At 39.4% G+C, this 72,089-nt stretch overlaps 1 protein-coding gene and 1 non-coding gene across 2 annotated transcripts; both read right to left on the reverse strand.

Moving 5' to 3' along the window:
- Positions 1–17,533: 17,533 nt before the first annotated feature.
- Positions 17,534–17,641, reverse strand: LOC130937135 (small nucleolar RNA R71). The gene has a single exon (XR_009068367.1). It is a non-coding gene; the product is annotated as a small nucleolar RNA R71 (small nucleolar RNA).
- A 19,175-nt stretch (positions 17,642–36,816) lies between these two features.
- Positions 36,817–37,929, reverse strand: LOC130934323 (uncharacterized). Its single transcript, XM_057863905.1, has 2 exons — positions 37,784–37,929; positions 36,817–37,687 (listed from the first exon to the last, which is right to left on the reverse strand). The coding sequence occupies exons 1-2, from the start codon at positions 37,927–37,929 to the stop codon at positions 36,817–36,819; spliced, it is 1,017 nt and encodes a 338-aa protein (XP_057719888.1).
- Positions 37,930–72,089: the final 34,160 nt, after the last annotated feature.

Genomic DNA, 72,089 nt, shown 5'->3' on the forward strand with positions numbered 1-72,089 from the left:
CTTAGTTTGTTTGATGATCTCTCTTGGCCTTGGTCTCTCTTATTATTTTTGCACAACTCACAATAACTTTTATGGAAACAAGCTCTACTTTTATTGAAGTTGTAAAGAAGACTTAAAATACATGGCATTTTCTTTCTTAAAAGAAAAGACTCATAAAGGCTTCAAACAGGAATTGAGAATAAGTATAAAACATAAACTATCCTAGTATGATTATTTAAAAAGTAAATAAAGCAAAAGCTTAAACAGAATTCAGAAATTGAAAAGTGTCAACCATGGGACTCAACAACCTTGAGCAGCATCATCTTTAGTTCATTAGCCCCTTCCCTCTGTCCTTCTTCTTGGGAGGGGATGAGCCACCTTCATCTGGCTTGGAGGAACCATCTTGAGCTTTGGCCTCCTTGGGCTTCCAAAATCCTAGCCTCCTCATGTAATTCTTCTCATCTTCTTTATGTTTGGCTAAAACCTCCTCTTGTCTTGCACTTAGCTCTTCCATTCCTTGCATGAAGGTTGGGTATCCTAGGTTCAGAGCGGCAACAGCATTACACAAGTGATTCAGCTTTGCTTGTGTGTTGATGTCATACTCGCTCCTGGATAAGGTCCTAGCATCATAGAGATGCCTGAATTCGACCAAGTTCCTCTGTTGCCACTTGCCTTGCTCTCCTATTTTGTCCAGTGTGTAAACCCCGGTTAAATTAGTAGATAAATAGTCAATAAATTAGTTTTTAATAAGGAGGATTATAAATGTGAATATTATATCAAATTAGGATAGAGCTAATTGAAACGAGAATTTTGACACCAATTTCGAAGAAATCGGTCCAAAATTGGACCGAACGGGCTGAATCGGTTGAACCGGACCCGAACCGGGCTGTCGGTTCAACCGGACCAACACATTAAAAGAGCCGAAAGCCCCTTTCTTCTTCATTTTTCCTGATGCATCACAATGAACTCCAGGGAGAAGAAAAAACTCCTAAACCTCCTACGATAAATTTCCAAATCCCATAACTTCTCCGTTCGAGCTCCAATCGCCGCACCGTTTGTGGCCACGCGTTCACCGCGTCGAGCTCTACGTTTCTATCAGAACAATTTCACTGGTAACTTGTTTAATCACTTCCAGCCCTCTTTTCCCCCAACTTTCGAATTTTTAATTGGAAGGTTGAATTTCTTTGATTTCTGATGTTTTAGGATCCAATTAGCTTGAGAGAAACGTTCACTCTTGCTTATGTGAAGCTTGGGTAAGGTGAGGATACGATAATTCTATTTTATTTTCTTTGAATTTGAGCTTTGAGTATTAAATTGGATATATATGTGTTATAAATGTGTATTAGGTTGTGAATAAATAATTGGAGCTTGAAATTGTGAATATTGGAGCTTGGAGGAAGCTGATTAGTTGAATTTTGAAAGGGCTGCCTTGGTTTTAAATAATTTGCTTTGGTCGTTACGTGGAAATCGGCCAAGGTATGGTTTAGGTTTCTTGCATTTAATATATAATGTTCTGTGAAAACTTAGGCTAGATGACCATAGGATAAGTTGGAATGCAGGTGTATGTTTAATGTTTAGTAATTTGTTGATGAATGTTGTTATGTTAATTTGGAGAGAATTATAGTTGAATGTTATTGTTGATGAACATGATTGGTTTGGTACTTGTTGGTTAACTAATAATTTGGTGAATTATTGATTTGAGGTATTTTGTGTTAGAAGCCTAGGATTAGTGAACTATGAACCTTAGTTGAATTTTGGTTGTTGGATTTGAATATTGTATGAGTATAATTGTGGATCTGAGGTAGATTTATTATGGTGACTGTTATGATGATGAGGAAGGGTATGTTGAATTGAAAAGAAAGCAGGTTTGGACCCGAAAAGGGTGGCAAAGTCCGAGTTTTAGAGGAGATGCTGTCGAAATTTTATAAAAATTAGAGATTTTGTTTATATGATTATCTAAAAAGATTTAGATTCAATGGTTATAAGGTTTGATTTAGAGTTATTAAGAAAATGAGTATGTTTTCAGTTTGAAGTTTGATTCTTAGAAAAGAATGAATTATGTTTTGAATTGGAACTATTGATGGACGGAATGAGAGGTGTGATAATGAAGGATAAGGATTGATTATGTTTAATGTATGATGATGAATGAGATGCAATTGAGAATGATGTGGATGTTGATGAATTATAATTGAATTATTTATATGGCTTATGAATTTGAATGATCTGAGATACGAGATTCCCTGGATAAAGTGTCGTGCTTGCCACCACGTGTACCAGGTAGAAAACTCGATACTCTGTTGACCCTACGATGTAAGTGTGACCGGGCACTATATAAATTCCCGGGAATGTTACCCCCATTGAGCAATATTGATTATTTGAGAAAAAGCTATGCATAGACTCTTGGGGATGCACGTCGGGGGATAGTTTAAGGACAATTCAGACTTGTCGGGTTGGCTGGATAACCGACAGATGAGCCTCATCAGCCATAGGACAGGCATGCATCATATGCATACTATTTGAACTACTTGCTTGTGCATTAACTGGGTGTGCCTAAATGGATCTGCCATGCTAAATGTATATTTGTTACCTGCAGTACTTGTAACCTTCCTGTGCTTTCTTTATCTGTTTGTTTGTCTGTGAAATCCTGATGGAGATGGAGGTTTGGAGGAATGGCAATATGAGATTTAGGTTTAAGATTAAGTTAAATTAGGTTTACATATTCTTAGAAAACCACCTTTTATGGCTTCTATTTAATACTTTAAGCTCTATAATCTGAGTGTCGGCGTTCTAGGATTGCCTCTGGCATTCCCAGGACCTTATATATTATGTGTGTGGCACCTTTACCATACTGAGAACCTCCGGTTCTCATTCCATACTATGTTGTTGTTTTTCAGATGCAGGTCGAGAGGCATCTCGTTAGGCGTCTGGACTCTTGAAGCGGAGTGGTTACTGGGTTATTTTGTTATGCTATGATGTATATATATGTACTTAACTATCTCTCCACATAACTTATTCTTTTTGATCCTCCTAGAGGTGTATGGAGAGGCCGGATTTTGTTTATGTACATTTGGGTTTTGGATATGTATATATATGTATATATGTGTGTATATTCTCCGACCAGTCTTGACTTCGCAGGCTGAGTCAGGAGCTCGTTATTTTGTATCTTTGACACTCTGTTCCTGTTTTGGGTTACTTTACACTTGACAGCTGTAGCTTTCTTAGCACGCCAGTTAACTCATTTATAGAGCGTTGCACTTTTATATTCGCGATTTTTATTTCCTCTATTCTTCAAGGCTCCTAGCATATTATAATTTTTCTGCTATTATGTGTACTCATTTTATTTTAGAGGTCGTAATATCACATCACCTCTGTTTTATGACTTAAGCGTAAAGCTTAGTGTGGTAGGGTGTTACATTATGGTATCAGAGCAGTTCATTCCTATTGAGCCTGAAAGACAGACTGATTGTACTTCTGTGCATTCTCTGTATATGTGTTTGTGTGCTATTAGGATATCTGATTGATATTTATGGCATAAATGTTTGTGAGCATGCATTTGGAACTTAAAGCATTAGACATGCGATATTGAGACTGATCAACTTAATATCACTTGTTTGGTGTGTATAGGGACCAGATGTCGACTCGCGGATGCGGTCGCGGGCAAGGTAGAGGTAGGACAGGCACCGTTACTCCTGCCCCCATAGGGACTGATCCAATAGACTTTATGGCTGCTCTGGGAAATATGGCTGCAGCTCTGCAGGCGACAGCCGAGGCACTAGGTAATCAGATAAATCAGGGTAATCATGGGAATAATAATGATGAGGACGGTCCTATGACACTTGCTACATTTCTGAAAGTTCACCCTCCAAATTTTAGGGGAACCTCAAATCCCACTGATGCAGATAATTGGATTCAGGCTATGGAAAGGGCGTTACAGGCACAGCAGGTTCCTGAGGGGCAATGGGTTGAATTTGGAACTTATCAGTTGCAAGGTGAAGCTCAATATTGGAGGCAGGGGACACGACGTATCCTGCAGCCTGATGGTGCTGCAATTCCTTGGGAGATTTTCTGGACAGAGTTTTATATGAAATATTTTCCTAATTCAGCTAGAAATGCCAAAGAACTTGAATTAATGCAGTTAAAACAGGGACAGATGACTGTTGCTGAGTATACTAGTAAGTTTGAGGAGTTGTGTCGTTTTTCTCGTATCTGTCAAGGGGCACCAGAAGATTTTGCTGAATGGAAGTGTATTAAGTTTGAAGGAGGTCTTCGGAGCGATATTCTGAGCTTCGTTGCCCCAATGGAGATCAGGGTATTTTCTGAACTGGTGAATAAGAGTAGAGTAGCTGAAGATTGTGTGAGAAAGGCGGCAGCAGAGAAAGGGAGTTTGAGGGTGCCTTTTCAGAGACCTTCAGGAAGGAACTTTGCTCCGAGAGGTAGGAATTTCAAGCGTGGAGGCTCTATTCCACAGCAGACTTAGGGTCAAGGTAATTACAGAAGGCTGAATACCAATGTTAATCAAGGAAGAAGGTTTGGGAAGCAGCCACAGCAGGATCTGAATTGTCAGAAGTGCGGAAAATATCATCCTGGAGTTTCGTGCAGATTAGGACTTGGAGTATGCTATTCCTGTGGACAGCCCGGGCATATAGCCAGTAATTTCCCAGAGAAGAAGAAGTATGAGACTGGTAGGGTGTAGCAGCCAGGGAGAGTATACACCACTTCTACCATAGGTGCTGAAGGATCTGAGAGAGGTAATTGTGAAATGGCTGGTAAAATCTTAAATGCTTTATTTGATTCAGGAGCAAGTCATTCATTTATTGCATTTGAAAAGGCCCATGAGTTAGGATTGAGAATGGTGGTTTTAGGTTATGATTTGAAAGTATATAATGCTACTCATGAAGCTATGGTGACTAGGATAGGATGTCCACAAGTTCTCTTTCGAGTACAACAGCGTGAATTTGTGCATGATTTGATTTGTTTGCCTATGACTGGTCTTGATCTCATTTTGGGATTGGATTGGTTATCCAAGAATCATGTTTTGCTTGATTGTTCCGAGAAGTCAGTACAGTTTATGCCGGAAGGGTCAGAAGCACCGATTGTGGTGAATAGTTACTATTTGAATTCTATGATAGTAAACTGTTCTAGAACTGAATGTCAGGGTATTATGTTATTAACTGCGGGAGTATCAGGTGATGATCAGAGTTTAAAGCAGATTCCGGTTGTATGTGAATTTCCAGATGTGTTTCCGGATGATATTAATGAATTCCCACCTAACCGAGAGGTTGAATTTGCAATCGAGTTGGTACCTGGATCCGGTCCAATTTCGATTACTCCTTATAGGATGTCACCTTTAGAAATGGCTGAATTGAAAGCTCAGCTGGAAGATTTGTTGGGTAAGAATTTTATCCGACCAAGTGTTTCTCCGTGGGGAGCGCCAGTGTTACTGGTAAAGAAGAAGGATGGGAGTATGCGGCTGTGTGTCGACTATCGGCAATTGAATAAAATCACTGTGACGAATAAATATCCGTTGCCTAGAATCGATAATCTAATGGATCAATTACAGGGTGCCGGTGTGTTTTCTAAGATTGATCTGCGATCCGGTTATCATCAGATAAGGGTTAGAGACGAGGATATTCCGAAAACCGCTTTCAGAACCCGTTATGGTCATTATGAGTATACAGTGATGTCTTTTGGATTAACTAATGCTCCGGCCGTATTTATGGATTATATGAACAGGATTTTTCGACCGTATCTGGACAAGTTTGTTATTGTCTTTATTGATGACATTCTTGTTTATTCTAAGTCTGAAGAGGAACATGCTGAACACTTGCGAACTGTGCTGCAAATTCTGAGAGACAGGAAGTTATATGCTAAGTTATCTAAATGTCAGTTCTGGAAGAGTGAAGTGAAGTTTCTCGGCCACGTGGTGAGTAAGCAGGGGATAGCTGTGGATCCTGCTAAGGTAGAAGCAGTGATGAATTGGGAGTGACCAACTTCAGTGATAGAGATCAGGAGTTTTCTAGGTTTGGCGGGGTATTATCGGAGATTCATTAAGGGATTTTCACAGCTCGCCTTACCTTTAACTAAATTGAGTAGGAAGGATACGCCTTTTGTCTGGACTCCGGAATGTGAAGAGAGCTTCCAAGCATTAAAGCACAGGTTGACTACTGCACCTGTATTGGTATTACCTGAACCAAGTGAACCGTTTGAAGTGTATTGTGATGCATCTCTGAAGGGTTTAGGGTGCGTTCTGATGCAGCACCAGAATGTTGTGGCGTATGCCTCACGGCAGTTAAGGCCGCATGAGATGAACTATCTGACACATGATTTAGAACTTGCTGCTATTGTGTTTGCTTTAAAGATCTGGAGGCACTACCTCTATGGCGTTAAGTTTCATGTTTTCTTAGACCATAAGAGTTTGAAGTATCTTTTTGAGCAGAAAGATTTAAATATGCGTCAGAGGAGGTGGATGGAGCTTCTGAAAGATTATGATTTTGAATTGAATTATCATCCAGGAAAAGCGAATGTTGTGGCGGACGCTTTGAATCGGAAGTCTTTATATGCAGCTTGGATGATGCTACAGGAGGAAGAATTAATAAAGGCATTTCATGGTTTGAATTTGGGAATTAGAGAAGAATCTGGAATCCTGTGTTTGAGTCAGTTGCAGATTTCAAGTGATTTTAAATTAGAACTTTTGAAGGCTCATCGAGATAGCGAAGCGTTACGTAAGGTATTACCAGCAGTTGAACAGGGAAAATAGTGGAGAGTGTCAGAAGGTCAGGATGGTTTATGGAGGTTCAAGAATCGGATTATTGTGCCTAATATTGGAGACCTGCGACAAAGTATCTTGAAGGAAGCTCATAAGAGTGGGTTCTCAATTCATCCAGGGAGTACTAAAATGTATTAGGATCTAAAAGCGATGTTCTGGTGGCCAGGGATGAAGAATGATGTGGCATTACATGTATCTAAATGTTTAACATGTCAGAAGGTTAAGATTGAGCATCAGAGACCATCAGGAACCCTTCAGCCTTTGGAGATTCCACAATGGAAATGGGAGAGTATTACAATGGATTTTGTGATAGGTTTGCCTAGAACTCGATCTGGTTGTGATGCTATTTGGCTGGTTGTGGATCGACTGACAAAATCGGCTCACTTTCTTCCTATCCGAATAAGTTGTACAATGGAAGAATTAGCTCAAATGTATATTAAAGAGATTGTCAGATTGCATGGCGTGCCTTCTACCATTATATCTGACAGGGATCCTCGCTTTACATCAAGGTTCTGGGGAACTTTTCAGCGTCCATCTGGAACTCAGCTAAGTTTGAGTACTGCGTATCACCCTCAGACAGATGGTCAGTCAAAGAGAACTATTCAGACCTTAGAGGATATGCTAAGGGCTTGTGTTTTGGATCAGCCAGCAAACTGGGATCGGTATATGCCATTAATAGAATTTGCTTATAATAATAGCTATCATGCGAGCATTGGAATGCCTCCATATGAGGCTATGTATGGCAGGAAATGTCAATCTCCATTGTGTTGGTATGAAACTGGAGAAAGAAGTTTGTTAGGGCCTGAGATGATAGCTGAAACTACTGAACAGATAAAGAAAATTCGTAGTCGAATGCTTATAGCCCAAAGCCGCCAGAAGAGCTAAGCTGATCAGAGGCGAAAGCCTTTGGAATTCGAAGAAGGAGAACATGTCTTTTTGAAAGTTACACCAACCACTGGAGTGGGAAGAGCTATTAAGACTAAGAAACTGAATCTCCGTTATATTGGACCCTTTGAGATTCTGAAGAGGATTAGGCCAGTAGCTTATAGAATTGCCTTACCGCTATATCTTTCAAATTTACACGACGTGTTTCATGTGTCTCAGCTTAGGAAGTACACTCCTGACGCAAGTCATGTTCTAGAACCAGAACCAATCCAAGTAAGAGAAGATCTAACACTTCCAGTAATTCCAGTGAGAATTGATGATACTAATATTAAACGATTACACGGAAAGGAAGTGTCATTGGTAAAAGTAGCTTGGAGTCGAGCTGGTATCGAAGAACATACTTGGGAACTCGAATCAGATATGAGAAAGGACTACCCACATCTCTTTTCAGGTAACTGAATTTGAATTTTGAGGACAAAATTCTTTATTAGGTGGGTAGGATGTAAACCCCGGTTAAATTAGTAGATAATTAGTCAATAAATTAATTTTTAATAAGGAGGATTATAAATGTGAATATTATATCAAATTAGGATAGAACTCATTGAAACGAGAATTTTGACACCAATTTCGAAGAAATCGGTCCAAAATTGGACCGAACGGGCTGAATCGTTTGAACCGGACCCGAACCGGGCTGTCGGTTCAACCGGACCAACACATTAAAAGAGCCAAAAGCCCCTTTCTTCTTCATTTTTCCTGCTGCATCACGATGAACTCCAGGGAGAAGAAAAAACTCCCGAACCTCCTACGATAAATTTCCAAATCCCATAACTTCTCCGTTCGAGCTCCAATCGCCGCACCGTTTGTGGCCACGCGTTCACCGCATCGAGCTCTACGTTTCTATCGGAACAATTTCACTGGTAACTTGTTTAATCACTTCCAGCCCTCTTTTCCCCCAATTTTCGAATTTTTAATGGGAAGGTTGAATTTCTTTGATTTCTGATGTTTTAGGATCCAATTAGCTTGAGAGAAACGTTCACTCTTGCTTATGTGAAGCTTGGGTAAGGTGAGGATACGATAATTCTATTTTATTTTCTTTGAATTTGAGCTTTGAGTATTAAATTGGATATATATGTGTTATAAATGTGTATTAGGTTGTGAATAAATAATTGGAGCTTGAAATTGTGAATATTGGAGCTTGGAGGAAGCTGATTAGTTGAATTTTGAAAGGGCTGCCTTGGTTTTAAATAATTTGCTTTGGTTGTTACGTGGAAATCGGCCAAGGTATGGTTTAGGTTTCTTGCATTTAATATATAATGTTCTGTGAAAACTTAGGCTAGATGACCATAGGATAAGTTGGAATGCAGGTGTATGTTTAATGTTTAGTAATTTGTTGATGAATATATTTGGTTGAAGTTTATTGAATAATTAGTTATTAATTTTGGATGGTGAATGTTGTTATGTTAATTTGGAGAGAATTATGGTTGAATGTTATTGTTGATGAACATGATTGGTTTGGTACTTGTTGATTAACTAATAATTTGGTGAATTATTGATTTGAGGTATTTTGTGTTAGAAGCCTAGGATTAGTGAACTATGAACCTTAGTTGAATTTTGGTTGTTGGATTTGAATATTGTATGAGTATAATTGTGGATCTGAGGTAGATTTATTATGGTGACTGTTATGATGATGAGGAAGGGTATGTTGAATTGAAAAGAAAGCAGGTTTGGACCCGAAAAGGGTGGCAAAGTCTGAGTTTTAGAGGAGATGCTGTCGAAATTTTATAAAAATTAGAGATTTTGTTTATATGATTATCTAAAAAGATTTAGATTCAAAGGTTATAAGGTTTGATTTAGAGTTATTAAGAAAATGAGTATGTTTTCAGTTTGAAGTTTGATTCTTAGAAAAGAATGAATTATGTTTTGAATTGGAACTATTGATGGACGGAATGAGAGGTGTGATAATGAAGGATAAGGATTGATTATGTTTAATGTATGATGATGAATGAGATGCAATTGAGAATGATGTGGATGTTGATGAATTATAATTGAATTATTTATATGGCTTATGAATTTGAATGATCTGAGATACGAGATTCCCTGGATAAAGTGCCGTGCTTGCCACCACGTGTACCAGGTAGAAAACTCGATACTCTGTTGACCCTACGACGTAAGTGTGACTGGGCACTATATAAATTCCCGGGAATATTACCCCTATTGAGCAATATTGATTATTTGAGAAAAAGCTATGCATAGACTCTTGGGGATGCACGTCGGGGGACAGTCTAAGGACAATTCAGACTTGTCGGGTTGGCTGGATAACCGACAGATGAGCCTCATCAGCCATAGGACAGGCATGCATCATATGCATACTATTTGAACTACTTGCTTGTGCATTAACTGGGTGTGCCTAAATGGATCTGCCATGCTAAATGTATATTTGTTACCTGCAGTACTTGTAACCTTCCTGTGCTTGCTTTATCTGTTTGTTTGTCTGTGAAATCCTGATGGAGATGGAGGTTTGGAGGAATGGCAATACGAGATTTAGATTTAAGATTAAGTTAAATCAGGTTTACATATTCTTAGAAAACCACCTTTTATGGCTTCTATTTAATACTTTAAGCTCTATAATCTGAGTGTCGGCGTTCTAGGATTGCCTCTGGCATTCCCAGGACCTTATATATTATGTGTGTGGCACCTTTACCATACTGAGAACCTCCGGTTCTCATTCCATACTATGTTGTTGTTTTTCAGATGCAGGTCGAGAGGCATCTCGTTAGGCGTCTGGACTCTTGAAGTGGAGTGGTTACTGGGTTATTTTGTTATGCTATGATGTATATATATGTACTTAACTATCTCTCCACATAACTTATTCTTTTTGATCCTCCTAGAGGTGTATGGAGAGGCAGGATTTTGTTTTTGTACATTTGGGTTTTGGATATGTATATATATGTATATATGTGTGTATATTCTCCGACCAGTCTTGACTTCGCAGGCTGAGTCAGGAGCTCATTATTTTGTATCTTTGACTCTCTGTTCCTGTTTTGGGTTACTTTACACTTGACAGCTGTAGCTTTCTTAGCACGCCAGTTAACTCATTTCTCGAGCGTTGCGCTTTTATATTCGCGATTTTTATTTCCTCTATTCTTCAAGGCTCCTAGCATATTATAATTTTTCTGCTATTATGTGTACTCATTTTATTTTAGAGGTCGTAATATCACATCACCTCTGTTTTACGACTTAAGCGTAAAGCTTAGTGTGGTAGGGTGTTACACAGTGTGCTTCGCACCTCTCCCCATTCAAATTATTTTTGCTGCTCCTTCCTCATATGCTCCCAATTCTCTTGGAGTTGTTGAATATTTTAGTTGACTTGGCTCCATTATTGTTGCTGAGCCTCCTTGAATTGATTGACATCTTTCCTCAAGTGGTGTAAATCTCCCCTCATTTGGTGTACATTTCCTTGCATTTGCTCCCAATTGAATCCCTCTGGAAATTATTGATATTGGTATTGTGGTGGTGGTGGTTGAAGTGCTAAAAATTAAGGTTGCTCTTGTGCCTCCCCCTCCTCTTGTTGTTGCTGTTGTGGTTCATGAGCATGGGCTCTTCGTTCTCTAGCCCTATTGAGTAGGTGGACAACCACCACTTTTGTCATCTTCTTGGCAGTGATGAACTTGTCTTGCTTCACAAGCACCTCATCAATAATCTTTTCAACTCCAGCCTCATCACACAGCCTTTGTATGATGCTGAGGAATGCCAACCTTGTGTTGTCACTGGTGCTTTTCATCACTTTGTTGATGTTGTTGGCAATCATCTCCCCCACATTGATATTCTCTCCTCTCATGATGCTGTAGATGAGCACAGCTCTCTCCTTGGTCACCTCCGAAGTGTTGGATGTGGGGATTAGGGACCTCCTCACAAATTTTAGCCACCCTCTAGTTTGGGGGCTCAAATCTCTTCTCCTCAATTGGTTGGGTATCCCATCCTTGTCATCGATCTACTACACGTTCATCACACATATTTCGCTCAAAATCTCCTCAAACCCAGGGTCTTGTTGCTTCATTCTCTCTTCATAGTTCCGAGTGGAGCTTGTCCTCTTCACCATTAGCATTCTTTCTATGCTAGAGGGGCTGTAGTTAATAGATTTACCCCTCACATAGCTAATGTAGCTAATTTGTTGCCCTGATTGAGGTACCGTGTTGACATAAAACTCCCTCACCAAGCTTTCTACCACTTTCCTTGGTGGGTTGCATAGAAGTGACCAACCCCTCTGTTCAATCTCAACGTTGATTTCGATGTGTTCATTCCTCCCTAGTTAAAATCCAACTTTTGGAATGATTTCTTTCTCACTCACCCAACCATAAAATTGGTTTTGGTTGAATGCGGAGAGGAACTTATAGGTATTGAAAGAGTTTGAGGATTCAGAGGTTGGTTCCCTGGTTCTTCTTTTCTTTTAGGCTAAGCTTTTTGGTGGTGCCATTAGGTTAGGAGAGTGTGAAAAAAAATAGGGGGTTGAAAAAGAAGGAGAAAGCTGATGAGTGGATAATTTATACGCTTTTTGGCATTATTTTTAGGTAGTTTTTAGTAGGATCTAGCTACTTTTAGGGATGTTTTCATTAGTTTTTATGCTAAATTTACATTTTTGGACTTTACTATGAGTTTGTGTGTTTTTTTGTGATTTCAGGTAATTTCTGGCTGAAATTGAGGGACCTGAGCAAAACTCTGATAAAAGGCTGACAAAGGACTGCTGATGTTGTTGGATTCTGACCTCCCTGCACTCGAAATGGATTTTCTAGAGCTTCAGAACTTCAAACGGCGTACTCTCAATGATGTTGGAAGGTAGACATCCAGAGCTTTCCAGCAATATATAATAGTCCATACTTTATTCGAGATTTGACGACATAAACTGGCGCTCAACGCCAGCTCTATGCTGCATTCTGGAGTCAAACGCCAGAAACACGTCACGAACCAGAGTTGAACGCCAAAAACACGTTACAACTTGGCGTTCAACTCCAAGATAAGCCTCAGCTCGTGTAAAGATCAAGCTCAGCCCAAACATACACCAAGTGGGCCCCGGAAGTGGATTTATGCATCAATTACTTACTCTTGTAAACCCTAGTAGCTAGTTTAGTATAAATAGAACTTTTTACTAGTGTATTAAAGGTCTTCTTTGGATTGTAAGGTCTTTTTTGGATTGTAAGGTCTTGAATTGTATTTTTTTGATCTTTTGATCATGTTTGGGGGCTGGCCATTCGGCCATGCCTGGACCTTCATCACTTATGTATTTTTAACGGTGGAGTTTCTACACACCATAGATTAAGGGTGTGGAGCTCTGCTATACCTCAAGTTTCAATGCAATTACTACTATTTTCTATTCAATTCCACTTGTTCCTGTTCTAAGATATTCGTTGCACTTCAACATGATGAATGTGATGATCCGTGACACTCATCATCATTCTTACCTATGAACAGGTGACTGACAACCACTTCCGTTCTACCTTAGACCGGGCACATATCTCTTGGATTCCTTAATTAGAATCTTTGTGGTATAAGCTAGAATTGATGGCGGCATTCATGGGAATCCGGAAAGTCTAACCTTGTCTGTGGTATTCCAAGTAGGATTCCGGGATTGAATGACTGTGACGAGCTTCAAACTCGCGATTGTTGGGCGTGATGATAAACGCAAAAGAATCAAGGGATTCTATTCCAACATGATCGAGAACCGACAGATGATTAGTTGTGCTGTGACAGAGCATTTGGACCATTTTCACTTAGAGGATGGGATGTAGCCATTGACAACAGTGATGCCCTACATACAACTTGCCATGGAAAGGAATAAGAAGGATTGAAGGAAGACAGTAGGAAAGCAGAGATCCAACAAGGACAAGCACCTCCACGCACTTATCTGAAATTCCTACCATTGAATTACATGAGTAACTCTATCTTTATTTTCTGCTTTTTTATTATTATTATTCGAAAACTCCATAACATTTACTATCCGCCTAACTGAGATTTACAAGATGACTGATGAGCGGATAATTTATACGCTTTTTGGCATTGTTTTTAGTATGTTTTTAGTATGATCTAGTTAGTTTTTATTATATTTTTATTAGTTTTTAGTTAAAATTCACTTTTCTGGACTTTACTATGAGTTTGTGTGTTTTTCTGTGATTTCAGGTATTTTCTGGCTGAAATTGAGGGACCTGAGCAAAAATCTGATTCAGAGACTGAAAAGGACTGCAGATGCTGTTGGATTCTAACCTCCCTGCACTCGAAGTGGATTTTCTGGAGCTACAGAAGCCCAATTGGCGCGCTCTCAACGGCGTTGGAAAGTAGACATCCTGGGCTTTCCAGCAATATATGATAGTCCATACTTTGCCCAAGATTTGATGGCCCAAATTGGCGTTCAAAGTCACCTCAAGAAATTCCAGCGTTAAACGCCGGAACTGGCACCTAATTGGGAGTTAAACGCCCAAACTGGCATAAAAGCTGGCGTTTAACTCCAAGAAGAGTCTCTACACGAAAATGCTTCATTTCTCAGCCCAAGCACACACCAAGTGGGCCCGGAAGTGGATTTCTATGTCATTTACTCATCTTTGTACACCTTAGGCTACTAGTTTTCTATAAGCAGGACCTTTTACTATTGTATTATCTATCTTCTGATCTTTGGAACCTTTTTCTTTAGATCTTTTGATCACTTTGGGAGGCTGGCCTCACGGCCATGCCTAGACCTTGTTCTTATGTATTTTCAACGGTGGAGTTTCTACACACCATAGATTAAGGTGTGGAGCTCTGCTGTACCTCGAGTATTAATGCAATTACTATTGTTCTTCTATTCAATTTCGCTTGTTCTTTGTCCAAGATATCACTTGTTTTTCAACTTGATGAAGGTGATGATCCGTGACACTCATCATCATTCTCACCTATGAACAAGGTGACTGACAACCATTCTTGTTCTACAAGCATTCGAGGCCCTAGTGTTTATCTCTTGGATTTCTGATTGCACGATGCATGGTTGATCGCCTGACAACCGAGTGCTCGCCTGACAAACGAGCCAGCCATTCCGTGAGATCAGAGTCTTCGTGGTATAGGCAAGAACTGATGGCGGCATTCAAGAGAATCCGGAAGGTCTAACCTTGTCTGTGGTATTCTGAGTAGGATTCAATGATTGAATGACTGTGACGTGCTTCAAACTCCGAAAGGCGGGGCGTTAGTGACAGACGCAAAAGAATCACTGGATTCTATTCCGGCCGGACCGAGAACCGACAGATGATTAGCCTATGCTGTGACAGAGCATCAGGGACGTATTTTCACTGAGAGGATGGGAGGTAGCCATTGACAACGGTGAAACCCTACATGAGCTTGCCATGGAAAGGAGTAAGAAGGATTGGATGAAGGCATTAGGAAAGCAGAGAGACGGAAGGGAAGGCATCTTCATACGCTTGTCTGAAGCTCTCACCAATGATATACATAAGTATCTCTATCTTTATCTTTATGTTATTTTCGTTCATCACCATTATACATTTGAGTCTGCCTGACTGAGATTTACAAGGTGACCATAGCTTGCTTCATACCACCAATCTCCGTGGGATCGACCCTTACTCGCGTAAGGTTTATTACTTGGACGACCCAGTGCACTTGCTGGTTAGTTGTGCGAAGTTGTGTTTATGCCATGGTATTGAGCACCAAGTCTTTGGAGCCATTACTAGGGATTGTTTATGTTTTGAAAAGTATTGATCACAATTTCGTGCACCAAGTTTTTGGCGCCGTTGCCGGGGATTGTTCTTGTGTATGGACAACTGACGGTTCATCTTGTTGCTTAGATTAGGCATTTATTTTTTTCGAAATTCTTGAAGATGAATTCTAGAGTTTCATGATGATTTGTTGAAATCTGGCTGGCTGAGAAGCCATGTCTAATCTCATTGGACCGAGGTTTCAACTTATCATCACAGAAGCTTGTTGATTTTTTGTCAATCTTGCTTTTGGAGCAGTGATCTGCTAAGGCTTGGCTGGCCTTTGGCCATGTCTAGTGTTTTGGACCGAAGCTTTCTTTGAAAGCTTGGCTGGCTGTGAAGCCATGTCTAATTCCTGGACCGGAGTCTTAGACTAGCATTGCACTGATTCCTGAAATTCTCATTAAGAATTTTGATGTGTTAACTTAATTTTCGAAAAACACAAAAAAAATTAGAAAATCATAAAAACCAAAAATATTTCTTGCTTGAGTCTAGTGTCTCATTTTAAGTTTGGTGTCAATTGCATGCATTCATTCATGTGTTTTAAGGATCTTCAAGTAATTCTTGATGATTTCTTACTCTGATCTTTGAATTCTTTTGACTTGAGTGTTTATGTGTCTCATGTAGTGTCAGTAGTATACAAACTGCTAAGTTTGGTGTCTTGCATGCATTGTTATTTGATTCTTGTTGTATTTTGATTATTAAAAATCCAAAAATATTTTTAATTTGTGTCTTTTCAAGTCAATAATACAAAGAATTGAAGATTCAGGACATACTGCAGAGGAATTACACAGAAAAAGCTGAGCATTCGAAAATGCCCAGTGAAGAAGGCAGACTGGCGTTTAAACGCCAGCCAGGGTACCTGGTTGGGCGTTTAACGCCCAAAAAGGGTGCATTTTGGGCGTTAAACGCCAGAATGGATACCATTCTGGGCGTTTAACGCCAGGATGGTGCTAGGGGGAAGATTTTGTTTTCAAATCAATTTTTTTTCAAGTTTTCAAAGTTTTTCAAAATCAAATCTTTTTCAAATCATATCTTTTCAATCAAATGTTTTCAAAATTAATTTCTTTCCTTTTTCAAAGATACTTACTAACAATTAATGATTTGATTGAACATTTTTTGCCTTTTCTGTTGAGGAAGGTTTTATGTTTGAATCATATCTTTTCTTGTTAGGCAAGTTATTTATTTTCAAATCAAATCTTTTTAAAATGGTTTTCAAATCATATCTTCTCAATCACATCTTTTTAAAAGCATAACTTTTCAATCGTATCTTCTCAATCACATCTTTTTCAAAATAAGTTCTCAATCAAATCTTTTTAAATTCTAATTTCAAAATCTTTTTCAAAAATCACTTGATTTCTTTCTTACTTTTAATTTCGAAAATCAATTAGTGGTTTTCAAAAATGTTTTCAAAATATTTTAATTAATTTTCGAAAAATTACTTCCCTCCTCCTCACATCCTTCTATTTATGGAGTACCACTCCTTCTTCATGCACAATTCGAACCTTATCTAAGTAAAGTTCGAATTCTTCTTCTCCTTCTTCTTTCTATTTCTCTTTTCCTCTGACACCTCAAGGAATCTCTATACTGTGACATAGAGGATTCCACATTTTCTTGTTCTCTTCTCTTTCATATGAGCAGGAGTAGAGACAAAGGCATTCTTGTTGAAGCTGACCCTGAACCTGAAAGGACCTTGAAGAGAAAGCTAAGAGAAGCCAAAGCACAACTTTCTTTAGAGGACCTGACCGAATTCTTCAAAGTAGAAGAAGACATGGCAGCCGAAAACAACAATAATGCAAACAATGCACGGAAGGTGCTGGGTGACTTTACTGCACCCACTCCTGATTTTTATGGGAGAAGCATCTCTATCCCTGCCATTGGAGCAAACAACTTTGAGCTTAAGCCTCAATTAGTTTCTCTAATGCAACAGAATTGCAAGTTCCATGGACTTCCAATGGAAGATCCTCATCAGTTCTTAGCTGAATTCTTGCAAATCTGTGACACAGTCAAGACTAATGGGGTTGACCCTGAGGTCTATAGACTGATGCTATTCCCTTTTGCTGTAAGAGACAGAGCTAGGATATGGTTGGACTCTCAACCTAAAGAAAGCCTGGACTCTTGGGAAAAGCTAGTCAATGCCTTCTTGGCAAAGTTCTTTCCACCTCAAAGATGGAGCAAGCTTAGAGTGGAAGTCCAAACTTTCAGACAGAAGGATGGGGAATCCCTCTATGAAGCTTGGGAAAGATACAAACAATTAATCAGAAAATGTCCTTCTGACATGCTTTCTGAATGGAGCATCATAGGTATTTTCTATGATGGTCTCTCTGAACTATCCAAGATGTCTTTGGATAGCTCTGCTGGAGGATCTCTTCATCTGAAGAAGACGCCTACAGAGGCTCAAGAGCTCATTGAAATGGTTGCAAATAACCAATTTATGTACACTTCTGAAAGGAATCCTGTGAACAATGGGACAAGTCAGAAGAAAGGAGTTCTTGAGATTGATGCTCTGAATGCTATATTGGCTCAGAACAAGATATTGACTCAACAAGTCAATTTGATTTCTCAAAGTCTGTCTGGAATGCAAAATGCACCAAGCAGTACTAAAGAGGCTTCATCTGAGGAAGAAGCTTATGATCCTGAGAACCCTTCAATGGAAGAGGTGAATTACCTAGGAGAACCCTATGGAAACACCTATAATTCTTCATGGAGAAATCACCCAAATCTCTCATGGAAGAATCAAGAGAGACCTCAACAAGGTTTCAATAATAATGGTGGAAGAAACAGGTTTAACAATGGCAAACCTTTTCCATCATCTTCTCAGCAACAGACAGAGAATTCTAAGCAGAACCCCTCTGACTTAGCAACCATGGTCTCTGATCTAATCAAAACCACTCAAAGTTTCATGACTGAAACAAGGTCCTCCATTAGGAATTTGGAAGGACAAGTGGGACAGCTGAGCAAGAAAGTTACTAAACTCCCTCCTAGTACTCTCCCAAGTAATACAGAAGAAAATCCAAAAGGAGAGTGCAAGGCCATCAACATGGCCGAATTTGGAGAGGAAGGGGAGGAAGTGAACGCCACTGAGGAAGGCCTCAATGGGCGTGCACTAGCCTCCAATGAGTTCCCCAATGAGGAACCATGGGAATCTGAGACTCAACATGAGACTATAGAGATTCCATTGGACTTACTTCTGCCTTTCATGAGCTCTGATGAGTATTCTTCCTCTGAAGAGGATGAGTATGTCACTGAAGAGCAAGTTGCTAAGTACCTTGGAGCAATCATGAAGCTAAATGACAAGTTATTTGGAAATGAGACTTGGGAGAATGAACCTCCTTTGCTCACCAAAGAACTGGATGACTTGTCTAGGCAGAAATTACCTCAAAAGAGACAAGATCCTGGGAAGTTTTCCATACCTTGTACCATAGGCACCATGACCTTCAAGAAAGCTCTGTGTGACTTAGGGTCAAGTGTAAACCTCATGCCTCTCTCAGTGATGGAGAAGCTAGGGATCTTTGAGGTACAAGCTGCAAAAATCTCACTAGAGATGGCAGACAACTCAAGAAAACAAGCTTATGGACTTGTAGAGAATGTTTTGGTTAAGATTGAAGACCATTACATCCCTACTGATTTCATAGTCCTAGAGACTAGGAAGTGCATGGATGAAACCATCATCCTTGGCAGACCCTTCCTAGCCACAACAAAGGCTATGATTGATGTTGATGGAGGTGAACTGATCATTCAAGTGAATGGAGAATCCTTTGTGTTTAAGGCTCAAGGATATCCCTCTGTCACCATAGAGATGAAGCATGAAGAGCTTCTCTCAAATCAGAGTTGTAACACCCTAATATTCATATTCTTATGCTCGAGTCATAAGTCAATGATATTACGGTGGTACGACTCTCAGGTGGATTTTTAATATATAAATATAGTTAATTTCGAAAGGAGTATTAATCGAGAAGCCTGAAAAGAGTAGAAATAAAATCGCAAAGACGTATCACTCACGTTTTGACAACAAAAAGGTAAACTGTGAAGCCGAAAGCGATAAACGGACAAACATAAAGGAGATTAAGAGACAGATAACAGATAGATATATATAACGTAAGTAAATAGCCACTAGTCGCGACCCGCGAAGTTTAGGCCAGCTAGGGTACAGTACAAAAGTAGTTGACAACAATATATCCTAATCTCTCCCAAAGAAAACATGAGAGCCTCTATAGGCAAGTTCCAAAAGAGTTCAATACATAATATAATCTTTTCAAAGCAAAGATGGAGAGATTCTAATCATAAACACAAGGTAGAGGAAATAATATTTTCGCCGTCTCTCAGACGAACCGCAGCTCACTTCTGAGCACCTGAACCTGTATCTGAAAAACAAGAGATATATACGGAATGAGAACCCCGGACCCATGGGTTCCCAGTACGGTAAAAGTGCCAAATAAATCCAATGCACTGCAATAAAAACTCACTAAGCATCCTAAACTCCTTTTCACCAAATATCCAGCCTAGATTCTCACTAATCCATAAATAGGCATCTGACGTAAGGGGAATACTAAATCTAGTTCATATTACACATGTTTTCCCATTCCGCTGATTCTTTCACGAATCGGACTCAGAATCATAAGCAAAACCATTACCAGTTGCTCTGCCTCAGCAGCTCTATATCAATACATCATACCCTCGCCTGGAGCCAGTGAAATCACATCACTACGTCCACCCAGGGGGGCTCAAATGATCTCATTCGAAAATCATCATCATTATGCAATCGCATTATCAATTCATCTCATCAAGAACAGCCCCTAACATCCACCAACACCATCATGAGGGATCTCTCAGTTGTACAAACACAAGCAATACAGTCAAGTAATACACAAATAAGGTACAAGTAGAACAAGTAGCATGTAATCAGGTAACATAGCATATATGATATGGAAATCCAAAACAAATAGGCAAACCCAAACAATTCAAACATATGCAAATGATGTATGCCTGCCCTATGGCTGATGATATCATCTGTCGGTTATCAAGCCAACCCGACGTGTCCGGTAGCTAACCCGGGCACAGTCTCTCTGTTGCGTATTAATATCATTAGAGGGAATATGTGCCCTGTCACCATTAGAGGGTATCTGCGCCCTGTCGCCATTAGAGGGTATCTGCGCCCTATCGCCATTAGAGGGTATCGGTGTCCTGTCACCCTTACAACCAGAGAGAAAACACAAGTATTGACCCGGAGCAAGCGGGACGAACCACAACCCTTGCTACTACCCAGGTAAACTCGTATCTCAGATAGTGGAAGTGCAATTCACAATTATCAATAATTCAGCATAAACATGCATGAATTCTCATCCATGGATCAACATCCATATCAGCCATCCGGCTCACGGTTAAATCCATAACCAGCCAATATTCATAGCATACACAGCTATTCCGGCTCACGGTTCAATCCAAAACCAGCCAATATTCATAGCATACACAGCTATTCCGGCTCACGGTTCAATCCAGAACCGGCCAATTCATAAACAATTACGGCCGTTCGGCCAATGGCATAACAAGCACTTCCACCACCATCCTCCACATCTCACATAATCCTCAATGATCCTCATTGATTATTCATTTTCCCCTTGCTTCACTCGCAAGTTACCTCATTCACTAGCCCTTTTCTAATAGCTAGGCATATCATAAAGATTTAAGATATAAGTGGTGAGATCGGAGGCTTAGAAGTATGAGATTTGGCTTTTAAAACTCAAATATCAACTTTGGCATGAAAACAATGCCACGCGTACGCGTACTCCACGCGCACGCGTGGATGTCCTTAAAAACTCATCGACGCGCAAGCGTCATGCACGCTAACGCGTGGATTAAAATTTGTCAAATCGACGCGCACGCGTCAACCACGCGTACGCGTGGATACTCTCGTGCCCCAGGCACAAAGCTGGCACAGTTCTGGCACAACTCTCTGGAAAATGGCTGGGCATTGGGTGCAGCACTATCGGCGCGCCTGCGCACATCACGCGCACGCGTGGATGGCGTTTTCTGAAAGATCGGCGCGTACGCGCCAAGTGCGCCCACGCGCAAGGGGTATTCTGCTAAAAATTTACTAAGTTAAAAACTGCAGAATTCACAGCTTCAACCCCCAATCTTCCGACGGACATAACTTCCTCATTTTAAATCATTTTTCACCCGTTCTTCGAACGGCATGGACATCCCGGATCCAATTTCATTTCTAAACAGATTTGGCACAAAACAAAGATCCGTAGTCCAAGTTATGTCCCGTCAAAGTATGCCCAAAAGCCATGTTCTTCATATAAAACCACAAAGTGCCATTTTCAAAACAAGCCATTTTCAACTCTTTTCAAAATCAATCAAAACATGCCATTTTCATCCCTTTTCTTTGAAATCAATCAAAATACATCAATTTCAACATCAAGCCTCCTCAACTCACACATTGACACTTTACCACAATATACAAAATCACTATCCCATCATTTTAACCCACTTCACCCAAGTGGCTCAAACTCAAACATATTGACATATCATATACTCTTCCACATGCCAATTCTCAACAATACTATTTCCAATCAACCATCATTATACATAACCAATATCATACTCACTATCACGTGGTTTCACCCACAATTCAACCTTAATTATTCCTCAAGCATATATCACAATATATATACCTCTCATACATCATCATACCATCAAGACATCAATAATCATAATCACATATATGACCACATAATATTTCTCAACCCAAAACCAAACATACTTCATCTACATAATTTCACCCTTCAACTCCTCAAACCTTATTATTCAATAACCAACCCAATCATTCATATATTCATTATATGAAATTCATCCAATCACTTGTATCATCATACAATGCACACATCAACTTACCTCCCTTACCTCTTTCCGGCCTCCGGCCCAAATATACGGACTCCGGCCCAATTTCACAATTTAAATGCATAAACCACAATTTAATACTCAATACCCAATACATCAAAATTTCCAATATACCAAGCACACAAGGCCACACAATTCTCAACCCAATCATCAATTCACATTACATACCAACTATGCATATTAGCATCAACCATTTATACAATCCAAACTTAATCCTAGGGGCATCTAGCCTAGGAATTCTCATCACACCACACGGTACTTAAATGAAACTTAAACCGTACCTCTTGTAGCCAAATCAATTGAGCCTCTTCTTTGGAAGTCTCCACCAACCTTAGCTCCAAGCCTCACCAAAGCTCCACAAGCAATACCAACCTCCCAATTGTGCATCAAAATCACCAAATACACTAACATAACCAATATCACATACATACATCAACCTAGGACTCATAAGGATGATAAATCACAAGAGTTTGAGCACTTCTTACCTCAGCCCATATGAAGTAGGGATAGAACCCACTTAGAATCCATGTTGGAGTATCCCTAAACACCCAAAATCACAAGATTTCAACACTAACTTCCCAAAAACGTGTAACAGTGGGGAAATTCGAAAACTGGGCAGAGATGAATGGAATACTCACCACAAAACTTAGATAGAATTGTAGAGGATAAGAAGAGCGACGCGTGGCCGCAAACGGCTCGTCAATCGGAGCTCCGTAGCTCAAGTTATGGTGATTTGAAGATCAAAGAGAGTTAGGTTTTCTCTCTTCTCTCCTCTCTTCACGATTTCAGCGCCCCAACCCTTCTCTTTAGGGTAAAATGAGCTGAAATGCTCATAACTAATGTTTATATATGTTGGGTCTTGGGCCCACTTAGGCCCAGTTCACTTATTTTTGTCCGTTGGCCCAATTTTGGACCAAAACCCTTAAGATTAGCGCTCTAAATCGCACTTCAAATATTTCTACCTCTCCTAATTATAATTCCTCATTTCTTAATCTTATTTACCCATAATCAATTTTCTCAGCTGTAGTACCAGACAAATCTCAGCCGGTACTTCCGGTCAAAATTCCACTGCGCGCTTTTACGCAGAAAACTATGTTTTCCGACTCGGAAAAATTCACTGAATCCAAATATCATATTTAAATCATCAAATTCCAATTGCAAAATCTTCCAACCATATTCGCTCCTACTTAACTTATTATTTAATTAATTTCGGTTAGGCCGGGTTTTACAAGAGTCAAGAAGAGCCCCCACAGTCAAACTCTAAGTTTGGTGTTGGGAGGCCACAACCAAACTCTAAGTTTGGTGTTGAACCCCCACATTCAAACTCTAAGTTTGGTGTTGGGAGGTTCCAACATTGCTCTGAGTATTTGTGAGGCTCCATGAGAGCTCTCTGTCAAGCTACTGACATTAAAGAAGCGCTTGTTGCGAGGCAACCCAATGATTATAATTTATATAGTTTCTTTTGTTATTTTATGTTTTTTGTAGGTTGATGATCATAAGAAGTCACAAAATCCATTGAAAAAGCAAAAACAGAATGAAAAACAGGAAGAAAAACAACACACCCTGGAGGAAGAAGCTGCTGGCGTTTAAACGCCAGTAAGCCTAGCAATTGGGCGTTTAACGCCCAGTCTGGCACCATTCTGGGCGTTTAACGCCAGAAAGGGGCACCAGACTGGCGTTAAACGCCAGAAAAGGGTAAGAACCTGGCGTTAAACGCCAGGAATGGGCATCAGCCCGGCGTTTAACGCCAGAAATGGCTCAAAACGTGATTTTGAGCAACATTTGGTGCAGGGATGACTTTTCCTTGACACCACAGGATCTGTGGACCCCACAGGATCCCCACCAACCCCACCACCACTCTCTCTCCTCTTCCCCCATTCACCAATCACCTCAATTCCTCTTCCCCAAAAACAGCGTTGCTTTTTCATTTTTCCATAACCATTATGGCATCCAAGGCCGGAGAAACCTCTAGAAAGAGGAAAGGGAAGGCAAAAGCTTCCACCTCCGAGTCATGGGAGATGGATAGATTCATCTCAAGGGTGCATCAAGACCACTTCTATGAAGTTGTGGCCTTGAAGAAGGTGATCTCCGAGGTCCCCTTTTCACTCAAAAAGGGTGAATATCCGGAGATCCGCCATGAGATCCAAAGAAGAGGTTGGGAAGTACTTACCAACCCCATTCAACAAGTTGGAATCTTGATGGTTCAAGAGTTCTATGCCAATGCATGGATCACCAAGAACCATGATCAAAGTGTGAACCCGGATCCAAAGAATTATCTTACTATGGTTCGGGGGAAATACTTGGATTTTAGTCCGGAAAGTGTGAGGGTGGCGTTCAACTTGCCTATAATGCAAGGAGGTGAACATCCTTACACAAGAAGGGTCAACTTTGATCAAAGGTTGGACCAAGTCCTCTACCTTAGCAAGGTTAGCCTTTCCTCACCTCATTTGTCACCTCTGTTATTCAGTTGGAGTTGACATAGAGGGAGACATCACCATTGATGAGGATAAGCCCATTACCAAGACAAGGATGGAGCACACAAGAGACCCCTCTCATCATGAGATCCCTGAGATGCCTCAAGGGATGCACTTTCCTCCACAAGACTATTGGGAGCAACTAAACACCTCCCTAGGAGAATTAAGTTCCAACATGGGACAACTAAGGGTGGAGCATCAAGAACACTCCATTCTCCTCCATGAAATTAGAGAAGATCAAAGAATCATGAGAGAGGAGCAACAAAGGCAAGGAAGAGACATTGAGGAGCTCAAGCACTCCATAGGACCTTCAAGAGGAAGGAAGAGCCGCCATCACTAAGGTGGACCCGTTCCTTGATTTCCTTGTTCTTTATTCTTCTGTTTTTTGAGTTTTAGTGCTTATGTTTATCCATGTTTGTGTCTTGTGATCATTAGTGTCTTAGTGTCTATGCCTTAAAGTTATGAATGTCCTATGAATCCATCACCTTTCTTAAGAATTGTTCTTAATTGAAAAAGAAAAAGAATTGCATGAATTTTGAATTTTATAACAGTTTAATTATTTTGATGTGGTGGCAACACTTTTGTTCTCTGAATGTATGCTTGAACAGTGCATATGTCTTTTGAATTTGTGGTTCATGAATGTTGGCTCTTGAAAGAATGATGAAAAAGGAGACATGTTACTGAGGATCTGAAAAATCATAAAAATGATTCTTGAAGCAAGAAAAAGCAGTGAATACAAAAAAAAAAGAGAGAAGAAGAAGGAAGCAAGCAAAAAAAAAAAAAAGAAGAAAGAAAAAGAAAAAAATAAAGTTGTGATCCAAGGCATTAAGAGTGTGCTTAAGAACCCCGGACACCTCTAATTGGGGACTTTAGCAAAGCTGAGTCACAATCTGAAAGGGTTCACCCAATTATGTGTCTGTAGCATGTATGTATCCGGTGGTAATACTGGAAGACAGAGTGCTTTGGGCCACAGCCAAGACTCAATAAAGTAGCTGTGTTCAAGAATCATCATACTTAACTAGGAGAATCAATAACACTATCTGGATTATGAGTTCCTAAAGAAGCCAATCATTCTGAGTTCCAAAGGATAAAGTGAGATGCCAAAACTATTCAGAGGCAAAAGGCTAAAAGCCCCGCTCATCTAATTAATACTGATCTTCATAGATGTTTTTGGAGTTCATTGCATATTCTCTTCTTTTTATCTTATTTGATCTTCAGTTGCTTGGGGACAAGCAACAAATTAAGTTTGGTGTTGTGATGAGCGGATAATTTATACGCTTTTTGGCATTGTTTTTAGTATGTTTTTAGTATGATCTAGTTAGTTTTTATTATATTTTTATTAGTTTTTAGTTAAAATTCACTTTTCTGGACTTTACTATGAGTTTGTGTGTTTTTCTGTGATTTCAGGTATTTTCTGGCTGAAATTGAGGGACCTGAGCAAAAATCTGATTCAGAGACTGAAAAGGACTGCAGATGCTGTTGGATTCTGACCTCCCTGCACTCGAAGTGGATTTTCTGGAGCTACAGAAGCCCAATTGGCGCGCTCTTAACGGCGTTGGAAAGTAGACATCCTGGGCTTTCCAGCAATATATGATAGTCCATACTTTGTCCAAGATTTGATGGCCCAAACCGGCGTTCAAAGTCACCTCAAGAAATTCCAGCGTTAAACGCCGGAACTGGCACCTAATTGGGAGTTAAACGCCCAAACTGGCATAAAAGCTGGCGTTTAACTCCAAGAAGAGTCTCTACACGAAAATGCTTCATTGCTCAGCCCAAGCACACACCAAGTGGGCCCGGAAGTGGATTTCTATGTCATTTACTCATCTTTGTACACCTTAGGCTACTAGTTTTCTATAAGTAGGACCTTTTACTATTGTATTATCTATCTTCTGATCTTTGGAACCTTTTTCTTTAGATCTTTTGATCACTTTGGGAGGCTGGCCTCACGGCCATGCCTAGACCTTGTTCTTATGTATTTTCAACGGTGGAGTTTCTACACACCATAGATTAAGGTGTGGAGCTCTGCTGTACCTCGAGTATTAATGCAATTACTATTGTTCTTCTATTCAATTCCGCTTGTTCTTTGTCCAAGATATCACTTGTTTTTCAACTTGATGAAGGTGATGATCCGTGACACTCATCATCATTCTCACCTATGAACAAGGTGACTGACAACCATTCTTGTTCTACAAGCATTCGAGGCCCTAGTGTTTATCTCTTGGATTTCTGATTGCACGATGCATGGTTGATCGCCTGACAACCGAGTGCTCGCCTGACAAACGAGCCAGCCATTCCGTGAGATCAGAGTCTTCGTGGTATAGGCAAGAACTGATGGCGGCATTCAAGAGAATCCGGAAGGTCTAACCTTGTCTGTGGTATTCTGAGTAGGATTCAATGATTGAATGACTGTGACGTGCTTCAAACTCCGAAAGGCGGGGCGTTAGTGACAGACGCAAAAGAATCACTGGATTCTATTCCGGCCGGACCGAGAACCGACAGATGATTAGCCTATGCTGTGACAGAGCATCAGGGACGTATTTTCACTGAGAGGATGGGAGGTAGCCATTGACAACGGTGAAACCCTACATGAGCTTGCCATGGAAAGGAGTAAGAAGGATTGGATGAAGGCATTAGGAAAGCAGAGAGACGGAAGGGAAGGCATCTTCATACGCTTGTCTGAAGCTCTCACCAATGATATACATAAGTATCTCTATCTTTATCTTTATGTTATTTTCGTTCATCACCATTATACATTTGAGTCTGCTTGACTGAGATTTACAAGGTGACCATAGCTTGCTTCATACCACCAATCTCCGTGGGATCGACCCTTACTCGCGTAAGGTTTATTACTTGGACGACCCAGTGCACTTGCTGGTTAGTTGTGCGAAGTTGTGTTTATGCCATGGTATTGAGCACCAAGTCTTTGGAGCCATTACTAGGGATTGTTTATGTTTTGAAAAGTATTGATCACAATTTCGTGCACCAATGACTATAGCTTGCTTCATACCAACAATCTCCGTGGGATCGACTCTTACTCACGTAAGGTATTACTTGGACGACCCAGTGCACTTGCTGGTTAGTTGTGCGGAGTTGTGACTAAGTGTGATTCACGTTTGAGAGCGCTACCAAGTTTTTGGCGCCATTTTTGATGATCACAATTTCGTGCACCAAGTTTTTGGCGCCGTTGCCGGGGATTGTTTGAGTTTGGACAACTGACAGTTCATCTTGTTGCTCAGATTAGGTAATTTTCTTTTCAAAAAAAGTTTTCAAATTTTTTTTTTCAAAATTTTTTTTCCTTGTTTTCGTTTTTCAAAAAAAATAATTTTTGAAATAATAATAATAATAATAAAAATCCAAAAAAATTAGAAAAAAAACCAAAAATATTTTGTGTTTCTTGTTTGAGTCTTGAGTCAATTTTTAAGTTTGGTGTCAATTGCATGCTTGTGAAAATTTATGCATTAATTTTCTTCATGATCTTCAAGTTGTTCTTGGTAAGTCTTCTTGTTTGATCTTGATGTTTTCTTGTTTTGTATCTTTTATTGTTTTTCATATGCATTTTTGCATTCATAGTATCCATGCATTAAAGATTTCTAAGTTTGGTGTCTTGCATGTTTCTTTGCATCAAAAAGTTTTCAAAAATATGTTCTTGATGTTCATCTTGACATTCATTCTTTTTCTTTGGATTATTCATTCTTTTTCACTCTTATTCCCTTTCTTCTTCTTCTAACATAAAGGAATCTCTATACTGTGACATAGAGGATTCCTCTTCTTTTTCTGTTCTCTTCTCTTTCATATGAGCAGGAATAAGGAAAAAGGCATTCTTGTTGAAGCTGATCCTGAACCTGAAAAGACTTTGAAGAGGAAACTAAGAGAAGCTAAACTACAACAATCCAGAGACAACAATACTGAAATTTTTGAACAAGACAAGGATATGGCAGCCAAACCCAACAACAATAATGCAAGGGGGATGCTTGGTGATTATACTACACATACTTCCAAGTTTGATGGAAGACGCATCTCAATTCCTGCCATTGGAGCAAATAATTTTGAGTTGAAACCTCAATTAGTTGCTCTAATGCAACAAAACTGCAAGTTTCATGGACTTCCATCAGAAAATCCCTACCAGTTTTTAACTGAGTTCTTGCAGATCTGTGAGATTGTTAAAACTAATGGAGTAGATCCTGAAGTCTACAGGCTCATGCTTTTCCCTTTTGCTGTAAGAGACAGAGCTAGAACATGGTTGGATTCACAACCTAAGGATAGCCTGGACTCTTGGGATAAGCTGGTCACAACCTTCTTGGTTAAGTTCTTTCCTCCTCAAAAGATGAGCAAGCTTAAAGTGGATGTTCATACCTTCAAGAAAAAAGATGGTGAATCCCTCTATGAAGCTTGGGAAAGATACAAGCAGATGACCAAAAAGCGTCCTTCTGACATGTTTTCAGAATGGACCATGATAGATATATTCTATTATGGCCTGTCTGGGTTCTCTAAGATGTCACTGGACCACTCTGCAGGTGGATCCATTCACCTAAAGAAAACGCCTGCAGAAGCTCAGGAACTTATTGAAATGGTTGCAAATAACCAATTCATGTACACTTCTGAGAGGAATTCCGTGAATAATGGGATGTCTCAGAGGAAGGGAGATCTTGAAATAGATACTCTGAATGCCATATTGGCTCTGAACAAAATGTTGACTTAGCAAGTCAACATGATTTTTCAAAGTCTGAATGGATGGCAAAATGCATTCAACAGTACTAAAGAGGCATCTTTTGAAGAAGAAGCTTATGATCCTGAGAACCCTGCAATGGCAGAGGTAAATTACATGGGTGAGCCTTATGGAAACACCTATAATTCATCATGGATAAATCATCCAAATTTCTCATGGAAGGATCAACAAAAGCCTCAACAAGGCTTTAATAATGGTGGAAGAAATAGGCTCAGCAATATCAAGCCTTATCCATCATCTTCTCTGCAACAGACATAGAATTATGAACATAATACCTCTAACTTAGCAAATTTAGTCTCTGATCTGTCTAAGGCCACTTTAAGTTTCATGAATGAAACAAGGTCCTCCATCAGAAATCTGGAGGCACAAGTGTGCCAGCTGAGTAAGAAAATCACTGAAACCCCTCCTAGTACTCTCCCAAGCAATACTGAAGAAAATCCAAAAAGAGAGTGCAAGGCCATTGATATAATCAATATGGCCAAACCTAGAGAGGAAGGAGAGGACGTGAATCCCAATGAGGAAGACCTCATGGGACATCTCTCAAGCAAGAAGGAGTTCCCTATTGAGGACCCACGGGAATCTGAGGCCCATATAGAGACCATAGAGATTCCATTAAACCTCCTTCTACCATTCATGAGCTCTGAAGACTATTCTTCCTCTGAAGAGGATGAAGATGTAACTGGAGAGCAAGTTTCTCAATATCTAGGAGCTATCATGAAACTGAATGCCAAGTTATTTGGTAATGAGACTTGGGAAGGTGAACCTCCCTTGCTCATTAGTGAACTAGATACCTGGGCTCAGCAAACTTTACCTCAAAAGAGACAAGATCCTGGAAAATTCGTAATACCCTGTACCATAGGCACCATGACCTTTGAGAAAGCTCTGTGTGACCTAGGGTCAGGCATAAATCTTATGTCAGTCTCTGTAATGGAGAAACTGGGGATCATTAAGGTGCATCCTGCCTTATTCTCATTACAATTGGCAGACAAGTTAGTAAGACAAGCTTATGGATTAGTAGAGGACGTGTTAGTAAAGGTTAAAGGCCTTTACATTCCTGCTGATTTCATAATCTTAGACACTAGGAAGGAGGAGGATGAATGCAACATCCTTGGAAGACCTTTCCTAGCCACAGAAGAAGCTGTGATAGATGTTAACAGAGGAGAATTAGTCTTTCAATTGAATGGGGACTACCTTGTGTTTAAGGCACACGACTATCCTTCTGTAACAAGGGAGAGTAAGCATGCAGAGCTTCTCTCAGTACAGAGTCAAACAGAGCCCCCATAGTCAAACTCTAAGTTTGGTGTTGGGAGGCCACAACCAAACTCTAAGTTTGGTGTTGAATCCCCACAACCAAACTCTAAGTTTGGTGTTGGGACTATACAACATTGACCTGATCACCTTTGAGGCTCCATGAGAGCCCACTGTCAAGCTATTGACATTAAAGAAGCGCTTATTGGGAGGCAACCCAATTTTTATTTATCTAATTTTATTTTTTATTTTTTATTTTATCATTCTTTTATGTTTTATTAGGTACATGATCATGTGGAGTCACAAAAAAATATTAAAATGTAAAATAGAATAAAAAATAGCAGAAGAAAAATCACACCTTGGAGGAAGGACTTACTGGCGTTTAAACGCCAGTAAGGAGCATCTGTCTGGCGTTCAACGCTAGAACAGAGCATGAATCTGGCGTTGAACGCCAGAAACAAGCAACATCCTGGCGTTCAAACGCCAAGAATGCACCCTGAGGAGAGCTGGCGCTGAACGCCAGAAACAAGCATGGAATTGGCGTTCAACGCCAGAAACATGCTACACATGGGCGTTGAACGCCCAGAACATGCATCACTTCGGCGTTTAAATGCCAGAATTGCATACAAAGGCATTTTACATGCCTAATTGGTGCAAGGATGTAAATCCTTGACACCTCAGGATCTGTGGACCCCACAGGATCATCTCAGGATCTGTGGACCCACAGGATCCCCACCTACCATATTCTCCCCTCTTCTCAACATTCATCCTCTCTTTCCAATAAACACTCTCCCCCAAAACCCTTCACCAATCACCTCAATCTCTCTTCCCAATTACCCCCTTCACCACTCACATCCATCCACTCTTCCCCATAAACCCCACCTACCTTCAAAATTCAAATTTCTTTCCCACCCAAACCCACCCTATATGGCCGAACCTACTCCTTCTCCTCTCCCTATATAAACCCCTCCATTCCCCTTAATTTTCACACAACACAACCCCCTCTTCTACACCTTGGCCAAATACACCTCCCCTACTCTCCTCCATATTTTCTCTTCTTCTTCTTCTTATCTTTCTTCTCTTGCTCGAGGGCGAGCAATATTTTAAGTTTGGTGTGGTAAAAGCATAAGCTTTTTGTTTTTCCATTACTGTTGATGGCACCTAAGGCCGGAGAAACCTCTAGAAAAAGGAAAGGGAAGACAAAAGCTTCCACCTCCGAGTCATGGGAGATGGAAAGATTCATCTCCAAAGCCCATCAAGACCACTTCTATGATGTTGTGGCCAAGAAGAAGGTGATCCCTGAGGTCCCTTTCAAGCTCAAGAAAAATGAGTTTCCGGAGATCCGACATGAGATTCAAAGAAGAAGTTGGGAAGTTCTGACCAACCCCATTCAACAAGTCGGAATCTTGATAGTTCAAGAGTTCTATGCCAATGCATGGATCACTAGGAACCAATATCAAAGTATGAACCCGAATCCAAAGAACTATCTTACAATGGTTCGTGGGAAATACTTAGATTTTAGTCCGGAAAATGTGAGGTTGGCATTCAACTTGCCCATGATGCAAGGAGATGCACACCCCTACACAAGAAGGGTCAACTTTGATCAAAGGTTGGACCAAGTCCTTAGGGACATATGTGTTGAAGGAGCTCAATGGAAAAGAGACTCCAAAGGCAAGCCGGTTCAATTAAGAAGACTGGATCTCAAGCCTATGGCTAGAGGATGGTTGGAGTTCATCAAACGCTCCATCATCCCCACTAGCAACCGATTTGAAGTTACTATGGATCGGGTCATCATGATCCATAGCATCATGATTGGAGAGGAAGTAGAAATTCATGAAGTTATCTCCCTTGAATTCTACAAAATAGCCGATAAGCCCTCTACTTTGGCAAGGCTAGCTTTTCCTCATCTTATTTGCCATCTATATTACTCAGCTGGAGTCATCATAGAAGGAGACATCCCCATCGAGGAGGACAAGCCCATCACTAAGAAAATGATGGAGCAAACAAGAGAGCCCACTCATGGAACCCAAGAGACGCATGAGGAAGCTCATCACCAAGAAATCCCGGAGATGCCTCAAGGGATGCACTTTCCTCCCAACAACTATTGGGAACAACTCAACACTTCTCTTGAAGATTTGAGTTACAATATGGATCAATTAAGGGTGGAACATCAAGAGCACTCCATCATTCTCCACGAAATTAGAGAAGATCAAAGAGCAATGAGGGAGGAGCAACAAAGGCAAGGAAGAGACATAGAAGAACTCAAGGACATCATTGGTTCTTCAAGAAGAAAGCGCCACCATCACTAAGGTGGATTCATTCCTTGTTCTTATTTTTCTGTTTTTTTTTCTGTTTTTATGCTTATTATGTCATCTATATTTGTGTCTCTGTTACATGATCATTAGTATTTAGTAACTATGTCTTAAGGCTATAAATAATTCCATGAATCCTTCACCTCTCTTAAATGAAAAATGTTTCTAATTCAAAAGAACAAGAAGTACATGAATTTCGAAATTATCCTTGAATTTAGTTTAATTATATTGATGTGGTGACAATACATTTCATTTTTTGAACGAATGCTTGAACAGTGCATATTTTTTATCTTATTGTTTATGAATGTTAAAATTGTTGGCTCTTGAAAGAATGATGAACAAAGAGAAATGCTATTGATAATCTGAAAAAAATCATGAAATTGATTCTTGAAGCAAGAAAAAGCAGTGAAAAAGCAAAAGCTTGCGAAAAAAAAGAAGCAAGCAGAAAAAGCCAATAGCCCTTAAAAACCAAAAGGCAAGGGTAAAAAGGATCCAAGGCTTTGAGCATCAATGGATAGGAGGGCCCAAGGAAATAAAATCCAGGCCTAAGCGGCTAAATCAAGCTGTCCCTAACCATGTGCTTGTGGCATGCAGGTCCAAGTGAAAAGCTTGAGACTGAGTGGTTAAAGTCGTGATCCGAAGCAAAAAGAGTGTGCTTAAGAGCTCTGGACACCTCTAACTGGGGACTTTAGCAAAGCTGAGTCACAATCTGAAAAGGTTCACCCAGTTATGTGTCTGTGGCATTTATGTATCCGGTGGTAATACTGGAAAACAAAATGCTTAGGGCCACGGCCAAGACTCATAAAATTAGCTGTGTTCAAGAATCAACAAATTTAACTAGGAGAATCAATAACACTATTTGAAATTCTAAGTTCCTATAGATGCCAATCATTCTAAACTTCAAGGGAAAAAGTGAGATGCCAAAACTGTTCAGAAGCAAAAAGCTACAAGTCCCGCTCATCTAATTAGAATTAATATTCATTGATATTTTGGGATTTATAGTATATTCTCTTTTTTTATCCTAATTTATTTTCAGTTGCTTGGGGAAAAGCAACAATTTAAGTTTGGTGTTGTGATGAGCGGATAATTTATACGCTTTTTGGCATTGTTTTTAGGTAGTTTTTAGTAGGATCTAGCTACTTTTAGGGATGTTTTCATTAGTTTTTATGCTAAATTCACATTTTTGGACTTTACTATGAGTTTGTGTGTTTTTCTGTGATTTCAGGTAATTTCTGGCTGAAATTGAGGGACCTGAGCAAAACTCTGATAAAAGGCTGACAAAGGACTGCTGATGCTGTTGGATTCTGATCTCCCTGCACTAGAAATGGATTTTCTAGAGCTACAGAACTCCAAATGGCGCGCTCTCAACGCCGTTGGAAAGTAGACATCTAGAGCTTTCCAGAAATATATAATAGTCCATACTTTATTTGAAATTTGATGACATAAACTGGCGCTCAACGCCAGCTCTATGCTGCATTCTGGAGTGAAACGCCAGAAACACGTCACGAACTAGAGTTGAACGCCAAAAATACGTTACAACTTGGCGTTCAACTCCAAGATAAGCCTCAGTTCGTGTAAAGATCAAGCTCAGCCCAAACATACACCAAGTGGGCCCCGGAAGTTGATTTATGCATCAATTACTTACTCCTGTAAACCCTAGTAGCTAGTTTAGTATAAATAGAACTTTTTACTAGTGTATTAAAGGTCTTTTTTGGATTGTAAGGTCTTTTTTGGATTGTAAGGTCTTGAATTGTATTTTTTTGATCTTTTGATCACGTTTGGGGGCTGGCCATTCGGCCATGCATGGACCTTCATCACTTATGTATTTTTAATGGTGGAGTTTCTACACACCATAGATTAAGAGTGTGGAGCTCTGCTGTACCTCAAGTTTCAATGCAATTACTACTATTTTCTATTCAATTCCGCTTGTTCCTGTTCTAAGATATTCGTTGCACTTCAACATGATGAATGTGATGATCCGTGACACTCATCATTATTCTCACCTATGAACGTGTGACTGACAACCACTTCCGTTCTACCTTAGACCGGGCGCATATATCTTGGATTCCTTAATTAGAATCTTCGTGGTATAAGCTAGAATTGATGGCGGCATTCATGGGAATCCGGAAAGTCTAACCTTGTCTGTGGTATTCCAAGTAGGATTCCGGGATTGAATGACTGTGACGAGCTTCAAACTCGCGATTGTTGGGTGTGATGACAAACGCAAAAGAATCAAGGGATTCTATTCTAACATGATCGAGAACCGACAGATGATTAGCCGTGCTGTGACAGAGCATTTGGACCATTTTCACTGAGAGGATGGGATGTAGCCATTGACAACGGTGATGCCCTACATACAGCTTGCCATGGAAAGGAATAAGAAGGATTGAAGGAAGACAGTAGGAAAGCAGAGATCCAACAGGGACAAGCACCTCTACGCACTTATCTGAAATTCCCACTATTGAATTACATGAGTAACTCTATCTTTATTTTCTGCTTATTTATTATTATTATTCGAAAAATCCATAACATTTACTATCCGCCTAACTGAGATTTACAAGATGACTATAGCTTGCTTCATACCAACAATCTCTATGGGATCGACCCTTACTCACGTAAGGTATTACTTGGACGACCTAGTGCACTTGCTCGTTATATGTGCAGAGTTGTGACTAAGTGTGATTCACGTTTGAGAGCGCTACCAAGTTTTTGGTGCCATTGTTGATGATCACAATTTCGTGCAAAAACAAGGTTTTGCTCCAACACCAAACTTAGGATGTGATTGTCCCAATCAAGAAAAAGAAAGAAAATAGGGGATAGTAGAAGATGAAAGGAGATGCGAATGTGAGTGTTGTAGGGGTTGTTGAAGTGGGGGAGGAGATGGGGAGTGAGGCTTTTATAATGGGTGAATGATGTTGTTCGAAGGTGGGAAATAAAAAAGATTAAATGTTTTCCCACTTTGGGAAGTGGCGCCTAGCGTGGGAAGAGGCGCCAACTCTTTTCTCACTGCGTCTTCTGCGTGTGTTGAGTTCCAAAGTGCAAGTACACTTTGACTTCCTTGTTTTGTGAGTTTTTTACCATGTGGGCCCCATCTTCTCTCCTGAAATTGAAACTGAACCCATTAGTGATGATAAAATAACCCCTTTATATTCCTTCTCATCAAGAATAAATTGGGTTGCAACTGATGGGTGTCCCTTGGGACACCAAACTTAATTCTTTGGCATCTTAATAAATTGATTTTATCATTATGTATTTAATGCGTTCATAAGAGTGGAATAACATCAATCTTTTCATTTTTTTTATTCCAAACTCCTCAGAACAAATTAAATCACCTCCATGTTCTTACCCAAAATATCAAGTGCTTTCAAATTGGGTGATTTGGGCTGCTATGCTATCATTGGTGGTGGCCACACCAAACTTAATCTCTGGGCTTACTCTTCAAAATCAAACTTGTTAATTGTTTGTAAGCCTAGATTAAGTGAGTGAGAGGCCACACCAAACTTAGCACTTTAGCTAGTTCTCAGCCCATTCACTCATCATTAGTTATGCATTCATCAAATTGCAAATCCCAAATAAAAAGAAATAAAATAGTGTAAAGAAGATCTCACTATCAAAGCTAACATCAAACTTTCTAATCTACAATTATAAACTAATCCTAATTACTGAAAATTAAGCTATCTAATTCACAGAATTTAAACTAAATCTAAGAAAAGCAATTAAATCAAAAAGGATAAAGTGTTGGGGTGCCTCCCAACCAGCGCTTCTTTATTGTCATTAGCTTGACATTCCTTCATCTTTAGCTGAGCTTGTAGCTCACTCTCTGCTCCTCCAAGGAGCCTCCTAAGTAGTGTTTGAGTTGATGGCCATTGATAGAAAAAGTTCTCTGGGTCTTGTCTTTCATGAGCTCCACATGACCATAGGAAAACACCTTGAGTATGGTGAAAGGTCCTGACCATCGAGACTTAAGTTTTCCAGAGAAGAACTTGAGTCTTGAGTTGTAGAGTAACACCTTCTGCCCTTCAGTGAACTCTCTCCTTGCTATCATTTGGTCATGCCACCTTTTTGTGTTCTCTTTGTAGATTTTTGCATTCTCATATGCTTGATTTCTAAAATCTTCCAGTTTATTGAGTTGCATTAATCTCTTTTCTCCAGCAACTTGCTCATCAAAATTGAGTAGTTTTAGAGCCCAGAAGACTCTATGCTCTAGTTCAACTGGTAAGTGGCAAGCCTTGCCAAATACTAGTTGGTATGGTGACATCCCAATGGGAGTCTTGAAGGCTGTCTTGTAGGCCCATAGAGCATCGTCTAGCTTCCTTGACCAGTCCTTTGCTAAACTTCCAACAGTTTTTTCAAGTATCCGTTTCAGCTCTCTATTGAAAATCTCGGCTTGCCCGTTGGTCTGTGGGTGGTATGGAGTTACCACTTTGTGTTTGACTCCATATCTGAGAAGGAGTGCTTCCAATTGTTTGTTGCAGAAGTGTGACCCTCCATTCCTAATGAGAGCTCTGGGAACTCTAAATCTGCTGAAGATATTCCTTCTCAAGAAGCTTATCACAACCTTGTTGTCATTTGTTGCAGTAGCTATGGCCTCTACCCATCTTGAAACATAATCAACAGCCACTAATATGTAGCTATTTGAGTAGGAGGTTGGAAAGGGTCCATGAAATCTATTCCCCATACATCAAATAGTTCCAGCTCTAGTATGTATTGCTGTGGCATCTCATTCCTCTTGGTTAGATTACCAGCCCTTTGACATTCATTACACCTTGACACCATTTCCTTGACATCCTAAAAACTGTTGGCCAGTAAAATCCAGATTGGAGCACTTTTGCTGTTGTCCTTTCTCCACTAAAGTGACCTCCATATGCTGATCCATGGCACTGCCATAATACTTCCTGCCCTTCTTCATGGGATATACACCTTCTTAGGACACCATCAGTACACTTTTTGAACAAGTAGGGGTCATCCTAGATGTAGTGTTTGGCATCCTTGATTAGCTTCCTCCTTATGTGCTTATTGATGTTAGTTGGTAGTTCCCCAATAGCCTTGAAGTTAGCTATATCTGCGAACCAAGGGGCTACTCGAATCATCATCAATTGTTGATCAGGAAAGCTTTCATTTACTGCTACTTGCTGCATTTCTTCTTCTTGTGGAATCCTTGAGAGGTGGTCAGCTACTTTGTTCTCTGCTCCGCTCCTGTCTTTAATCTCAATATCAAATTCTTGGAGCAGCAGGATCCACCTTATCAATCTGGGCTTAGATTCTTGTTTGGTAAGCAAGTACTTGAGTGTTGCATAATCAGTGAACACAATTACTTTTGAGCCAATGAGATATGATCTAAATTTATCAAAAGCAAAAACTATGGCCAAAAGTTCTTTCTCTGTGGTGGTATAGTTCCTTTGATACTCATTAAGGATCTTGCTAGCATAGTAAATTACTTGTACTAGCTTGTCTTTCCACTGTCCTAGGACAGCACCAATAGCAAAATCAGATGCATCACACATTAGTTCAAAGGGAAGATCCCAACTTGGTGGTGCTATAATAGGTGCAGAGGACAGTCTCTTTTTGAGTTCATCAAAGGCTACCATGCATTCTCTATCAAAATCAAAAGGAGTATTTGAGACAAGTAGGTTGCTAAGGGGTTTTGCAATCTTTGAAAAATCTTTAATAAATCTTCTATAGAACACAGCATGTCCCAAAAAGCTTCTGATTGCTTTGACATTGCAAGGTGGAGGTAATTTTTCAATTACTTTCACTTTTGCTCTGTCTACTTCTATGCCATCTTTTGAAATCTTGTGACCAAGAACCACCCCTTCAGTCACCATAAAGTGGCACTTCTCCCAGTTTAAAACAAGGTTGGTTTCTTGACACCTTTTAAGCATAAGAGAAAGATGGTATAGACAATCAGAATATGAGTCCCCAAAAACTGAGAAATCGTCCATAAATACTTCTATGAACTTCTCAATCATATCTGAAAAAATGGAGAGCATGCACCTTTGGAATGTGGCAGGTGCATTGCACAATCCAAAGGGCATTGATGAGCGGATAATTTGTACCCTTTTTGGCATTGTTTTTAGTATGTTTTTAGTATCTTTTAGTTAGTTTTTAGTATATTTTTAGTTAAAATTCACTTTTCTGGACTTTACTATGAGTTTGTGTGTTTTTCTGTGATTTCAGATATTTTCTGACTGAAATTTAAGGTTCTGAGCAAAAATCTGATTCAGAGACTGAAAAGGACTGCAGATGCTGTTGGATTCTGACCTCCCTACACTCGAAGTGGATTTTCTGGAGCTACAGAAGCCCAATTGGCGCGCTCTTAACGGCGTTGGAAAGTAGACATCCTGGGCTTTCCAGCAATATATGATAGTCCATACTTTGCCCAAGATTTGATGGCCCAAACCGGCGTTCAAAGTCACCCTCAGGAATTCCAGCGTTAAACGCTGGAACTGGCATAAAACTTGGAGTTAAACGCCCAAACTGGCATGAAAGCTGGCGTTTAACTCCAGAAAAGGTCTCTACACGAAAATGCTTCAATGCTCAGCCCAAGCACACACCAAGTGGGCCCGGAAGTGGATTTTTCTGTCATTTACTCATTTCTGTAAACCTTAGGTTACTAGTTCACTATTAATAGGATCTTTTGACATTGTAACTGTACCTCATGACATTTTTACACATTTCATTGTATACCTTCCACGGCATGAGTCTCTAAACCCCATGGTTGGGGGTGAGGAGCTCTGCTGTGTCTTGATGGATTAATGCAATTACTACTGTTTCTTATTCAATCATGCTTGCTTCCATTCTAAGATATCACTTGCTCTTAACCCGGATGAATGTGATGATCCGTGACACTCATCATCATTCTTAACTATGAACATGTGCCTGACAACCACCCCTGTTCTACTTTAGATTGAGTAGATATCTCTTGGATTCCTTAACCAGAATCTTCGTGGTATAAGCTAGAACTGATGGCGGCATTCAAGAGAATCCGGAAGGTCTAAACCTTGTCTATGGTATTCTGAGTAGGATTCAATGATTGAATGACTGTGACGTGCTTCAAACTCCTAGCAGGCGGGGCGTTAGTGACAGACGCAAAAGAATCAATGGATTATATTCCGGCCTGACCGAGAACCGACAGATGATTAGCCATGCTGTGACAGAGCATAGGAACGTTTTCACTGAGAGGATGGGAGGTAGCCACTGACAACGGTGAAACCCTACATACAGCTTGCCATGGAAGGAGCCTTGCGTGTTTGATGAAGAAGATAGTAGGAAAGTAGAGATTCAGAAGATGGAGCATCTCCAAAGCCTCAACCTATTCTCCATTACTGCAAAACAAGTACCTATTTCATGTTCTTTTGCTTTTCACAATCAATCCTGATAATTTCTGATATCCTGACTAAGATTTACAAGATAACCATAGCTTGCTTCAAGCCGACAATCTCCGTGGGATCGACCCTTGCTCACGCAAGGTATTACTTGGACGACCCAGTGCACTTGCTGGTTAGTTGTGCGGGATTGCAAAAGTGTGATTGCAATTTCGTGCACCAAGTTTTTGGCGCCGTTGCCGGGGCTTGTTCGAGTTTGGACAACTGACGGCTTATCTTGTTGCTTAGATTAGGACTGTTTTATTTTTGTTGGTTTAGAGTCTTTTAGTTGAGTCTAGTTTCATATTTTAAGTTTGGTGTCAATTGCATGCTTTTGTTTTTCTTTTAAAATTTTCGATTTTGCATGTTCTTAGTCCCTTTTTGATTCATAAAAATTCTAAGTTTGGTGTCCTCTTTGTGTTTTTCCTTTAAAATTTTCGAAAATTGGTGTTTGATTTTCTAAAAATTTTAAGTTTGGTGTCTTTTTGTGGTTTTTCTCTTTCCTCTGTTCAAAAATCAAATCTTTTTCATAAAACTTTTCAATCATATCTTTCTAATTGCTTTTTTCAAAATCTTTTTAATTAACTAATTGATTCAGTTCTCAATTTGCTTTGATTTTGTTTTCTTTTTTATTTTCGAATTTTTTTAATTTCCTTTTATTTTATTTTAATTTTTTTCGTTTAATTCAAAAAAAAAAAACAAAATTTATCTATTTGCAATCATTATCATTTCCCTTTTGTCCATTATGGACCTAAGAGGGATTGATCAGTCCAAAAGGACTCTGGGGTCATATGCTAACCCCATTACAGCTGCATATGGGAGTAGCATCTGTACACCTCCCATCAAAGCAAGCAGCTTTGAGCTAAATCCTCAACTCATTATCATAGTGCAGCAAAACTGCCAGTATTCCGGTCTTCCACAGGAAGAACCTACTGAGTTTCTGGCACAGTTCTTACAAATTGCTGACACAGTACATGATAAAGAGGTAGATCAGGATGTCTACAGACTATTACTGTTTCCATTTGCTGTAAAAGATCAAGCTAAAAGGTGGTTGAATAACCAACCTACAGCAAGCATAAAGACATGGAAACAGTTATCAGACAAATTCCTGAATCATTTTTACCCTCCAAAGAGGATGACACAGCTAAGGCTGGACATCCAAGGCTTTAAACAAGAGGATAATGAATCCCTTTATAATGCCTGGGAGAGGTATAGAGGCATGCTTAGAAAATGCCCCTCTGAAATGTTTTCAGAGTGGGTACAGTTAGACATCTTCTACTATGGGCTCACAGAAAAAGCTCAGATGTCTTTAGACCACTCAGCTGGTGGATCTATACACATGAGGAAGACAATTGAAGAAGCTCAAGAGCTTATAGACACTGTTGCTAGAAACCAATACTTATATTCTAGCAATGAGTTCGTTCCAAAAGAGGAAGTCATGGCATTAGTCACTGATCCTAATCCTCAAGAACAGATGAATGAGCTTAATCATCAATTGCTCCTGATGACAGAACAGTTAGCAGAATTTAAAGAAATGCTCCATGATACTAAGGTTGCTAACAAGAACATAGAACTGCAGTTGAATCAAGCAAAACAGCAAATATCTAAACAGATAACAGAAGAATGTCAAGCAGTTCAACTGAGGAGTGGGAGAACACTGAATACCACTGCTCAAAAGAGCAAAAAGCCAAACAAGGAACAATTGACAGAGGATAACCAAACCAATGTTCAAAATCCCTCTGAGGACAGAAAGAGCCCAGAGAAGAATGTTATTGGCGTTCAAACGCCAGAAAGGGAAGGAAAGCTGGCATTAAACGCCCATTCCTTGCCCAGTTCTGGCGTTCAAACGCCAGAAAAGGGGGAAAAGTTGGCGTTAAACGCCCATTTTCCACCCAATCCTGGCGTTCAAACGCCAAGGGGAGATCAGACACCTGAGAGTGCTGACAGTAATCCCTCTAACAAGGCTTCTTCAACCACTTCTGTAAGAAATAAACCTGCAGCATCTAAGGTTGAAGAATATCAAGCCAAGATGCCTTATCCTCAGAAACTCCGCAAAGCGGAACAGGATAAGCAATTTGCCCGCTTTGCAGACTATCTAAGGACTCTTGAAATAAAGATTCCGTTTGCAGAGGCACTTGAGCAAATACCTTCTTATGCTAAGTTCATGAAAGAGATCTTAAGTCATAAGAAGGATTGGAGAGAAACTGAAAAAGTGTTTCTCACTGAAGAATGCAGTGCAGTCATTCTGAAAAGCTTACCAGAAAAGCTTCAAGATCCTGGAAGCTTTCTGATACCATGCACATTAGAAGGCGCTTGCACCAAGACAGCCCTATGTGATCTTGGAGCAAGCATCAATCTAATACCTGCATCCACTATCAGAAAGCTTGGGTTGACTGGAGAAGTCAAACCAACCAGGATATGCCTCCAACTTGCTGATGGCTCCATTAAACATCCATCAGGCATAATAGAGGATATGATTGTCAAGGTTGGGCCATTTGCCTTTCCAACTGACTTTGTGGTGCTGGAAATGGAGGAGCACAAGAGTGCAACTCTCATTCTAGGAAGACCTTTCCTAGCAACTGGACGTACTCTCATTGATGTACAAAAGGGGAAGTAACCCTGAGAGTCAATGAGGATGAGTTCAAGTTGAATGCTGTAAAAGCTATGCAGCATCCAGACACACCAAATGACTGCATGGGCACTGACATTATTGACTCTCTGGTAGAAGAGATCAATATGGCTGAAAGCCTAGAATCAGAGCTTGAAGACATCTTCAAGGATGCTCAGCCTGATCAAGAAGAACTAGAGGAAACAAAGGAATTTTCGAAAATTCCTCAGGAGGAGGATAAACCTCCCAAACCTGAACTCAAACCACTACCACCATCCCTGAAATATGCATTTCTGGGAGTGGGTGAAACTTTTCCAGTGATTATAAGCTCTGCTTTAAATCCACAGGAAGAGGAAGCACTGATTCAAGTGCTAAGGACACACAAGACAGCTCTTGGGTGGTCCATAAGTGATCTCAAGGGCATTAGCCCAGCTAGATGCATGCACAAGATCCTGTTGGAGGATAATGCCAAACCAGTGGTCCAACCACAAAGGAGGCTAAATCCAGCCATGAAGGAGGTAGTGCAGAAAGAGGTCACTAAATTACTAGAGGCTGGGATTATTTATCCTATTTCTGATAGTCCCTGGGTGAGCCCTGTCCAAGTTGTCCCCAAAAAGGGAGGCATGACAGTGGTTCATAATGAAAAAAATGAACTGGTTCCTACAAGAACAGTCACAGGGTGGCGCATGTGTATTGACTACAGAAGGCTCAATACAGCCACCAGAAAGGATCATTTTCCTTTACCATTCATAGACCAAATGCTAGAAAGACTAGCTGGTCATGATTACTACTGTTTTTTGGATGGCTATTCAGGCTACAACCAAATTGCAGTAGATCCTCAGGACCAAGAGAAAACAGCATTTACTTGCCCTTCTGGCGTGTTTGCCTACAGAAGGATGCCTTTTGGTCTGTGCAATGCACCTGCAACCTTTCAGAGGTGCATGCTCTCTATCTTCTCAGATATGGTAGAGAAATTTCTGGAAGTCTTCATGGACGACTTCTCAGTATATGGAGACTCATTCAGCTCCTGTCTTAATCACCTAGCACTTGTCCTGAAAAGGTGCCAAGAGACTAACCTGGTTTTAAACTGGGAGAAATGTCACTTTATGGTGACTGAAGGAATTGTCCTTGGGCACAAAATTTCAAGCAGGGGAATAGAGGTGGATAAGGCAAAGGTAGAGGTAATTGAAAAATTACCACCACCTGCCAATGTTAAGGCAATCAGAAGCTTTCTGGGGCATGCAGGATTCTACAGAAGGTTCATAAAGGATTTTTCGAAAATTGGAAAACCTTTAAGTAACCTGCTAGCTGCTGACACACCATTTGTGTTTGACACACAGTGTCTGCAGGCATTTGAGACCCTGAAAGCTAAGCTGGTCACAGCACCAGTCATCTCTGCACCAGATTGGACATTGCCATTTGAATTAATGTGTGATGCCAGTGACCATGCCATTGGTGCAGTGTTGGGACAGAGGCATAACAAACTTCTGCATGTCATTTATTATGCTAGCCGTGTTCTAAATGATGCACAGAAGAATTACACAACCACAGAAAAAGAATTACTTGCAGTGGTTTATGCCATTGACAAGTTTAGATCTTATCTAGTAGGATCCAAGGTGGTTGTGTACACTGACCATGCTGCTCTTAAATACTTACTCACAAAGCAGGATTCAAAACCCAGGCTTATCAGATGGGTGTTGCTTCTGCAAGAGTTTGATATAGAAATAAGAGACAGAAAAGGGACAGAGAACCAAGTAGCTGATCATCTGTCCCGAATAGAACCAGTAGCTGGGGCGTCCCTCCCTTCTACTGAGATATCTGAGACTTTCCCAGATGAGCAACTCTTTGCCATTCAGGAAGCTCCATGGTTTGCAGATATTGCAAATTATAAAGCTGTGAGGTTCATACCCAAGGAGTACAGCAGTGTGCAAAGAAAGAAATTAATTTCAGATGCCAAGTACTACCTCTGGGATGAACCATATCTCTTTAAGAGATGTGCTGACGGAGTGATCCGCAGATGTGTACCCAGAGAAGAAGCACAAAGGATCCTATGGCACTGCCATGGATCACAGTATGGAGGACATTTTGGAAGTGAGCGAACAGCCACTAAAGTCCTCCAATGTGGCTTCTACTGGCCTACTCTCTATAAAGATTCCCGAGAGTTTGTGCGTAACTATGACAGTTGCCAAAGAGCTGGTAACTTGCCTCACGGATATGCCATGCCTCAACAAGGGATATTAGAGATAGAATTGTTTGACGTATGGGGAATTGACTTCATGGGGCCATTCCCACCATCATACTCAAACACTTACATTCTGGTGGCAGTGGACTATGTATCTAAGTGGGTAGAAGCAATTGCTACACCCACTAATGATACCAAGACCGTGCTAAAATTCCTCCAGAAACACATCTTCAGCAGGTTTGGTGTTCCCAGAGTACTAATCAGTGATGGGGGCACTCATTTCTGCAATAGACAGCTATACTCTGCTATGGTTAGATATGGAATTAGCCATAAAGTGGCAACTCCGTATCATCCACAGACAAATGGGCAAGCTGAAGTCTCTAACAGAGAGCTAAAAAGAATCCTAGAACGGACTGTGATAGCCCGAAGAAAGGATTGGGCAAAGAGCTTGGATGATGCTCTGTGGGCATACAGAACGGCATTCAAGACTCCTATAGGGTAAACCCTAAACCCTAAACCCTATAGGAACCTCTCCATACCAACTGGTGTATGGGAAGGCCTGTCATCTGCCCGTGGAACTGGAACATAAAGCCTACTGGGCAACCAGATTCCTAAACATGGATGCTCAGTTAGCTGGTGAAAAAAGATTGCTCCAGTTAAATGAGCTAGAGGAGTTCAGACTCAATGCCTTTGAAAATGCAAAAATTTATAAGGAAAAGGCAAAGAAGTGGCATGACAAGAAATTGTCAACCAGAGTCTTTGAGCCAGGACAAAAAGTTCTGCTCTTCAACTCTAGGCTCAAATTGTTTCCAGGAAAACTCAAATCCCGATGGAGGGGTCCGTATGTGATTACAGGAGTGTCACCATATGGATATGTTGAGCTTCAGGATATTGATTCTGACAAAAAGTTCATTGTTAATGGACAGAGAATCAAGCATTATCTTGAAAGCAATTTTGAGCAGGAATGCTCAAAACTGAGACTTGAGTGAGTCTTAGCAAAGGTCCAGCTAAAGACAGTAAAGAAGCGCTTGCTGGGAGGCAACCCAGTCATTAGGAGGTTATATGAATTGTTTTTACAGAGGCAAGTATCAAAAATGAAGGAATTCACAGAGTTACAGAAGGATTCAGCTCAAAAAGCAGAGAAAAAGAGCTTACTGGCGAAAAAACGCCAGTAAGGGGCATTTTGGGCGTTAAACGCCAGAATGGGTACCATTCTGGGCGTTTAACGCCAGGGATGGTGCCATTTTGGGCGTTAAACGCCAGAATGGGCACCATTCTGGGCGTTTAACGCCAGGTGTGCAGCATCCTGGGCGTTTAGAAAAACGCCCAGTGATAAAGGCTTTCTGGCGTTTAACGCCAGCCAGGGCACCTGGCTGGGCGTTAAACGCCCAAAAGGGGCATCAAATGGGCGTTAAACGCCAGAATGGGTGCCATTCTGGGCGTTTAACGCCAGAAAGGTGGGGGGACCACAATTTCGTTTTCAACTCAAATTTTTTCAAACTTTCCTTTTCTTACCCATACTTTTCTACATAAATACACTTCAACCTTTCATCATTCACTTTCAAATTTTCAAAATCCAAAACCATTCTTCAAATATATCTCAAATCAATTCCAAATCTCATTCAAAAACTCACCCTTTTTTCAAATTCTCTCCATATCCTCTCAAATCTCTTCTTATTTTTTCGAAATCTCCTTCCTCCCCCCTTATAAGAACACGTTCGGCCCCTCATTGCCCACACCATTCGAATTTGTCCTCTCTCTCTTCTTTCCTTTCTTTTGCTTGAGGACAAGCAAACCTCTAAGTTTGGTGTGCTTTTCCGTAATCACTAAAGCCAAGATCATGGCTCCTAAGGGAAAACAAACCAATTTAAGAGGCAAGAAAGAGAATAATCCAAAGAATCTTTGGAATCAAGAGAAGTTCTTAACCAAAGAACATGAAGACCATTATCACAAAATAATGGGTCTGAGGTCAGTGATTCCGGAAGTAAAATTTGATCTGAAAGAAGATGAATATTCGGGGATCCAAGAGCAAATTCGAAACAGAGGATGGGAAGTTCTAACCAATCCTGAGACAAAGGTTGGAAGGAACATGGTTCAGGAATTCTACTCAAATCTTTGGCTAACAGATAAGCAGAGAATGACTGGAACCGCTTACCATACCTACAGAACCATGGTCAGAGGGAAAGTTATGTACCTCCATCTGGACAAAATAAGAGAAATCTTCAAGTTGCCTCAACTGCAAGATGATCCTGACTCCTTTAATAGGAGAATGGTGAGAGCAGACAAAGGGTTGGATCAAGTTCTAGAGGACATATGCCTCCTTGGAACTAAGTGGATAACCAATTCTAAGGGTGTCCCAAACCAACTCAAGAGGGGAGACCTCAAACCAATTGCAAGAGGTTGGCTAGACTTTATTGGGCGTTCCATACTGCCCACTAGCAACCGTTCCGAGGTCACTATCAAGAGAGCAGTGATGATTCATTGCATTATGCTTGTAAAAGAAGTGGAGGTTCATCATGTGATTGCTTGTGAGATCTACACCATTGCAAATAAGAACTCCACTGTAACCAAATTGGCTTACCCAAGCTTGATCACCTTGCTCTTTAAAGAGGCTGGGGTGAAGATGGAAGCAGATGAATTCATACCCATTGAACATCCAATCACCAAGAAGTCAATAGAAGGAGCAAGAGGAGCAGGGGCGTGAACTCCAAGAGATGAAACGCCAAAAGCTCTCCTCTCAAGCTGAGGGAGCATCTACTTCTCAAAATCAAGGTTGTTGAGTCCTAACTCTGTGAAAACCTCTATCATTAGGAGCCTAGTTTAAAATTTTGCTTTCTAATTTTTTTCTTTTAGTTTCATCTTATATTTATTTTCTGAGTCTTGTTCTTAATTCATAATTAATAAAATTTGAAGTTTATGCCTTAAAGATATGAATGTCCTATGAATCCATCACCTCTCTTAAATGAAAAATGCTTTAATCACAAAAGAACAAGAAGTACAGGATTTCGAAATTTATCCTTGAAACTAGTTGAATTAGTTTGATGTGGTGACAATACTTTTTGTTTTCTGAATGAATGCTTGAACAGTGCATATGTCTTTTGAATTTGTTGTTTTGAGAATGTTAAAATTGTTGGCTCTTGAAAGAATGAGGAGAAAGAGAACTGTTATTGAGGATCTAAAAAATCATCAAATTGATTCTTGAAGCAAGAAAAAGCAGTGAACAAAAAAAAAATTTCGAAAAAAAAGAGAAAAAGAAAGAAAAAGAAAGAAATAAAGTTGTGAACCAAGGCAAAAAGAGTGTGCTTAAGAACCTTGGACACCTCTAATTGGGGACTCTAGCAAAGCTAAGTCACAATCTAAAAAGGTTCACCCAATTATGTGTCTGTGGCATGTATGTATCCGGTGGTAATACTGGAAGACAGAGTGCTTTGGGCCACAGCCAAGACTCATACACTAGCTATGTTCAAGAATCATTATACTTAACTAGGAGAATCAATAACACTATCTGAGTTCTGAGTTCTCATAGATGCCAATCATTCTGGACTTCAAAGGATAGAGTGAGATGCCAAAACTGTTCGGAGGCAAAAAGCTACTAGTCCCGCTCATCTAATTGGAACTATGTTTCTTTGATATTTTGAGTCTATAGTATATTCTCTTCTTTTTATTCTATTTTGATTTTCAGTTGCTTGGGGACAAGCAACAATTTAAGTTTGGTGTTGTGATGAGCGGATAATTTGTACCCTTTTTGGCATTATTTTTAGTATGTTTTTAGTATCTTTTAGTTAGTTTTTAGTATATTTTTAGTAGTTTTTAGTTAAAATTCACTTTTCTAGACTTTACTATGAGTTTGTGTATTTTTCTGTGATTTCAGGTATTTTCTGACTGAAATTTAAGGTTCTGAGCAAAAATCTGATTCAGAGACTGAAAAGGACTGCAGATGCTGTTGGATTCTGACCTCCCTGCACTCGAAGTGGATTTTCTGGATCTACAGAAGCCCAATTGGCGCGCTCTCAACGGCGTTGGAAAGTAGACATCCTGGGCTTTCCAGCAATATATGATAGTCCATACTTTTCCAAGATTTGATGGCCCAAACCGGCGTTCAAAGTCACCCTCAGGAATTCCAGCGTTAAACGCTGGAACTGGCATAAAACTTGGAGTTAAACGCCCAAACTGGCATGAAAGCTGGCGTTTAACTCCAGAAAAGGTCTCTACACGAAAATGCTTCAATGCTCAGCCCAAGCACACACCAAGTGGGCCCGGAAGTGGATTTTTCTGTCATTTACTCATTTCTGTAAACCTTAGGTTACTAGTTCACTATTAATAGGATCTTTTGACATTGTAACTGTACCTCATGACATTTTTACACATTTCATTGTATACCTTCCACGGCATGAGTCTCTAAACCCCATGGTTGGGGGTGAGGAGCTCTGCTGTGTCTTGATGGATTAATGCAATTACTACTGTTTCTTATTCAATCATGCTTGCTTCCATTCTAAGATATCACTTGCTCTTAACCCGGATGAATGTGATGATCCGTGACACTCATCATCATTCTCAACTATGAACATGTGCCTGACAACCACCCCTGTTCTACTTTAGATTGAGTAGATATCTCTTGGATTCCTTAACCAGAATCTTCGTGGTATAAGCTAGAACTGATGGCGGCATTCAAGAGAATCCGGAAGGTCTAAACCTTGTCTGTGGTATTCTGAGTAGGATTCAATGATTGAATGACTGTGACGTGCTTCAAACTCCTAGCAGGCGGGGCGTTAGTGACAGACACAAAAGAATCAATGGATTCTATTCCGGCCTGACCGAGAACCGACAGATGATTAGCCATGCTGTGACAGAGCATAGGAACGTTTTCACTGAGAGGATGGGAGGTAGCCACTGACAACGGTGAAACCCTACATACAGCTTGCCATGGAAGGAGCCTTGCGTGTTTGATGAAGAAGACAGTAGGAAAGCAGAGATTCAGAAGATGGAGCATCTCCAAAGCCTCAACCTATTCTCCATTACTGCAAAACAAGTACCTATTTCATGTTCTTTTGCTTTTCACAATCAATCCTGATAATTTCTGATATCCTGACTAAGATTTACAAGATAACCATAGCTTGCTTCAAGCCGACAATCTCCGTGGGATCGACCCTTGCTCACGCAAGGTATTACTTGGACGACCCAGTGCACTTGCTGGTTAGTTGTGCGGGATTGCAAAAGTGTGATTGCAATTTCGTGCACCAGGCATCCTCCTATAAGTAAATACACCATATGGACAAGTAAATGAAGTTTTTTTCTTGGTTCTTGGGGTCTACAACAATCTGGTTGTAGCCTGAATATCCGTCTAGAAAATAGTAGTACTCATGTCCTGCCAATATTTCAAGTATTTGGTCCATGAACGGTAGGGGAAAGTGATCCTTTCAGGTGGCTTCATTAAGTTTCCGGTAATCAATGTACAAACGCCATCCGGTCACCGTTCTTGTGGGTATCAATTCATTTCTCTCATTTGCCACAACAGTGATCCTTCCCTTCTTGGGAACTACTTGCACTGGGCTTACCCAAAGGCTGTCCGAGATGGGGTAGATCACCCCAGCTTGCCACAACTTCAACACTTCTTTCTGAACCACTTCATTCATAGTTGGGTTCAGCCTCCTTTGTTGCTGTCTTGAGGGTTTGACATCCTCTTCAAATAAGATTTTATGCATGCACATTGAAGGACTGATTCCCTTTAAATCTAAAAGTGTCCAGCATATGGCATCCTTGTGTTGTCTCAGCACTTGGATACGTTTCTCTTCTTGTTCCTTACTTAGACTTGAATTTATGATCACTGGGTAAGTGTTGTTGGCACCCAGATATGCATACTTCAAGCTTGGTGGTAAGGCTTTTAGCTCTATTTTTAGTGACTTCACATCTTTGTTGTCTATTGTAGTTGGCATGATTGAGTTGCTCATGGTTGCTTGTGGTAATTTTCCATCTGATTCTTGCTCCAGCTCAATATTCTCTTTGCATTGTTCTTCTCCCATAACTTCTTGAACTATCTGTTCCATGGTGTCTACCAGCATGCATTCTCCTATGGATTCCTTGGGGTAACTCATTGCTTTGAAGAAGTTGAAAACCATTTTTTCTTCACACAATCTCAATACTAATTCCCCTTTCTGCACATCAATGATGGCTCCAGCAGTAGCTAGAAATGGTCTTCCTAGGATAATTGACGTGTTGGCTTCTTCTTCCATGTCCAGTACAAAAAAATTAGCAGGGAAAATGAGCTCTCCCACTTTCACTAGCAAGTCTTCGACCACCCCATGTGGAAACTTAAATGTTCTGTCAGCCAATTGGAGTGCCATTCTTGTTGGCTTGGCTTCCTCAATCTTCATCTTTCTCATCATGGTTAGGGACAAAAGATTTATGCTATCTCCTAAATCACACAAAGCTTTTTCAATAGTAATGTCCCCTATGATGCAGGGAATCTGAAAACTCCCTGGGTCTTTCAGCTTTTGAGGTAACTTCTTATGTATGATGGCGCTGCATTCTTCAGTCAACACTATGGTTTCTTTTGCCTCCTAGTTCCTCTTTTTGGTTATGAGCTCCTTCAAGAACTTGGCATAAAGTGGCATTTGTTCTAATGCCTCAGCAAATGGTATGTTGATTTGGAACTTCTTGAAGATCTCTAGGAACTCAAAGAACTGGCCATCCTTCTCATCTTTTCTCAATCTTTGTGGGTATGGAGCTTTTGGCACATAAGGCTTCAAAACTGGTTTTGGTAGAGGTAAAACTGCGGTTTCCCCTTCATCCTCGTTTCCCTGTTTTGGTGCAACCTCTTCATGATTATCTTTGCTTGGGGCTCCTTCCTCTACAACTTTCCTACTTCTTAGAGTTATGGCCTTGCATTCCCCTCTTGGGTTTGCCATGGTATCGCTGGGAAATGTGTGTGTGGAAAATGGAATTTGCTTGGATGAAATTCCCACTTGTGCTTCCAACTTTGAGATTGCTGCACCTTAATTTTTCAGATTTGACTTGTATTCCTCTTGATTAGCATCTATCCTTTTGTTAGTTTGTGCTTGTCTGTCCATGAGGGAAGAGACTATCCTTGAAATCTGGGATGATAGTTGTGCTATTGCAGCTTCCATCCTCTCAAAGTTGCTCTTGATTTCGCATGGTTGTATAGTTGAGGATGGTGTATCTTGATTGAGGTTGTTGTGTATGGGTTGGTTGTTATGGTAGGCTGTGTTTTGTGAGTTATAGTAGGGTCTATGGTTCCCTATTTGATGGGTGGGGTTGTGGTTTTGTTGATTTGATGGATAAGGCTTGTTGTGGTCCTGGTTGTGGTTTTGTTGATTTTCCCACCCAAAATTTGGGTGGTTCTTCCAACCTGGGTTGTATGTCTTAGAATGTGGGTCATATGGTGTTCTGGATGAATTGTGCACATAGTTGACTTGTTCCCAGTCACCTTCAGATCCTGATGCATTTCCTTCTTGTTGAGGAGTTTGATCTTGAATAACTAAGGCTTGGTTGGCCTCTATCCTTTTGGTTAAGGCTGCTATTTGTACTGCAATTGCCTTATTCTGAGCTAACAAAGCATCTACAGAGTTGAGTTCTAGCACTCCCTTCTTCTGAGTCCTTTCTGAGGCATAGAAATACTCATTTTCAGCTACAGTCTCAATGACATCTATGGCCTCTTCAACGGTTTTCTTTTTGTTGAGTGAGCCTCCTGAAGAATGATCCACTGCCTTCTTTGCTTCATAGGATAGTCCTTCATAAAAGATATGTAGAGTTACCCATTCATTGAACATTTCTGGTGGACATCTTCTTGTCAGATCTTTGAATCTTTCTCAAGCCTCATAAAGTGTTTCTCCATCTTGTTGTCTGAAAGTTTGCACCTCAGCATTCAGCCTGTTGATTCTTTGTGGAGGGTAAAATCTTACAAGAAATTTGTTCACGACCTCCTCCCATGCAGTTAGGCTATCCTTGGGTAATGATTCTAACACTTTACTGCCTTATCTCTGAGTGAGAAAGGGAACAAGAGTAGTTTGTAGATGTCAGGGTGTACCCCGTTGGACTTTACAGTATCACATATCCTCAAGAATGTGCTGAGATGTTGATTAGGATCTTCTTGGGCACTTCCTCCATATGAGCAATTATTCTAAACAAGTGTGATGAGCTGAGGCTTCAGCTCAAAGTTATTGGCATGAATTGTTGGCTTTAGGATGCTGCTGCCACAATTCCCTGGATTCGGGTTGATGTTGGAGCCTAAGACTCTCCTTTCTTGCCCATCATGATTGACTGGGCTTCCTCTGGCATGGTTATGAACTTCTTCCTCATGATGATTCTCTATGTTCTCTTTCATATTTGTTTCAAAATACTCTTCCTCTTCCTCAGCACCAATGACTCTCTTTCCTCTTGCTTCCCTCCTTAATCTAAAGAAGGTTCTCTCAGGTTCAGAATCAAAGGAAGTTAAAGCTCCGCTTCTCCTACCTGTCATACAACCAATCAAGACAAAAAGCAAGAAAGAAAGTGGTTGAATGAATTACTTTGTTAGAGTGGTTGTTAGTGTGAGTGGTGCAATTGATCAAACAGTTAGAAGGGTGAAAATGTGGATAATCAGAGAAGAAGGAAATAAAGCTCAAAATAAAAAAAATAAAATAACAAGGAAAATTAAATTGCTTAATCTAGCTCTCTAATCAATTTAATCACTGTCAAATTTAAGCCAATCCCCGGCAACGGCGCCATAAAACTTGATGACTCTGATTCACTACCCCTTTTAAAATTTTAGTGAATCAGTTCTTTTGGCAAGCGCACCAAAATTATTGCCAAGTAATAACCCACAGTAGAGTGGGATCGTATCCACAGAGATTGGCAAATCCAAGCAGTTTTAATTGATTGATGAATTAGTCAAGCAGATTGACGTTAGGATTTTTGCTAGTAAAGAATTTCGTAAAAATATAGTCGCGTTGTGAGTATAGATTCTAAACCAACAGAAAATCCCTTCGTACAAATGTTTTGGTTGTCACAAGTAACAAACCCCTTTAAAATTGATAACCGAGTATTTAAACCTCGGGTCGTCTTTTCAAGGAATTGCAGGGAGGTATGTTCTTATTATTGGTCATGTAAAGGTATATTTTGGGGTTTTTAAAAAGGTTAAACAAGTAATTTAATTGACAAGAAAAATAAATAAATGACTATAAAATAAACTCTTGGCAACATATGAGAAATTGGAAGTCCTATCCTAGTTATCCTTATCAGGTGTGATGAGAATTGGGTTTTAATCCCACTTAGTTAACCTTTACTAAAGCAAAGGAAAGTCAAGTGGATTAATTAGTTTGATCCTCAAGTCCTAGTCAATCCCTGTGGGAAGACTAGCTTTAGAGCGATCTAGATCAATTAGAATCTGCCAATTTCAACCACTGCTGAGTTTGAGAACTCAAGAGTTACCAATTAATCAACCAAAGCCAAAAGGGAATAAAATCTACTTGAATGAAAATAATTTGGATAGAGCCCAAGCGTCAATAACATAAATTAGAGAAAACAGTCATAAGTCTGAAATACCTCAAATTATATTAAATAAAGAAAATCCTAACATGAATGGCTCATAAGCCAAATAGGCAACATAAGTAATACAAGCATTAAAGTATCTGAAAATAAAAGAGAAATATAAAGTAAAAGGAATATTGAACCTGATAAAGAGTTGAAATCCTAAATCCTAAGAGAGAGAAGATAACCTCTCTCTCTAAAAACTACATCTAAAACCTAAAATTGTGAGTAATGATTGAATTTCCAATCCCCTTGAGTCTCTGCATGTTTCCTGACTTTAATATGTGTATCTGGGCCGAAAACTGGGTTGAAATGCGGCCCAGAATCTCTGCCAGCGACTTTTGTAATTTTGCAGATTGCGCCCGTCACGCGTCCGCGTCGTTCACGCGATCGCGTCACTCAGCGTTTTTCGTACCACGCGTGCGCGTCGTCCATGCGTGCGCGTCGTCCACGCATTCGCGTCGTCCACGCATTCGTGTCGTTCATGCAGCTTCCAATCCGCGCGGTCGTGTCACTCTGATTTCTTCCATTTCGCGCGGTTGCGTGAGCCATGTGACCGCGTGACTTCTCGCTGGTCATCTCCTCAATTCCTTGTGTTCCTTCCATTTTTGCACGCTTCCTCTTCATTCTCTAAGCCATTCCTGCCCTATGAAGCCTGAAACACTTAACACACAGATCAAGGCATCAAATGGTAATAAGAGAGGGTTAAGATTAGTTAAATTAAGACCAAAGAAGCATGTTTTCAATCATAGAACTAAACTAGGAAGGAATTGTAAAGTCATGTAAATCCTATGAATAAGTGGGTGAAAAGCTTGATAAAACCACTCAATTAAATACAATATAAAACATAAAATAATGGTTTATCAACCTCCCCACACTTAAATATTAGTATGTCCTCATGCTAAGCTCAAGAGAAGCTATAAAGGAGTGAAGAAAAATGATAGAGAGTATGCAATGCAACCTATCTATGCGGATGCAACTACATGCAAAATGTTTCTACCTACTTGGTTAAAAGTAAACAAGTTTTTCAAGACAAATATGAATCAAATTCCACTAATTCAAATTACACAATAAAGGATAAGTAAACTTGTAAGAAGATAGCTCATGAAAGCAGGGAACATAGAATCAAGCACTGAACCCTCACTGGTAGTGTATATCACTCTAATCTCTCAAGTGTCTAGGGTCAATCACTCTATTCTTCCCTAATCATGCTTTCTAAACTTTGCCCTTCATCTAACCAATCAACAAATATTTAGTATACCCATGCACACATCATGAGGTCTTTTCAAGGTTGTAATGGGGCCAAGGCAAGGGTGAGGATATATGTATAGCTAAGTGAGCTATAAATTGAATCTTTGAGTAACCTGAGCTATCATCTAACATACATACATTCTATATAATTTCTAAAATCATGCCTAGCTACCCATAATTCCCACTTTTATATCACATACTCATGTGTCAACTTTTCTTTTGATTTGTGTCACATATGCATTGATCTTTTATTAACTTAACATTGGGGTAATTTTGTCCCCTTATTTATTTATTTATATTATATATTTTTTTTCTTTTCTTTTTTTTTCTTTTCTTTTTTTATAGAGACATAAAAACTAAAATAACATATCAATGCATATGGAATTTTTTAATTTTCTATTTTACATGAGTAGATACCCAAACTTCCCAATATTCAGAATTAGAAACATGATACATTCCCTTATTAACCCATGTTCCCACAGTTTTCCCACACTTAGTTGATGCACAACCTCTATCTTAAGCTAACCAAAGATTCAATTGGGATATTTAATTTGTTTTTTTGCTTAAGGCTAGTGATGTGGTTATAGAACAGAAGGGGATTAAAAAGCTCAAAGTGGCTAACAAGGGTGACATAAAAGGGTAGGCTTATTTGGGATAAGTGAGCAAAAATAAGTAATGGCCTCAATCATATGCAAGTATGTAAATACACTAAATATTGGACATATAGATTGGAAAAAAATAAAGATTACAATCATAGAGAAGAAAACACATAAGAATAAAAATTTATGGTTAAATAATGTAACCATATAAATAAGCTCAAACCTCACAGGTTGTGTGTTCTTTGGCTCAAAAATCATGTTCCAAATACAACTTCAAACCCATAGAAAATTTTAATTTTTTTTTAATTTAAATTAGTGAAATTTTTCAAAAATAGGGTCTTTAAAAGAAACTTATTATTTTTCAACCAAGGAGTACTTAAATGCAAACAATCAACTACACATGCAATCTATTACGCAATGCAACAATGAACAAACAAAGAAAATAGAATATTGGTGTTGAGAAGAGAATAACTAACCCATGGAGATCGGTATCGACCTCCCCACACTTAAAGATTGCACCGTCCTCGGTGCATGCTAAGATGTGCAGGTGGACGGGCTGTTCCAACTGGCGCTTTTCTCCAAGGTTTGTGCAGATGGACTTGTTTGTCGCCCTATATAGAAGTTCTTTTCCTTTCCTTATTCGGTGGCCATCCTGAAAGAAGAGGAAAAAGAAGAAAAAGTAACCCAGAAATAAAAATAAGAAAATAAAAAAAAGTCTGGGTAGGTTAATGCCAAATAATGAGGGTCCCAATTACATGGTAGCTACATCATGTAAATGAGAAAATAATAGAAGCACATGGCATACCAATGGTGCAAAAGCTGCAACAAAGGGGAAGAGACTGCAAGACAATATAAATTCATGTCAATGCAAAATTAATACAAATATCATAAAGGATTAGCATTGACTTAAAAAATATTACCCAACAGCGTAAAATAAGTTACTGAGCACCAAAATAATACCAGAAAAGATACAACAGTTGAATAAGAGCATTTAACACCAATGGAAATGAAAAAAGAAAGAAAAAAAAAGGAAGGAAGAAAGAAATAAGAAGGGAAAGAAAAGATTTAGATTTGGGAAGAAAAGATAAGATATTTGGTTGATTTAGATAAGTTGTGCAGCACAGGCGACGCAGACGCGTGTGTGACGTGTTCGCGCGGATAGCGCTTCTATGAAATAACGCGGACGTGTCATCCACGCGGTCGCGTGGATCGATTTGTGCCATTAGCGCGAGGGCAGCCTCGTGGTCACGCAACTCTCTGTTTGAAATGCATATTGCCAAATCTTTGGGTGACGCGATCGTGTGGTTGACGCGATCGCGTGGATGGCCTAAATTTGAAAACGGCGCGGACGCGTGGGGCACGCGTACGCGTGGGGCACGCGTACGCGTGGCAGGGCTTGTGCTTCTAGCACGAGTCCAGCCCAATTCTCGCTCAACTTTCGGCCATAGACCCTTTTTACGTCAATTTTAAGGCATGCGTTCGCGTGGGTGACGCGGACGCGTGGGAGGCGTTTTTCCAACATGACGCGGATGCGTCATCAACGTGGTCGCGTGGACCAATTTGTGCCAAAGGCACACCTCCAGCCGCGCTTTCGCGTGACTCTCTGTTCATATTATTTTCTTCCCAACGCACATATGACGTGGACGCGTCATCGACGCGATCGCGTCGCGTGTGATTTTTTTTATGCAGTATGCAGAATGCAAAATGCAATGAATGTCATGTGAAAATTCCAGGTTCAAACAAAATTAAAAAATAAAGTAGAATGGAGAAAGAACGATCATACCATGGTGGGTTGTCTCCCACCTAGCACTTTTAGTTAAAGTCCTTAAGTTGGACATTTGATGAGCTTCCTGTCATGGTGGCTTATGCTTGTACTGATTCAGAAATCTCCACCAATGTTTGGAATTCCAACAGCCTCCAGGGTCCCAAACAAGGCATGTAAAGCCCTTAGGTGAGTTCAAACAGGCTTCAAGGCTCCCGGGGTGTTGAATGTCAGAACAGACTCCAGGATCCCAAACTTTTCTTCTACACCCGTCTTTGTCTTGATCTACATCTTTCTAGCCGGGTGGTGAGTAGTCTGAATTCGCACTGCAGTGACCAAACAGCTTCCGAGATCCTTTCAATTGAGCTTGACACCAATCCTTGCACCTCAAATTGAAGTGCGAAGCCTCATTGAATCTTGCATACCAGCTTTGAGTGCGAGTCATTCTCTTTTGCTCTTAAAACCGCAAAGAGCTCTAAGCTGGCCATCTGTTTCAAGTAAACCATATTCAAGTGGAAAAGTAAAGATAAAAGCTAAGGATTTTACCCACTTGAGGTTTGTATTGGGTGGTAGTGGCCTTGGGATAGGTGTTTCCAGTGGTTCTGCAAGCTCTACTCCCTTGTGGTCTTCCGTGAATTCCTCCACTTCTTTGCAAACTTTTTCCAATCCAGCCATGTCCTGGTCAAAGTCTTCCATATCTTCCTCATCACTTGAGTCATAATGAGGAGGTTGAGAAAAGTCGACCTCTGCATCATCTTCGTATTCACTTGGGGAAGATTCTTCTGTCTCAAAGAATTCACTTGCGGATGCAAGTTTATTACTAGGAGGACTTGACTGGTGACTATTATCATTAAGAAAACATGTGTCTTGGGTTATTCTGTCTAGTTCTTCATAAGAATCTGCATTGGGGATTGTGCACTATCCTCCTTAACATCAATTGTAACGTCTTCGACGGAATTCTCCACAACTCTGGATTCCTGCGGAGGTTCAGCATCTCCTAAATCTTCAACCAACTCTTCTTCTTCTACAATGACAGCTTCCTCTACTTGTTCCAGTATGAAGTTGTGCTTTATGCTGTCCACTGGAGCTTCTTGTGTCTTCTTTACACTACGTTCTTCATTAGATTCTCCACATGAAGCCATAGGAGTTCCTTGAGTGTCCGAACGTCTGGAAGATAATTGATTTATTGCTTGCTCCAGTTGATGAAGGGTTACATTAAATTGGTTTACTGATTCTTCGAAGCGAACCTGTGATTCTTGGCTCGATGAATGTGAACATGGTGTATAGGGGAGTGGTGGTTCTTGGGAGTAATTGGATTGGCGTTGGGGTGGATAAGGATCATGTGGTAGTGAATGGTGAAAAGAAGCTTGTGAGTATGGTGGGTTGAGGTTGTGTTGAAAGGATGGTCTCTGAGCATAGGGTGGGGCTTGTTAATAGCTACAAGGCGGTCCACCATATCTATCAGCTTGTTATGCATTGTGGAATGGTCTTTGTCCATGATATCTAGGAGGGTGTTGTTGCCTAAAGGGGTGATCAGATCCTCTTGACTCCATCCATCTTTGATTACTTAGACCGTGATGCATATTCCTGTTATAGCTTCCATTCCTTTCAACAAAATTAGGACCAAACTCAAAGCGAGAGGGGTGAGAATTCATAGTAGTTATCAAAAATAGGAAGGGAAAACAAAAAAAATATACAAGTAAAAGAAAATATTTTGAAAAAGATATAATTTTTGAAAAAAAAAAGATAAGATAAGATTTTGAAAAAAAATATGATTTTTGAAAACAAGATAAGATAAGATAAAAATTTTTAAAATAAAAATCTGAATTTTTTTTTGAAAAATATTTACAATAACCAATAATAAGGCACACGTTTGCAATTTCCTGGCAACGGCGCCATTTTGATGTTAAGATTTTTGCTAGTAAAGAATTTTGTAAAAATATAGTCGCGTTGTGAGTATAGATTCTAAACCAACAGAAAATCCCTTCGTACAAACATTTTGGTTGTCACAAGTAACAAACCCCTTTAAAATTGATAACCGAGTATTTAAACCTCGGGTCGTCTTCTCAAGGAATTGCAAGGAAGTATGTTCTTATTATTGGTTATGTAAAGGTATATTTTAGGGTTTTTAAAAAGGTCAAACAAGTAATTTAATTGACAAGAAAAATAAATAAATGACTATAAAATAAACTCTTGGCAAGATATGAGAAATTGGAAGTCCTATCCTAGTTATCCTTATCAGGTGTGATGAGAATTGGGTTTTAATCCCACTTAGTTAACCTTTACTAAAGCAAAGGAAAGTCAAGTTGATTAATTAGTTTGATCCTCAAGTCCTAGTCAATCCCTGTGGGAAGACTAGCTTTAGAGCGATCTAGATCAATTAGAATCTGCCAATTTCAACCACTGCTGAGTTTGACAACTCAAGAGTTACCAATTAATCAACCAAAGCCAAAAGGGAATAAAATCTACTTGAATGAAAATAATTTGGATAGAGCCCAAGCATCAATAACATAAATTAGAGAAAACAGTCATAAGTCTGAAATACCTAAATTATATTAAATAAAGAAAATCCTAATATGAATGGCTCATAAGCCAAATAGGCAACATAAGTAATACAAGCATTAAAGTATCTGAAAATAAAAGAGAAATATAAAGTAAAAGGAATATTGAACCTGATGAAGAGTTGAAATCCTAAATCCTTTAAGAGGAATCCTAATCCTAAATCCTAAGAGAGAGGAGAGAACCTCTCTCTCTAAAAACTACATCTAAAACCTAAAATTGTGAGTAATGATTGAATTTCCAGTCCTCTTGAGTCTCTGCATGTTCCCTGACTTTAATCTGTGTTTCTGGGCCGAAACTGGGTTGAAATCACGCGATCGCGTCACTCAGCATTTTTCGTACCACGCGTGCACGTCGTCCACGCATTCACGTCGTTCATGCAGCTTCCAATCCGTGCGGTCGCGTCAAGCACGTGAACGCGTCACTCTGATTTCTTCCATATCGCGCGGTCTCGTGAGCCATGCGACCGCGTGACTTCTCGCTGGTCATCTCCTCAATTCTTTGTGTTTCTTCCATTTTTGCAAGCTTTCTCTTCACTCTCTAAGCCATTCCTGCCCTATGAAGCCTGAAACACTTAACACACAGATCAAGGCATCGAATGGTAATAAGAGATGGTTAAGATTAGCTAAATTTAGACCAAAGAAGCATGTTTTCAATCATAGAACTAAACTAGGAAGGAATTGTAAAGTCATGCAAATCCTATGAATAAGTGAGTGAAAAGATTGATAAAACCACTCAATTAAATACAATATAAACCATAAAATAGTGGTTTATCACGGATCAATAAGATTATGAAGTGCAGTGTTGTAAATGACATAAATGTAAATGACTAGAATGTAAAGAAAAGCAATAAAGTGCAGAAATAGAAATTGCTGAATATAAAGTGCTGAATCATAAATGACTTGAATGTAAATGGGAATGGGGAATTACTAAATGTAAAATTAAGCTATAAAGAAATGGATAGATGAGAATGGGGAAATTCATTGAGATTGGGAGATGTTGTCTCTTTGGATCAAATCTAGCTTAGATCTTCTTCAATCATGCAACTCATTGACCTCTTGGCAATCATGATTGATTGAGCCCCAATCCCTTGGTGACTCAATCTCTCAGATCTTGATCAATAGCCAATTCCTTGGTCTAATTGCTCATGAAGAGAGATATGCTTGGTCCCTGATTATACCACACACCCTTGTAGGTCCAAGTAGAGGGAGGATTATATGTCACGTATCCCATCACCAAAACCCAGAATCTACTCAAGTGTGAGAAGGGATTTCAAGCATGATTTCATGTTTCCTTTCCCAAGGTTCCCATGAAACCCAATTGCATTCAATCTCTTTCCCAAGATAATTGAACACTAAGCATTAAAAATGAAATTCCTTCTAGCAAATCAAGAGAAGATGAAGAGAAGAAGAATTTTAATATTATCAATCCATCAAGTACAACAGAGCTCCCTCTCTCAATGAAAGGGAAGTTAGCTACTCATAGCTTAAAAAGTACTCAAAAGTGGAATGTAAAAGTGGATCTAGAACTAACTGCTTAACCCCTCTTCAATACTCTTTGGGGGTATTTATACTACTCCTAGTGAAAATAAAGAAATTACAAAAGTGAAAAAGGGAAAATTACATTTTGGAGGGAAAGAATGCACTCAATAAATGTGACTCCTTAGCTGGCGTGTGGCTGGCGCTTCATCAGCGTGTCACGTGCCCTTCAAAATGGCTTGGCGTGCCATGCTCAATCCTTCAAGTGGCACGCTCGTCCCTTGTCAACCTTGGCGTGCCATGCCTTCGAACTCAAGTGGCACGCCATAGTGGAATTCTTGTGTTGGCGTGCCACGCCTTCGAGCTCAAGTGGCACGCCCTTTGATTTTTCCACTTCGTTTGCCTCTGGAAACTTGTAAGTGGATTTTGTATCAGATCATATGCATATAATGACACACTCATATACAATGAATTTTGTTTTATTGGATGGTGCTGCTATCTAAAATTAGAGGTTTGATTGAAGGAATTGAAATGGATTTCCTACGAAAATAGCTGTTTTTTTTTTACTAAGATGGCAAAATGGCGAAAACACAAAGTCTCGAGTCTGGTGGTTTTTCCCTCGGAATAAAATTGGGTTCGATTGTGGTGAATATAGGTCCATTTACTTGTTCAACACTGGATGTTGATGTCGTTAGGGATCCTCTATTGCTGAGATGCATGTGCATAGAGATTAGATGTTACTGCTTTGTTAGATTGGAATGTATTATTTGTGAAAAGATTCTTTGACTTTGCCACAAATAAAGGGGATGGTGTTTGTGGGTTATGTTCAATGTGGGTGGTTTGAAATTTAACTACACATTCGTGAGTGAGAAAAATCGTTGGTTAAAAATTTTCACAAAATAATTTCGTTAAAGTATAGATCCAAACCAACAGGTAACTCTCAATCAACATTTAATTTGTTTTTCACTTAAGTCAAACTAATAAAAATTGAGAGTATTTAAACATCGAGTCGTCTGTCAAAGAAATTGCAGGAAAGTGTGCATATTATTGGTTATAAGAATTTATGAAATTTTTAGTACGATGAACAAGAAATGTAAATGTGCAAGAAAGTAAAGATCAAACAAAGAAATCAAATGTTAAAAGACACTCATGGCAAGGATTAAGAGTCAAGGCTTTCTATCTAGATCATTGACCACAACATGGTAATTAGAAAAGGTTAATTCCACTTAATTTTCCTCTAACATCGGAGGGTGAAGTCAAGTGGATATAATTGATCCTAAAACCAACTAACAACTCTAAATTACCAATCACACTGGATATTAATGACATCAAGGAACCTAAGTTCTCATTCTCAAGCCAAAAATGCTAAAATCTACTCTAAAACCAAACTAAATATTTTATCAAACACTTGGAAGGTACAAAACGAAAGCATGGTAAATTACAATAATAATAAAATCTAAAGCTACCAAATACAAGATAATAATAATAGCAACTCAATTAAGCAACACTAAACATAGAAACATCAAATTATATTAAATGAAAATTAAAATCAACAAGGGTTCATAAGATCAAAAGCAACAAAATAAAAGAAATAACAAGTGAAACAAAGAGAACAAAGATGTAATAACAAAAAATTACAAAGAAAATTAAATCAAGACAAGTATCAAAACCTAAATCTAATAGAGATTTAACTAATCTATCCTAAAGTTTAGAGATAAGAGAGAGCTTCTCTCTCTAGAAATCTAACTTAAAGCATCGCCAAAACTATATTATGACTACTTTGTTCATTCTTCCTTCAATCCTTAGTTCAATAGCATAAAAAATGAGTTGGATTGGGCTCAAAACGCTCCAGAAATCGCTGGTTACGTGTTGCCTTAAGTAAGTCACATTTTTTATATTCCGCATATGTGGCACTTTGGCTGCGTATACAGACATCTTAACACACATCCACCATAGATAATTGTATATCATTTTGAAGCCCCGGATGTTAGCTTTCTAATGCCACTAAAACCGCCTCATTTGGATCTCTATAGATCAAGTTATGATCACTTTAGTACGAAGAGGTCAGGATTGACAACTCTACAAATCCTTCACTTCTTCATGAACTTCTCCACTTTTGCATGCTTTTCGTTCATCCTTCCAAGCCATTCTTGCCTTCAATCACTTAAACAAACACATTAAGATATCGAATGAAATAGACGTGAAATTAAAATTAGCAATTTTAAGCATAAAAAGCATGATTTTCATTACTAAGCATAATTTGGAAAAATTCACAAAACTATGCTATTTCAATGAATAAATGTAAGAGAAGTCAATAAAATCCACCCAATTAAAGCAAATTAATACCAGAAAATGTAGATTTATTACATTCTCACACTTAAACAATAGCATATCCTCATGCTAAACTCAAGAAGGATAAGACTAAGGGATGCAACACTTATTCAATGCAAACTATCTATGTGCGTTCTATCTAAATGCATGCAACTACTTGATCGAAATAAATCAATTTTCAAAAATACATATATGAATATAAAGGCTAAAGCAATCATAACCAAGTCATATCCAACAATTGATTAGAGTTATTGAGAAGAATTTACAAACTTGCAAGATAAGAAATAATAACCGGTGGAAACATAGAATTGAGCAATCGAACCCCTCACCGGATGTGTATATTCTCTAATTACTCAAGTGTATTGATTTGATTCATTCAATTCCCTCCTAATGTTGCTTTCCAAGACTTATTTTTTATCTAACAATCAACAATTATTCAATGTATGCATACAAGTATAATGAGGACTTTTCAAGGTTGTAATGGGGCTAGGGTAAATGTGAGGATGTATTTGGTCAAGTGGACTAGAATTTGAATCTTTGATTAACTTAAAATTTCTCCTAACTTACAACAACCTATTCAATTCTAATGCAACCTAACTACCCATTATTCACTTTTTCACATACTCATGCATTCTTTTCAATTCACATCACATATGCGTTTTTATTTCTCAAACTTTTCTTTTTGGGGGTAACATTTGTCCCCTTTGTATTCTTTTTTTTTTCATTTCCTTTTTCTTTTCCTTCTTTTTATTTTTTTTCTTTTCAAAATAAAATATATACAGGAGTATCAATCCATATGATTTAAATATTTAATGCATGTGTATATACCCAATTACCAAAATTTTCAACAAAGCTACAAAATACACTTTTATCTCAACCAATGTTCCCAAACTTCTCCACACTTAAATGATACACACTCTCACTAGTCTAAGCTAATCAAAGATCCAAATTAAGGACATTTATTTTTTTTTACTTAGGGGTAGTGATGTGCTAAATTAAGAATAAAAGGGATTAAAATAGGCTCAAAATTGGTTAACAAAGGTGGATAAAAGGCTAAGACCATTTGGTAAGTGAGCTCAAATGGAATAAAGGCCTGAATCGTATAAATGCATTCATACAGAAAATAATGGACATAAAGAATCAGACAAATCAAAGATTACAATCATAGAAAGAGAATAACACACAAGAATAAAAATAGTGGTTATATGATGCAACTACACAATTAGGCTCAAAACTCACAAGGTTGTGTGCTCTTAGCTCAAAAACCATGTTTCACAATGTATTTTCAAGCATGTTTCAATGAAAAATATTTTAACTCAAATTAATTAGGATGTCAATGCCCTATATAAAAAAATTGATCTTGGAATTTTCATTATTTTGACTAACCTTATTAGATATATGTATATATGAAAGAAAATGCAATAAACTAAGAAAAATACAAATATAGCTCTAAAATATATACAAACCAAGAAAAATGCAACTAAGGGCTTGTTTGGGTGAGCTTCTAAAAAAAGATCTTTTTTTGAGTTATCTTTTTTTATAAGATCTTATAGAGAAGTAAAAGTAATTTTATGTTTGGATATCTCATGTAAAAAGGTCTTTTTATCTATCAATTATGTTTGGGTATAACAATATAAAAGTACTTTTTTGTTTATTTATTACATGAAAAACATCTTTTTTTTAAGGAAAAAAGATCTTTTAAAAAAAGATGTAAATTACAGCTTCTCAAAAAAGATCTTTTTTTGATTTTACTGGTACTTTTACTTTTACAACTAGAAATTTGCCAAACACGTTAAAAAATAAAAAAGATCTTTTTTCATTGAAAAAAGATCTTTTTTAAACAAAATAATGGTGCCCAAACATGCACTAAGAGTTCTAAAAGACCTAGTAATAGAATAAAAAAAATGAAAGTATTTGGAATTAGAAGTTTTTCACCCAAGTTTGGTCGATTAGTCGGACAACCTCCTCACACTTAAAAATTTACACAGTTCTTCGTACATTCAAAGATGAGCAAGTGGGTATGGTGACTACACGGATTGCCACCTTCAGCTGGTGGATTAACGGGCTGTTGCATGTTCTTTCTTCTGCTTTTTTTTTTGCTTACGGTGACTCATCCTGAAAGATAGAAAACAGGATAGTAAGATGAGTAAATGCAAAAGCAAAGAAGTATAGATTGTTGGAATGAGATAAGAATCACTAAAATGAAGTGAGTTAATAAGGTTGTGGCATTGATGAAAATAGTGTGTGAATTCTAAGTTGCGTGAAGTTTAGAATTCACACACTAGCATTGAAAGCTACGTCACAATTGCACAAAATATGTATGTACTTCACTCATTTTAGTGAGCTTGAGATACTTTAACGAAAACTTGTAGGTTAAGATAAACAAACAAGTAATAAAGGAGCATAAAAGCACTCAAGCAAGAATAAAGTAATTGTGAAATGGATAATGAATGGAAATTAGTTGATGTGCAGGAGGATTTAATGAACCGAAGAAAATATAAAACTCACACATCAATCAATGACACACTTTGAATTTTTGTTCGCATCACCTAATTGACATAAAGTGGGGGCACATAGGTGCTATGCAACTTAAAAAAAGAGAGATAGAAGGTAAAATCAATCACATGGCAAGCATGGCCCATATAGCTTGAGAATTTCAAAAAAATGTCCCTAGGTGAGCTTACAATCCAATTTCACAATTTCACAATATCGATGCACAAACTTGGTGATGTAAATAAAAATCAACATAATCAATCATTACCTAACAACAAATGCATCAAATAGAAGCAAATTGCCTAATGATAGATAATGATCAAATCAAATCACATGGTGGCCAAAACATATTTAAAGGCAATTTTATAAGTACTTGGTATGTACAAAATTAAGCATGAAGAATTCAACACCAAGTCACAAATTATAACCTCAATAAAGGAATTCAACAATGAACATTCACAAAAACGATGCTAAAATAGCATCATGTCGGTAATCAGCAATAATATCTGGTGCACAAGAATTACACACACTATGTAATTCCGCACAACTAACCAGCAAGTACACTGGGTCGTCCAAGTAATACCTTACGTGAGTAAGGGTCGATCCCACGGAGATTGCCGGCTTGAAGCAAGCTATGGTTATCTTATTATTCTTAGTCAGGATACCAATAGAGTTCTTTAGTTTCAATTGTAAAAAGTGAAAGAGCATGAAATGAGTATTTGTTACGCAGTAATGGAGAATGTGTTAGAGTTTTGGAGATGCTTTTTCTTCTGAATCTCTGCTTTCCTACTGTCATCTTCTTCACGCACGCAAGGTTCCTTCTATGGCAAGCTGTGTGTTGGTGGATCACCGTTGTCAATGGCTACCATCTGTCCTCTCAGTGAAAATGGTCCAGGTGTGTTGTCACCGCATGGCTAATCATCTGTCGGTTCTCACTCATGCTAGAATAGGATCCATTGATCCTTTTGCATCTGTCACTACGCCTAACCATTGTGAGTTTGAAACTCGTCACAATCATTCAATCCCTGAATCCTACTTGGAATACCACAAACAAGGTTTAGACTTTCTGGATTCTCAAGAATGCTACCAATAGATTCTAGCTTATACCACGAAAATTCTGATTAAGGAATCCAAGAGATACTCATTCAATCGAATGTAGAATGGAGATGGTTGTTAGACACGTGTTCATAGGTTGAGAATGGTGATCGGTGTCACAAATCATCACCTTCTTCATATTGAAGTGCTTTAGAGGCGCTGCAGAGCTCCTCACCCCCAACAATGGAGTTTAGAGGCTCATGCCGTCAAAAAGTACAAAGTTCAGATCTAAAATATCATGAGGTACAAAATAAGTCTCTAAAAGTTGTTTAAATACTAAACTAGTAACCTAGGTTTACAGAAAATGAGTAAACTAAGATAGATAGTGCAGAAATCCACTTTTGGGGCCTACTTGGTGTGTGCTGGGGCTGAGACTTGAGCTTCTCACGTGTCTGGACTGTTTCTGGAGTTAAACGTCAGGTTGTAACCTATTTTGGGCGTTTAACTCCAACTGGTAACCTGTTTCTGGCGTTTAACGCCAGAATGGAACATGGAACTGGCGTTAAACGCCAGTTTATGTCATTTATCTTCAAGAAAAGTATATACTATTATATATTTTTGGAAAGCTCTGGATGTCTACTTTCCAACCCAATTGAGAGCGTGCCAATTGGACTTCTGTAGCTCCAAAAAATTCATTCCGAGTACAGGGAGGTCAGAATCCAACAACATCAGCAGTCCTTTTTCAGCCTGAATCAGATTTTTGCTCAGCTCCCTCAATTTTAGCCAGAAAATACCTGAAATCACAAAAAAATACACAAACTCATAGTAGAGTCTAGAAATATGAATTTTGCCTAAAAACTAATAAAAATATACTAAAAACTAACTAAAACATACTAAAAACTACATGAAATTATCCCCAAAAAGCGTATAAAATATCCGCTCATCAATATCTCAGCGCAATCAATAAATCAAAAGAGGTTTGAGGAGTTAAGAGCAAAAAGGGCTATCATGGTAGAAGCCATTAGCAACATCGTCTCATCCCGCCTAAGCCTATGCGATCAAGGCACTTCCATTGTGGAATGTGGAGAAGCAACCAAGAAGCTTAACGAGGGAGTGAACTTAAAGCTCCAAGGTGAAGAAGACGAGTTAAAGCAAGAAATGCAACAAGAGGAGGAGGTAGGAATTATTGAACAAGGGGTAGAAGTGGTTGAGGACTTAGGAGATGCGAAACCTCCTTGGGAACATAGAGTTGAAGAAAATCCCTCCAAGATGATTGAAATTGATGCTAGGGAGGAAAGTGCACACCTTCCAAGGCATAGTCCATATGAAGTCATGGATGGGATAGAGCAAGCATTGAGTTCCCTTGGTGAGGAAGATCAAGCACCAAGTCTTAGTGGTGAAGAATCCTTTGAACATGAAGAACCTTCCCCCATCGGATTTGATAGCAATGTGGAGGTAAATCTCTCTCGTCCTCCCATTTATGATTTGAGTAAGGGAAAAGGTTTAGATAAAATTGTTGAACAAAGGATTGAAATTAAGAGATCTTGTAGAGAGGTGGAAGTCCTTAGAAAAAGGAGGATGGGAATTGAATACGCCTTGTCAAGACCCTTGGAATCACCTTTGCCTAGGTTGCCATCTACACCTTCATTTGAGTGGGTGAAACTCACTTCTATTAGCTTTATTATCCCACTTGAATATGGTTTGCTTGAAACGGATGGCCAACTTAGGATGCTTTGTGGGATGAAGCGTAAAAGAAAGATGTTTCGTGGTTGGCATTGCAAATCAAGGCTCATTATGGTTGATGCATCAAACATGAGATATAAAGGTTGGAGTAGTGCTCATCGAGATGGGTCTAGGAGGATTGTTGGTCACTTTATAGAGAATTCATCTCTCTTGCCACCCGGAGGAAATCACCATGATCAACTCAAGGACGGGTGTGAAAACAAAGTGTGGGATCCCGGATCACACAAGGAAGATCAACTTTGGGATCCTACGGTTTGTGAAGAACTCCATCAAAGCTTGGAGTTATTAACTTTGAATGATGAAGCACAATGGAAGTCCAAGCATTGGTAGATGTTCAAGGATGGATTCAAGCACAAGCCACCTTGATAGGAGCTCCCCATAAGTCCAACTTAAGGACAATAAATAAAAGTGCTAGGTGGGAGACAACCCACCATGGTAAACTCTTTCCCTTTTCCTCTTTGTAAATATTGGTAAAATAGGTTTAATTTCATGTTTTGTTTAGTTTGATGAGTTTATTTGGGAGTCTAATAGGTTAAATAAGGTTTTATGATATTTTGGTAGCTGTTTGGAGGTTTGGAATGCTTGGTTTGGTGCAAAAACATAGAAAAATTTTTGAAAAACAGAGCACCATCCATGCGCACGCGCACTCCACGTGTACGCGTGCTCAAGTAATTTCGACCATCCACGCGCCCGCGCCATGTACGCGTACGCGTGGATTGAATTTTTCCACCCTCCATACATTTTCCTGAGAGTTGTGCCTGGAGTGTGCCAACTTTGTGCCCAAAGGTACGCGCACGCGCAGCTTGCGCGGATGCGCCACTCTCGCAATAACCCACCGATGCGCAGGCGCGCCACATGCGTACGCGTCGCTTCCGTTTCATCAGTCCACGCTCACGCGCACATGGCGCGCACGCGTGGATTGACCTGTTTCACTCATCTTCTTTTCTTCTTTTCTTTCCGTTTCTTTCCTTCTTCTCTCTTCTCTTCTTTTCTTTCCACCCTTCAAACATCGTCCAATACTACCAAACATCATATAACACCATTTCTTTTAGTTAGTTGGTTAGTTTAATTTTTGTTTTCCATTATAAGTGTTGAATTACTAATCTTGTTTACTATTTACTGCAACTGCTTATTACTGATAGGATGTTAGTTTAACATCATTATGTTATTGCCATTGTCGGATTCCTTTGTTGAGGTTACAATTTATTACTTGGTTTTGGATTTTCATGTTTAACATTTTTGAATACCAAGTACATGTTACATTGCCTTCACGCATCTTAACTCTTTGAATTGCATGTTTGGGCCACCATGCATTCATCATCCATTGTTAGGCAATTGTACATTATCAATGCATTTTTTTTAGGATGCTTGTTCTAATTGATCATCACCTATTCCATGCATTGAGATTGTAGTGTTGTGAATTTGGATTGAAAGCTTACCTAATGACATATTTTTGAGCTTTTCAAGCTTTGTGGACCATGCTTGCTATGTGATTGATTTTCACTTCTATATCCTTTTTCCTGAGTTCCATAGCACTCATGTGTTCCACCTCTATGTCACTTAGGTGTTGCAACAACTTTAATAAGTGTCATTGTTTGATGTGTGAACTCTTTATACCACTTTATTCACCAAGTTTACTTACACATCAATCAATGTCCATTCATTATCCAATTTCACAATCGCTTGATTTTTGCTTGAATTCTTTTATGCTTCTTCACCACTTGTTGGGTTGTTTTAGCCTACAAGTCTTTTAAAGTATCTCAAGCACACTAGAATGAGTGAAGTGCATGTTCTCTTTTATGTAATTGTGACATGACTTTTTGTACTAATGTGTGTGTATTCTAAACCGCGCCCAATTTTAGAACTCACACACTTATTTTTCATTAATGTCACACTAATTCACTCACTCCATTCTAGTGGTTCTTACCTCATTCCAACAATTCAAGCTTCCTTGCTTTTGTATTTTCTCATCTTACGGTGTTTATTTTGTTTTTCATGATTGATGCACTATAAGCAAAAATGGAAGCGGAAGGAAGAACACGCAGCACCGGTTGACCTACCAGCTGAAGGTAGCAACTCGGAAAGTCGCCATATCCCCTTGCTCATCTTTGAGTGCACCGAGGATGGTGCAAACTTTTA

Source organism: Arachis stenosperma, chromosome 6 (genome assembly GCF_014773155.1).
Source record: "Arachis stenosperma cultivar V10309 chromosome 6, arast.V10309.gnm1.PFL2, whole genome shotgun sequence".
In the NCBI taxonomy this organism is placed as follows: Eukaryota; Viridiplantae; Streptophyta; class Magnoliopsida; order Fabales; family Fabaceae; genus Arachis; species Arachis stenosperma.

What these genes read in the sequence shown, in the direction of transcription:
- LOC130934323 (XM_057863905.1), bottom strand. Translation starts at nt 37,929, where the DNA reads ATGAAGAAGGGCAGGAAGTATTATGGCAGTGCCATGGATCAGCATATG. An exon ending in CAAGGAAATGGTGTCAAGGT is followed by an intron (nt 37,688 to 37,783) that starts GTAATGAATGTC and finishes TATGGGGAATAG; the next exon opens with ATTTCATGGACCCTTTCCAA.